This window comes from Hydra vulgaris, chromosome 06 (genome assembly GCF_038396675.1).
Source record: "Hydra vulgaris chromosome 06, alternate assembly HydraT2T_AEP".
Classification (NCBI taxonomy): Eukaryota; Metazoa; Cnidaria; class Hydrozoa; order Anthoathecata; family Hydridae; genus Hydra; species Hydra vulgaris.
In genome coordinates, this window is record NC_088925.1 from 44,594,059 (window position 1) to 44,665,000 (window position 70,942).

General features: G+C 29.6%; 1 pseudogene; it reads right to left on the reverse strand.

The window, feature by feature from the left end:
• Positions 1–45,772: 45,772 nt before the first annotated feature.
• LOC136082098 (U2 spliceosomal RNA) lies at positions 45,773–45,903 on the reverse strand (annotated as a pseudogene).
• Between the last annotated feature and the right edge of the window lie 25,039 nt (positions 45,904–70,942).

The window sequence follows — 70,942 nt, forward strand, 5'->3', positions numbered from 1 at the left end:
ATTCAGGAAAGGCTTTTGAAATCTGTCGAATGCACTGATAAGACTGGAAAAGGGATGGCTGAGCTAATTTTATCTTCTTTACATAAAGAAGGCATTGACACATCAAAGATTGCTTTTCAGTCGTATGACTACGCGAGTTCAATGTCTGGACTATTTAAGGGAGTACAAAAGTATGTAACAGAAGAAGTTGGCCATAATGTACCATACATACCTTGCCAAGACCACAGAACAAACACTGCTCTTGAACATGCCTGCAATGTTAATACTTTAATACGAGAATTGTTTAATGTCCTCGAACAGTTTCATGTTTTCTTCACATCAAGCACAAAAAGATTTAGTCATTTAAAAGAAAAACTTGAAGACATTGACTGTGCAATACAGCTTGTAAACCTGTCTAGAACAAGATGGACCGCACGAGCAAAATCTGTTAAGGCTTTAAATCAGTGTTTAGAAAAGGTTATTGATCTTCCTCAGATCATCTAAAATAATAAGATTTTTGATACTAACACGAGAACTAAGGTAATGGGACTTCTGAAAAAAGTAACAACTTTTGATTTCATTAGTACTCATTTCTTCATGAAGAATATCATTGAGAAGATAAAAATATTACCAGAAATCTTAGAATACTGTCAATGACATTGAAGTCCAAACTTCAATGTCATTGACAGTATTAATGTAATTGAAAGTACTGCCAAGTACATACAAAATATCAGTAACGATACAGGTGCCATGAATAATTTGATTGAAAGTGCAGTAATATTTTCTAGGAAATTACACATTGATGCAGAAAACGATTACGAACGACACCATAGATTAATAGCAATGGAGATGAAAGCTTTTTATCGGAAAGAATTCAAAGAGTTCATATACTCTCTAGCCATGGGTTTAACCAAAAACTCGGCAGCATTAAAGGAAATATTTGCCCCTATCACCAAAGTTTTTAGTTTTCCGTTAAATAAAGATAATTTGAGTATTGAAAACTTAACAAAAGCAAACAAACTTTTTCCACCTGGATACAAGGATCATATTCCAGACGTCCATGTGCTGAAAGGCCAGATAGAAATTTTGATAGATATCTGTTATTTAGAAGGTGATGTAGATTTTAAGTCATCAAGAATACTAGCCAAGATGCTGAAAGACATTTTGTACCATGTTGTGAAGTTAAAGGATATACTGAAACAAGCCCATAAACTATGCATTTTTGTAATCACAGCTGCTTATGGTGTAGCATCAAATGAGCGTTCTTTCAGCCAACTCAAGATTTTAAAATCACATCTGAGAACAACAATGAGTGACGAGAGATTGGATAGTCTTATGCTACTGAAGTGCGAAAAAGAACTTTGTAAAGGAGTTAACCCCGAACATCTTGTTAAACGATGGGTTTAATTGAAGAAACGTCATATTAAAATCAAACAGTAGACAAAAAATGATAGACTGATGATAAAATATTGTGCGTATAAGTCTTGTAATAAAATAATATTTTCCATATTCCTTTGTATCCATTTCCGTAAAATTTTAAACTGCTATATATGCTGCCAGAATGGTTTGTAAAGTTTATTGGATTTGTAAATTGTGTTTTTTTGGACTGATACAATTTCACTATAAATGGATAAAACTTTTAGACATTTTTTGAATTGAATATTTTGTATATATGTAAAGGAAGCCATGTTTTGTTAATAAAAGTTAATAAATACTGATAATTGGCAATTCATGAGAGTGAGTGCAGTGTAGTACAACAATCAGAAGATTTTGTAAATAGGACAGAAATTAATTTCTTGAATTCTTGAATTATAAAAAATAGTTGTGAAAACTATATGAAGCAGTTGGGAAAAACAAGGTCTTTTAACCCTCCTCTCCCCCCCCCCTGGAATTTTATCACGCAACGCCCCTGATTGTATAGCATTGCTGTAAAAACTAATAATACAAACATTTTTTATTATCATAGACTTTACAAAAAATTAAACAATGTCACTTGGAATCAATACTGCACGATGTTTGATTTAATGATACTTATCTTAAATTTGGAATAACCCAAAGAGACTTGTCAAATTTATATTTTAGGCTGCCACGTTTTATCCACGTTGTTGGTGTAGGCAATTTTGTATCCTCCAGGGGGACGCTGGCAACGTCCTCAATGTCAGGAAACATAAACGTATTTCTTATCTTACTCGCTCTCATGAATTTGACTGTTGCCATGGAGTGATTAACCTTTTCGACTATTCCAACATAATGATAAACAGTTCTTTTGGTGTTTTTACCAAATTTAACCAACACAAAGTTATTGACCAGGAAATTTTTATCCAGTATTTTTCTTCCAATTAATTGATTTCAACAAGGGCTTCGTCAGAAACGGAAACATTTTCGATTTTTGTTGAGCTCTTTGATCTTATTCTTTCTTTATCTTACTTTTTCTTCCATTTATATAAGTTATTTCTCGGGTGTGTCAATATTCTAGCTTTTTCTTTCTGCCGTTTCATGCCATCCAATTTCCTGGGGCCGGCTTTCGGATATGGTCTTACTAAATCAGGTGTTACATTGACAGTGGATCTAGTCTGGCTTTTAAATAGAGATTCCAGTTGAGATGGCCCAGTGACTTCCACATTTGAATTTGTACGATACTCTAAACTCAGATTTTCTTCTGTTGAAGGCTGTTCCATGATAGATTGGTCTGAAATCGATTTTTCTGTTGCAACATTATTCTCTTCCAGCAAGCAGCGATCAGTTGTAGAAAAACAAATGAAATCTTCATCAGAGAAAATGTTTGAATTGAATGGCCAAATGCCAGGTTTTTTAAATCCTGTTTGAATATTTTGCAACTTGAATGCAAGTGGAATGGCTTTTGCTGCTAATTTTGGGATTTCATAAATTGTCACCGTTTTGCCAGGATTGCTGCTATCCAATCTGTTACAACAGTGTTATAATAAGTTTTGAGTACTCCTTAGACAGTCTGAACCAACAGGTGTATCATTTAACATATGTGTTTTAAAATTTACCCGTGGGAATATGAAAAAGGGTGGTATTGAGTTACCCAATACATAAGTACCACAGTAAACCGTAACAAGTGTCCTCTTTCAGCTGACGTTACTTGCCCAACTTGCTTTGTGCCTCTGAGAGCAATCACTTTCTGGGTTCGTTGTACTGTTGATAATTCAGTTTCGTCTATATTGTAAATGGACTCAGAGCCGAAGCGATGCCGTTCATATACAGTTTTAAGATTTTCAAAAAAATCTCAGACATTTTTCTTATTGAAACTTGTGACACATGAGAGACTGCTTCTGGTGGCACTGAGAGTAGCTTCTGGTGTCTTTATCGAAAGCTAAGGTTGTCTTTTAAAAAATCCCCTTAGCCAATATTTGGATGCAAGTTTCTTCTCTGTCCAGTTGTCCGGTATTTTTTTATTAATGGCAGTGGCGTATTCGCAAACCAATTCGCGTGCCTTTAGTTTTGACACTACATGGTTTAGTTTAAACAATGTTACAAGATATTTAAAAATTTTTTCTTCTTCATCTTTCGTGAGTATTTGGGATGATATAAATTTAGAAGAAATATTTTTCACAATGCCACCCTGCTCTATGTATCTTTGAAGGTTAGACCTGGGTATATCATATTTAATCGCAGTAGTTTTAATTTTTCCTCCTTCAGAAACCTCTTCCAATGTGCGCAAAATAACATCTCTAGGGATTTCACGTTTATAATTTTTCTTTTTAAATGAAAACGGCATTGTCCTGAAAAGAAATGATTATCCATTCAATCTAATAGTCATAGCATAAAAGCGCAAATGGATGACACCAAAACACACTAAAAAAAGAGGGAGCATTGGGCATACCCAAACCTCCTTCCTACCTGCGTGCCCAATGCTCCCCATAACCTCACTTTTCAAATAAATTTGAATAAGTTTACTTTTATCAAATGTTAAATCCTATTTGCCAGGCAAATATAATGTTCATTAAACGCAAAAGAAGAATTTAACACAGATACTTACACTTTGTTGCAGATTTCTTTGTTATCTTTCTTCAAATCACAAACAAAATATTTACTTTTGTGCGCAACAAACCGTTAAGCGCATGTAACTTGACAATCAAGTGAAATGACAGCTGACACTTTTGATGGGCGGTGTTGCCAGTTATAAAACTATAGTGTTATGGTAGAAAACAAAAAATATCTAGAATAGATTGTGAGAAATGAGGAGGTGCCCAAACCTCTAGGCTGCCCAATGCTCCCCTACCTCCCCTATCTTACATCAACACATAATGAGTATCTTATATCAACACATAATATGTATCTTACATCAACGCATAATAACGTAGTATCACGTAGTAAGTACCTTGTAATGAATACCGCGTACAAACACAGAAACGGGGAGCCCAAAATTTTTAAAAAAATCAATAATCAAACAAATCAAACCAAAAATCTTTAGAATTATGACTAAGTTTTACAAATAGTTTTATAATAGTAGAAAATACTTATAGTTGTGTTATATTTATATTTAATATAATTATAAAAACTAAAATAGTTGTTGTTAAAAAGTTTTTGGCTAAAGTAACAATGAGAACAAATAAATGTTCCAAAAGATTGTTTTCATACATTTTTGTAAATAGGAGTATTTGTATTTTTGTATTTGTATTTTTTATGTTTTAATGTTATTTTTACAGTTACTTTTAGCATTAGAGGCTTTACGATATCACGACGCTAACGGCGACCGCAACTTTTAAACTATTAAATTTGTTTGCGATTAAAAACTAACTACATAATACTACTTTTTGAAAATTTATTACTAAAAACTTCATGCTTGAGAAATCATTAGACAAAAGTACATAATACTTTTTTTGCTAAAAAACAAATATTCTCTTGCTAAAGACGTCACTTTAGTATGAGAATAAAAAACAGTTATAAAATCTTTTGTTTGTGAGCGTGGTTTAATTGGATTCTTACGGTTGTGAAGCAAAAACTTGTTTTCGTGACATCAGAAGTGGTAAAATAGTGGGCTTATTTATAATAGACTCGATAATAAACAAAGATGAAGTCAATGCTCTGATGGTAATTCGCAAGAAAACTGGCTCACATATTGGTTGTTTACAAGAAAATATTATTGAAATTTTTAAAACGATCGGTTTAAGTAATACAAACAAACCCGCAAGCAGTCAACTTCTTAAATGTACAGGGTGCAGAAAAAGTTCCCGTACAAAAGTATAATTAAAAAAAATTATCTGCATGGTGTTTTCTTTCAATATATAGTGTGTTTTTAGTATTCTTTTGTATTCCTTCGTATTCTTTTAGTATTTTTTAGTATTATTTTGTTTTAAATTAAAGTGTAATTTGTTTCTCGTCTTGTACAGGACCTTTTGCTGTTTTGCTGTTTATATTTTTGTACCGGAACTTTTTCCGCATACCTTAATCTAGAAATAAGTATGAAAAAATGAAAAGCTACGTTTAATCCACACTGATTCGAACTACCATCTTCAAATACTTAGGCAAATCCTAACCTCTTAGCGACAGATTGTTACAAAGTTCATCAAGTGAAAATACGTTAAATTTATATATACCATAAATATGAAGATTACAATGATATAATAACTAGGGGTGTACCAGAATAGAAATTTTAATCTCCAGAAGGAACCGGATTTACCGTAATTGTTAATAAAATTCCGGCCGCAAAAAGAATTAAATTTTTTTACTTTCAAGATTAAAAGTGAAAGCCTGCACCTGCATATTATATATATATATATATATATATATATATATATATATATATATATATATATATATATATATATATATATATATATATATATATATATATATATATATAAATAAATGACTTGTAGTATAAATATAACTTATATCATTAGTTTGGTTCTAGTTTCATTTAAATCACATATGCTTGTTTTTATTTTTTTCACATGATTTTATTTATTAAAAGTTTTAACCTGCATAATATTTAAATTTAGAATTATTTATTTATTATTTTTCCATTTAGGTTAAAATTGAAATATTTACTGTATTAGGCATCCTATATTTTTCTCTTTTTTTCGGGAAAAGCGAAAAACAAAAATAAGATGTGCGCCATAATAGTTCCATTTAATGAAGTAAAACTTTATTTACAACGTTTATCTAATCATGCTAAGTTTCTTGAAGTATTTTTTCTTTAACTGAACCTTTATTTGACATTCTTTTAGAGTTGTTTTTTATTAAATGCTCATCTATAATACTTTTAAATATACAAATATACGTGCCCCATTCATACATCAATAGGTAAACTTTAGGTGGTTAATTTCAGCATGAATACTCTTTATATCTTGCTAGGGCTACCATATGGTAATCATCGAAAATAAGGAGATTTTACTAAGCGTGTTAAATGAATGGGGAGTCCCCATTATTTAGCAAGGTTGTATCAGGAGTGGACTCCTTTTAAAAAAATTAAATAAATAAAAACCCTTTTTTTTTTAAAAAAATCACTAAAAAAAATAAAAAAAAGTAATTTGATTTTTAGTGCAAATTGCTGAATTTGTAATTAAAACTAATTAATCGCAAAATGTTTACATTCAATTTATTATTGTCTAAGGCAATTGTAAGACAGTGTCTCACAATTATTGAGTCTTGATTAAATAAATCTTTTAAAACAGTATTTTTTAATATAGAATAAGTTATTCTATATTGAAATATACCATTTACAATATAATTTACAAAATATATTCATACAAAATAATATACGAATGATAAAAACTATATAAATGCAAGCCATGAATTAAATCTTCATTATATAACTTGTTTCTATTGTCATCTTGTAACCATTATTTACTTGTATTTAACTAATCACTTGCATCAGTTATCAATTTTACTGTCATAGACCAATCATTTGTTGGAACAGAGCAAGAACTATAAACAGGGGAAGATGAATCATACCAAATATATGTTTTTGTTGAAACCATCTTTTTTAATAAGTCTTTGTTTGAAAACAAATACTTATTGAACTCATAAATTGGAAAATTGGTCACGGCACAATGATTTATAATCATAAAAAAAGGCTTTTTCTTTTACAAATAAAATAGAGCCTTGAACTTGATCCCGAATAGGGATACTGTCAAGCTTCATCCAAATGAAAGCGTTTAACCCTTAGTATTAAGAATAATAACAGGTCAAAGGTTTTGTAAATTGCGTAATCTTGACTTATTTATTATTGTAAGATGCATTAGATAAATAAGATTATCATAAGGAAACTTGTTTATCTTTGTGAGAAACAAAAATATATGATCCAGCTGGCCAAATTTTGAATTTGGCTTCACACTCATTTCTCCCTTTCTTAAACTAGAAAACATTTTTTTTGGACGACATTATTGATAGCGTCGCAATTCTTTAACTTTTTAAACGTCAAATTTAAATTCAAGTAATAATTTCTTGTGTAGTAGAAACCAAAATACTTGTTAACCTTAATTTAATTTAACGGTCGCAACTTTCGTTTTCACGAGTTTGGATGCGCGCGCATTTTTCTATATGTTGTAATGAAGAGAAGAGAACACGTGTTGTTTGAGCATTTTCAATAAACTGTAGAATGACAAAAAAAAATTTACATTTAATAGTTTTTACATTTTCAGTTCTATATATACTCAAAATTTAAGTATTAAAAATGAAATTTTTATAAAAATTAGGTAAAAATCTCCAAAAAGAGGAGATTTTATGTTTTTTTCTGAAATCCCCCGGAGGCTTATTTTTTGCCTTATAATCCGGAGATCTCCGGGCAAATTCGGAAATATGGGAACCCTATATCTTGCTCTCTGTGTATTAAGTACTACTCCCCATTTCCAATGAAAGATAACGTGTGGTACTCCGGCATACGAAGCTTGTTTGTTATTGATGCGTTTGGCCAATTTTCATGGAAGCACTTATTGAAATTATTGATTTGATTTTGTGTTAACAAGAATATTGCCAAGAACAAAGTTCAAAGACTAAACTAATTACTTATGGTGTTCTGCTGCGAAAAAAACATATAAAACATCAAGGTCTTGTTTGTTACCTTCGTTGAACTGATTGCAGTAGTTAAAATCTTGTTACAAATTTTAAACTGAGAGAAGAATATTTAGTTAGTTAGAGAAGAGTATTTTAAACTTAGAGAAGAGCGTGCTTAATGCAAAGATGGGGAAAAAAAGAGGTAGGAACTTTAGTTCAGATTGAATTTACGGGATCTTAATAAAAAAAAAATTCAATACGGGGATAATAAATATTTCATTATTATTGCGTAATTACGGAATAAATTATTTTACAGAATACGAATAAAGCAATTTAATTCTAGTGTGTGGCTTGCGGTCAAATGTCTATTTTTTAACAGCTGTTTTATCATAATTTCAATAGGATTTAATATGCTTATATAGGCTGTATATTATAGTGAGAAATAAACAAAAACCTTATTTTTGACAAATCGAAATTTACGAGATTTTAAAGCCTGATTAGACTGAAAGTTTTTATTTGTATTAGTGACTGACACTTATTTTTTCTGATTTCTTTTTTTTTTAGTTTTTAGATGTTATTATTTTGTTGATAACAAGTAAAAATTATTAAACGGAGAGGGTCTTAATGGGTCTCGGTGACTTTGTGGTAGGTAGGAAAAATATCCGAAAATTAATAAACGTCGCAACTCGTGTATTAAGCACTTAAGATTAATTTGAAGATTTTACAAACTTTAATAGTTTTCTTCGTTGTTGAAACCAAGTTTTACTTGATACTTTTGGAATATTTAATTTGCTCAGAATGCATTTTTGTTCATTTTCATTATAAGATTTTAAAAGAGTAACATTTCGCTTAATTTTGGAACTTTTTTTTTTAAATTTTCTCCACATGTTTTGGAACTGATGTTTTCCCCACATGTTTTGGAACTGATGTTTTCTCCACATGTTTTGGAACTGATGTTTTCTCCACATGTTTTGCTAACGTTATCTTTTACCTATTATTGTTATTTTGCTAACGCTATTTTTTACCTTACATTGTCGTCTGCTAATTAGATGTTATTTTAGAATTTTTGTTTTATTATATGGAGTGTAGTATCTTTAATATTTCAAGAGTGCTCAATAATGACTCTTGCTGAACATCATTATTGAGTACTCTTGCTGAGTATACATTCAGAAAAAAAAGTTTTATTTTTATATAAGCAAAATTATATAAAAACTTCAAAAATAATAATCAATTTACACAAAAATATTTTTTTCAGACATAATTGTCTAAAAACTATTGTTTTAAATAAACCAATAATTTTAAGTTTTTTATAAATAATTTTTTTAAACATGTTTTATTATGTAAATTGGTTATTATTTTTGAAGTTTTTATATAATTTTGCTTCTTTTGAGTACCAGGTTGACATACTTTATAAAAACTTTTTTTTTCAAAATATTAGGGACCTGTCAAATTTTTAAGGGTCTTGAGGCACCCCTAAAAATATTTTTTATTCAAAAAAATTTTAAACCTAGTATTTTTGTATTATATAGAACACATTTAGTTAAGTGCAGCAGACTTTTCATGTTTTATTTTATAAAAAGTTGTTTTTGGAACCGCTCTAACATATATATATATATATATATATATATATATATATATATATATATATATATATATATATATATATATATATATATATATATATATATATATATATATAATTAAATTAGTAAAAAACACTTACCTAACTTTTTCTTCTACTCGAAGTTTCACCGTTGCTGGATCATCAGGAATAGTTCCTGATGATCCAGCAACGGTGAAACTTCAAGTAGAAGAAAAAGTTAGATTAATGTTTTTTACTAATTTAATTATATATATATATATATATATATATATATATATATATTTATATATATATATATATATATATATATATATATACACACACACACACACACACACACACACACACACACACACACACACACACACACACACACACACACACACATATATATATATATATACATATACATATATATATATATATATAATATATATATATATATATATATATATATATATATATATATATATATATATGTATATGTATATATATGTGTGTGTGTGTGTGTGTGTGTGTGTGTGTGTGTGTGTGTGTGTCATATATATAGCATATATTATATATATATAGTATATATAATAGTTATAATAACTATTATATATATAAAAGTTTATTTATATAAAAAAATTCTAAACTTAAAAAAAAGCTTAAACAAATTAAGTTGATTTATTTATTGCAATTAAATTGTTAATGCATAAAATAATAGTTTAAGTCTAGGCTTACTTTTTTTTTTTTATAAACTTTTGTGCTAATCCAAAACTCAAGTTATAAACTTGACTAAAGCATGCGATCGTTAAATTTGGAACGATGAATTTTGTTTTAAAACTTGTCACTAACACATTTTAAAATTATCTTTTTGGAATTTGCGTAGGGGAGAGTGGGGCATCATGGTATATGGGGCACCATGAAATATTATAATTGTATAAGCATCTTAAGAGTTGTGACATTTTGTATAGTGAAACAAACTACTAGAGCTATGTTTTTTTAAAAAGATCGTTTGACATCATTAGGCCTGCGAGGGGGTCAAAACTCGTGTTTTTTTGATGACAAAGTAATTTATTAGTTTTTAAAGCTCATAATTTTTAAGGCATCTTATTCAATGTGTCTATCAGTAAGATGTCTATCAGTCTATAAGTAACATTATTTTGTAATCTACAACCCATAAGCTTTTTACTTCATTAAATAAAGTCATTAAAAAAACAAGTTAATATTAAAAATAAAGCAATTTTTTATTATTAGCGAAAATGGGGTAACTCGATATAGCATTTGTGGGGGGCCCTAAAACTATAGTTTAGTACTCCATTGTCTCATTAACAAATCTAAAAATCATTTCTTTTAATATTTAATGTCAATTTAAAAAAATTTATGTAAATATAATACAAGGAGATCCCATTTCGACACAAAGCCATTATTTATTGACACTTAAGAATGACACTTTAAACAATATATTATCTGTTCTTCTGAAATGTGATTTGGACCATTGAATGCTTTATTTGGATTATAAATATAAATTTGTTTATATTTCATGTAAAAATCTGCCTTTTCTCTATGTTTCATACTGTTTATTTACTTTTTTAATGATACTCGTAGTGTGTATCAAAGTACCCCAGGGGTGGGGTACCTTAAATCAAATTTCTTACTTTACTTTAAATAGTTTCATAAGTTTAATCTGTTATATTTTGGTAATTTATAGATTTTATCTTGTAGGTTAAAATTTATTCTACAAATTAAACTAATAGTCTTAAAAAAAAACGTAACAAAAAAATTGTTACGAAGCAAAAACCATATGTGTGTCACCAAACCAAAAGTGTCCAACTCTCCCCTCATTTCATTTATTACATTTTATACAATGCGTAATTACATTTTTTACACATACAAAAATTACATTAAGTAATGATAGTATTAGTTAAAAACATTGAAAAACGAATCAAAATATTTCTCTTGATTAAAATGTCATCAAAACAGTCAAAAAAATTTATGTACAACCTACCTACAAAATCCTTCTGCATTCTTACTTTCAATTTCTAAAGCATCTGAATCTAGCAAAACTATTATTTATTTGGTCATTAAACGATACAAGAGCTCTCTATCTATCGAATGAGCAAAAGGATCTGGAAGAATCAGTGGCTTTAAGGATAAGAAAGTAGTAGTTAGTATTCGACGAGCATTCACACAAAATTCCGACTTATCGAACAGAGAACAAGCTAAAAGGTATAAAGTTCTTTGTCAGGAAAGTTAAAAAATTTTAACAATTTCAAGTCTTATTGAGTCATTTAATATTCAAACCAATCAAATAGGCAATCACTGACTGCTAAAACTCGAGCTCGAAAACTTAATGACGAAGTGCGTACAAAATTAAATGGCAGCATAATTATGGATGACAAAACGTACATCAAATGTGACTTGCAACAGCTTCTAGATCCAAAAGTTTACACTTCAATTGTTCTTGGACGTGTCAGCAACAAGTTCAAGTATAAATCATTGGATAAATTTGGTAAGAAACTTCTTTTGTTGCAAGCAATATGCAGCTGCGGTTTGGGATTTCAAGCTTTTGTCTCATCGTCAACTTTAAGCTCGAATGTTTACATCAAAGAATGCTTGCAAGCAAGACTTTTGCCATTTTATTAAAGTCACGATGTCCCCTGTTGGTTCTGGCCTGATCTTGCTTTTGTCATTATTCTAAGAAGATTGGAGGGTGGTACAATTCGAGAGACATCAAATTCATACTAAAATAGATTGAATTCACCAAACTGTCCACAGTTTCGTCCCATTGAGAAATTTTGGGGTATTGGCAAAGGAAATTAGCTCAAGAGTGGCAAAACATTAAGTACAGCTAAAGATTAGAGACTGGACATTAAAAGAAAAAAATTGTCATAGATACTGTGCAGAAGTTGATGTTGTCAATTAGCATAAATGTTTGCTTACTTATTCGAAATAATGAAAAATATTTAAAAAAAATTTTTTGAAAAAAAGTATTTTTACAATCTTCAAGTTTCTTAGATAAAAAATAAATGTTGAAGTTTTTGCATAAGTTTAATGTGTGTTTTTTTTTGAATTTTTCATTGTTCCGCATTTAACGATCGCATACTTTATTACGTTTTTTTGCAAAAAAAAGTATTATATATTTTGTATCAAACTTTACAGAAAACGACTAGGGTATTTCCCACTAAACGCGTTTCACAAGTCTAAAACACGAATTTAAACGATTTATAAATTCATTTTACACTTTTTAAACATGTCTTGTGCTTACAGGGTTTTTCCAACTTGTAAGTTCTTTGTTTACAAGTTTTTTTACAAACCTTGACTCAATTGGATCATGGATCAAAAAAGAGTTTTCTTAAGACCCGTGAGTAATTCAAACATACATACAAAACAATACAGAAATATTAAAAGCTTAGAAATGAATCATTTAATAAATTACGGAAAGAATTATACCAACTAATATACAACAGTTGCACCAGGTCAATCTGTGCTAACAAGATTATAGTCCTTTAACTGTTACAAAAAAGGTTTCTTTTATATTTTTTTAACTCTTTAGTTTTTGTATTTAGAAAAATAAACATACTTTTTGTAAATATACTTACTAGTACATGTGTTTAGTAGCCAACACCAAAACTTTCTTTAAGATTGTTTTTGTTCAATTTTCTAAACTTAATATTATTTCAATTACATTTCAAATTTCTAAATTTTATTTCACTTTTTTTTTCAAAAATCTTTAATATTGAACTTGGTATACATGGCTACTATCACAACATGAGCACCATAATTATTGTTTCTTTCAGAGCATCCTCTTTTGAAATAAGCATAAAGTTAAATATATTTTGGAGTTTGTTTTATACTTGAAATCTTTAATAAACAAAAAACTATTGTTACCCGTTACTTGCTGACACTGTGCTCTTTTTAAGACAGCAACCCTGATTAGCGCCCTTATTTATCAAAATTTCCCTATACTACAGAAAAAAGAACTTTTTATTTTTTAGGTACCTTCTTTTCATGTTGCACCCCTTGGATATCTGCCGCTCGGGACAAATTGTCTCAATTGCCCCCTCCTCCCCTCTCGGCGGCCCTTCCAAAATTAGAGAAAGTCGCTCATATACTTTTATTTATGAATTTTTTTAAACAGTCGCGAGTCATGTTTCTGATTATTCTAGATATAGAATATAAGTAAACTTACACTAGAGTTTTATAAAACTATGTTTATGTAAATGTCATTACAGATGTTAGACTCAAACAAAATGTTAACAAAACGATACTTGTAACGGCTTTATCATAAAGATCTTTGCGGTGCTTCAATTACAATTTCACTGAGCGCTTTAAATGAAAATTTAACTTCTGTATAAAAGTTTCTTATAAAACTACTAAGCTTTTAAAACATCATTTCCTTACTAAACAACAACCTTAAAGCATATATAAATAATACCCTTTTTTATACAGTGGAAACATTAAAACATACATTATTAAATCATGGAATTCAATAGTAATGTTTTACGTACAAAGACATGTGTTAGCAAGATGTCCATGGTGCCTCTTAAATTTTTATTTATTTTGATACTCTAATAGCGTTGATAAAAATCTTTTTGACACATTTTTTTAAAACGCTTTTTATGTTTAAAACATTGTAATCTTCAATCAGTTAACTAAAGATAAATTGCAAACAAATAAAAAAGTCTTTTAATTCAAAATGTTAAAAATTCTATTTTAGATGGCTAAAAACAAAAGATATAAAATGTGCATCAAACAATAAGCAACGAAAAGTAGCTAAATCTTGGTCTAGAGAAAATTGGGTAGTTAGTAATGCACTATTTAATTTTCCTTTAAAGTATTTTATTGATCATTATAATAATAATAAAAAATGTTCATAATAAAAAATGCTCCTCAGAGACACATTAAGGATTTTTCATCTCATTACATAGTTGTAATATACAAATTGAACACTTACAATTTATCTTTAGATAACTCGTCAAAAGATTTATGAAAATAAAAAAAACTAAGTTGGATCTTTATTCACAAAACTGTTTTTAACGTTATTTTAACATTAATTTAGTTTCAACAATAATTTACAGTTTAAATAAATTTTAAATTACCAATTTGTTTTTTTTTCGTCAACTGCCTCGTTTCTTTCATTTTATTTCTTATCTATGTTTTTATAAAATTTCTACGAGATTACTACGTGATTACTACGAGATTACTACAAGATTACTACGAGTTTACTACGAGTTTACTACGAGATTACTACGAGAAAGTAATTTGAGTTAGACAAAGAGCTAGACAAACTTCCAACGCATTTCAGATAAGAAATGCTCCAGATGTTAAAACTAAAATACTTTATTATTAACATAAAATGATACAAATATATTTTATTTTACAATAAATTTTAATATATGTATTAATATATACAGGGCCGTCATGAGTTTTTATCACGCTGTAGGAAAAACAGCACTTGGACGTTTCTATAAACATGCATAATTTAAAAAGAAATTTAAGTAAAATTCATATCCACTAATACATTTAATGGCTGTGTTTTATTTCTGCTACAATCATTTTATATCCATACTTTTATGAGTCGAATATGGATTAAATAAATCTTATTCTCTCCATTTAACTGAGAATAATCCTACTCAGTGTGTAAACACTGATTTATTCAATAGATTCGTTAAAAGTGATATTAAAAATAGTTTTTCTTATCATGTTAACAATTTGAAGAACCCTTCAAAATATTAAGATAAAAAATATCCATAAATTTACCTTTCTTATCTTCTATAAAGTCACTTTCATGACATTATTGGCATAGAGTTGCATTAGTTTACGAGCTTTTATATTTTGAGAAGCCGGTTTTTGATCTTTAAAATTAATAAATTGAGATTATTGAAGAAACAGTCTTCAAAATGTTGAAATTTTTCGAAATCTTAAAAATGAAATGATCAAGCGTTTTGCAAAAAGTTCTTTTTTTAAGCTATTAGAACTAGCAATGGCTTTATAATAGCACTCAGCCAAAGTATTAACCCGCTGATGCGTCCACAGTTAGTTGTTAGTTGCTGAATAATAAAGGTTTTGACATCGATTTCATTGACACGGCTTTGAGATATAGAGTTTAGACAAATAACAAGTTACAAAAAAAAAGCCTTATAACTTGTGATTTCAGAGAATAAAGAGTTAATTGAAAAATATAAAAAGAAAGACAAAGTAACTCCATAAATGCTTGATTTATTTAAGCAACAGTTATAGAAAACAATAACTGTAGTTATTATTATTGCACAAAATAAATATAGTGATTAAGGTTATTATACGCATTATAATATGATATATCACGGATAAATACGTCATAAAATATGATGAAAGAAGGAAGACACTGATAACCTGCTTTTGTTTGTATTTTTATTTATTTTTTAGATATTAAGGTGCTCAAAAAATGCCTAAAGGTTTTATCACAGAGCACTGAGAAAGTGCATATAATCAAAATGTTCACACCTTCTTTTTTAGCAATTTTGCACATTTTGATTCTTTTTTGGACATTTTGATTCTTGGCTGTTTTTGTTTACCTCTGAGTAAACATGAACATTTTGCAAGAATAAAGAATGCTTTGGGGCAAAGAACAGTAAAAAAATTAACATGAATTAGTACTTTAAATTTCAGTTATAAACCATAAAAATATGCTAATAGTTTTTTTCTCATGAGTTTGTTCTTATTGATTCCATTTCCAAATTGTGTTTCCGATTAGAGTAACAGCTAGCTATTAAATGATACAGCTGCTCTGGAAACTCTCTAACTACTCTTAAAAATGAAGTTGTTAAAGATTTATCCTCTCATTAGTTTTATGGCTACAAAATAGTTTCTGCTATTAAAGGTGGAAGTATACTTAGCTTTACTTGAAATCAAGCTAGTTAATCATTTCAAATAGTTAACAACTTTTAATTGATTTAGCAGAATTTCAAGTCTCAAAACGTGAGTTGGACGGCAAGAACTTAAAAAACCTAATGGTAATAATTGAGTTTATTGTTACGGTTTTTATGCCTATGTGGTTTAAAATTTTAGTTTAATAAATGTTTACTTAAGGACCGAAACACATTCTGTACCAGCTTTCTGAAACATTTTGCTCTGAGAGTTAGGTATAGAGTTAGTTGTAAAAATGAAAACGAAAAACTTTATACTAGTAATAAAAATGTGAGCGCCAAAACTACTCTAGAAATCAAAGAGTTTTAATATATCTGGAGAGAAACAAAGATAAAATAAGTCATTTTTCAAGGAACAGTATCTGTAGAAACATAGTTGTCACGTAATTATCATAATATATAGTTAAACCAATCACATTTCAACTTTAAAAACTCTTTCTAATTATATTATTTCAAAACGAACAAAGCGATCAAATCGTTGCAAATAAAAAATATTTTAGTTTAGAAAAATTCGTTAAACGAATTTTTCTAAACTAAAATATTTTTAGTTTAGAAAAATTCGTAAATACTTTATATTTTATATTGAAAATATTATAATAAAATAAATCTAGATGGTATACATATTTTCCGGGTTTATAAAAATGTATTTTTTATCCCTATATTTATAATATAGCAATTAGTTTTTAAATCTCGCAAAAATATTAATACACAAAATAAAATACTGAAGAGATATAATAAGTTCCTTGCTGAAAAAAAGTTCTTTAAGATCGCAACAAACCTAGTAATGGAGGAAATAAGGGTAAAAATAGTTCAGATTTTAATACCAGCATGAAACTTGCCGAAATTGCTGTGAACAGCTATACACACCGATAGAGAAAAGGACCACATTTATAAGTTTTCATCATTGCTTTTTAGTTACAGAGTCTTTAATTTTTAGATAAATGGACCTAAAAGACTTCATCTTATAGTCATTAATCACGCGTTGTTTTTCAGGTTTTACGGAGTTATTATAATTTATGAATAAATTTTCTATTTATATATTATTTATTTTGTTACTTTTTATCTATTTCCAAGCTTTTACCAACATTATAAACTTTATAATGTTGGCAAAAGCTTGAAATAATGGCGAGCTTTATAATTAAGCTAGCTATTTTCAGTTATTTTTAATGTTTTTTTACTATATTTATGCAAAATAAAGGAAACCTATAAAAATAAATATATGAAATCGATTAAAAAAATAACCTATATAAGTTAATGATAAATTGTAATGTCTCCGAAGAGTTTCAAACTTGTAAATGCTGCAACTGGTTACAAATTGCCAATAACAGCAAATAATGCGACAGAGTGGGATAATTGTTTCATGTCAAGACCAATCATCAATCACTAGCGACACTAAAATCCTTCTAAATCAAAAAACCCGCAAAGAAACACTAGATATAAGACATTAATTCGTAACTTAGAGAAGATCAAAGAAATAGATTTGATTATATAACTATATATATTTTTTTAATAAAGCTTTTTTGTCATTTGTTTTTGACAGAGGATTAAAGCTTTACAAAACAAATCAGGCAAAGAGGAAAAAAAACAAAGGGGAAGGCACAACGCAAATTTCTTGAGCAGCATTTCATTTTAAGACAGTCATAGATAAACAGAAAACATAAAATACTTTTGTTTTTTTGTTATCATTAATGAACCAATCAACTCAACATCTATGGTAAATAAAACTTTTAATTAAGTTAAAAAAGTTTTGGCAAAAATCAACCCAAATCAAGTCCCTTTAATAACTGCTAACCAACCAGGGTATGCTTTAGGTAAGTATTTTCTGTGGCACTACCCAGAACCGTATTGCGAAGTTCAGTGACGCCACCCTGAACTGAATGGTGGAGATCAACTATTAATGATGATGGCTTGGTTTACACATAGAAATGGCCTCCTTGTCTTTGGTTGGAGATTAGTTAGAAGGCAGTGGTTGGTGTGATGCCATAACTAAAGCTGGTATAACAAATTCTGGACGTGTAGAATCTATGCTGACTGGTCAAAAAGTAAAAAAAGGTATGCAACACAAGTTTTGTTAGCTGGTTTAAATTCACTATTGACTAAAGCGTTCTAAAAATATCTACAACTTTCCTTGACTTGTTGATCCATCAACAAAGAACAGCATACACCCAATATAATTATTCATTTACTGCTATGGAGTTACAAGCATTAGTCCTGTTGCTTGTTAAGAGTTTCAAAATGGGAAATTTTAATATGTTTTTCAGTGCCTTGAACAAACTGTTCCTTGGATGTTTCTTTTTAATCACACACACTATTCTTCTCATTTTTCTTGCTGACGTAAGATGCTTCCACATAAACATCATAAGGTTAACACTGAGATCTGCAAAGGTTTTTTCACATGTCAAATAACAGCATTGATAAAGCGGATGGTGTGAGAGTCACTACTTGCTACTTTGCTTTAAATCCTAGAGGGTTTTAAAGAAGAAGAAAAAGATAATGAAAAGAATCTTCACGAAAATACACCTGTCTTTGAAAAGAATTATAATGAACATATAACAGAGTTAATTGAAGTGATAAAAGGTTTCGGAAATCCATTTTTAGTACAAGAAGATATTCTTATGCATTTACCAACAAAGATATTGTTTGAGACAGAAGCAAGCCCATCTGTTAAAAAAGCTAGGCAAACGAGTATTAAGTCATACAAATGTTATATTCAGAATAGTTTAACTACTGGATTCAGTATATAAAAAAATTATGCTTGTCACCAGCAATAACTGAATTCAGTAAACTCCGAAAAACTAATAAATCGAAGTATTTAAAATGCCTTGAAGAGTATTTGGGACCTACTCGACTTCTTCTCAAGGTATCATTGCAAAAGTGTTAGATGGAGGAGCAATTGGTCATACATTTTATCCATTAAGTTGAAAGACATTCAAGGAATATTCTCTAATTGAATTACGAGAAAAAATAATTAATACCACATCAACAAAACACAAAGAAATAAAAAGGAATTACACTGAGTTTGACCGATATTTTCAATGTAGTTTAAAAAACCAGACTAGCGAGTGTCGTGGGAGCGGTGAGAGAATATGTGCTTTTGACTTTCAACTCCCATTTAAAAAAACTGGTCACAGTTTTTACGATTGGATGAAAAAAAAATAAGTTGTTTAAAATGCTTATAACAAACTTTGTACAAGTACAGACTTAATTTAGTGACAACGTTAGATAAAATTGTGTTGTTCAATTTCAGAAATTTTGATGAAAAATCTCACCTTGTAACCACGATGAAGTTGACATAGAAATTTAGTTAAAATGCAATTAAAAATGCAGTTGACAGTGGGAACCAAGTCGCCTTTATTTAAGCTGTTGATACAAATATTGTTGGTTTCTCAATTTCCGCTTTTAAACAAATAACAGGTATCAAGAAACTTTGTAAAAAATTTGGAGTTGGAAAACTTAAACAATGGCTTCCAATTCACTATAACGTTCAAAAGATAGGTGAAAAAGCAGAAGCTGTGATACCGTGTCTTCATTTGCAGGACGGGAGAAAAAACCTACATGGAATCTCTGGAATAATGGAGATAAAGATTTATTTAAAGCGTTTTGCTAGTATGTTTATATAATATAAAAAGGAAATATTTTTAGATTTGTTAGCTACTAACCTCTAAAATTATTTTGTTATAGGTTTTTATATGTTGCTTTTTCGAGCAAATCTATTCAAACGTTGTCTTATTTTACTATTTAGCTTGTTATCTCCAAATACTAGAGTTATTACACCTGATGCACTGCTGCAGTTTGAGTGCTACTTTGTACTTTTTTATGATTAGGTAAGTTCCACTACTGACCTCGCCATAAGCCAAAGAATGCTACTTACTGATAAGTTAGTGAGTAGCACCCTAGGGTTATCACTTATAAGACACTCTTTCCACATTTGAAAAGAGCCGTGTTTCAAGGAAGGTTCATATTTTTTTAAATACTTGAATGAACTTATTAATCTATTCCAAAAATTTTATTAAATCAAGTATTTAAAAATGATGTTTACAAATACTTTATTTATTATCATATGAGGACAATCCTTGGTGCCACAACAGATTTTACCCAAAGCTGCTAAATAGAGTTGGAAAAAACAAATAACACAATGACGCGCTTGTGGATAGCTCTACCTGAGGTATCAAAGTCATGAGTTGATTTAATAAAATGAGGTTGCAAGAAAAGTTGCGGAACGCAATGCAAATGCAAACGTTCAGGATTATCCTGCACAGAGCTATGTGCGTGTTCTGGTCAGTGTTTGAAATAAAACTGAACAAAACTCATTTTTATTTACTTTTTACCAAATGTTGAATTTCTTAGAAATAAAAATATAACTTTTTTTGTACTTTTATTTATATTTTAATTATTAATGTGGTATATTTATTTATTTCAAGCTATTTCTTCATTAAATTCTGCTCTTAATGCAGCCCAATATAATCGGTTTTGAAGATTACAAAGTTTTTACAATCAACTCAGTTGGGGTTCTCCCCAGGACAAAAAAAATATTTTTAGAATGGTAACTTTTTTTTTGAGTTCTTTTAATTCATAGACAACTACCTGAAAGTTTCAAGCTGGTATGACAATTTGAACTATTTTGCTCTTATCCCCTTCCGCCCTTCCCCCTCCCTCCCCACCTCCACCACTATATAGTTAAACTTGGAAGCAAAAGATGAGGTATTAGAGATTGTCAAGAACTTTAATATGTATTTATGTATTTCAGCATTAAAAAAAAATTCACAAAATTAGTTATAATAAAATGTAAATACACGGCCTGGGCAAGACAAAGACAAACTTAGTCTTATTGCAAAGCCTCTTTAAAAATGAATATAAATAAAAAATTACGTTAAATTACCCTTTTTCGTTACATCATGATATATATGCAAAAAATACATACATATATACAAATATAAAAGGACTTCTATATTATTAGTAATATTACTATTTTTAACTTTTATTCAAAAGATTTCGAATTTCAAATAAACAAAAATGAGATAAAACATGAACAACAAAAAAAGGAAAGTTTGGAGCTAGTATCAACTAGCTCAATTTTTATGCTAAAATTTTGTGTTTTAAATAGTAAAGTTTCTAAAAAGGTTATTTTATATGAAGTATACATTATAATAGATAAATATTGTTCATAATATAATATGAACAATATTTATATATTATCCCAGCAAACATGTCAGCGTTGAACCAACGCTGAAAACCGGTTGCAAATGATGCTGCGGAAACGTTGACGAAGTAATCGATTTTGCAAAGATATGTAACGCTGTTAAAGAGTTGTTGATTAAACGTTGTTGCGTAACGTTGAAAAACATTACTAAAAGACGTTACAAAAATATCGCAACTAAACGTTGAAAAAATATTACTTAAAAAGCGTTGCATTAACATTGTTAAAGCAGTCGATTATGCAAGGATTTGTAACGTTGGTAGTAAAACGTCAATTTAACATGACTCAAAGACGTCAAGTAAACGTTAGAATATAACGATGAATCAACGCTTAAATGCGCTGTAGAAAATATCGCAAAATATTAATAAACGTAATTAAACGTGGCTATAATATATATTGAATTCGCAGATAAAACTAAATTGTATGTTGAACTCTGCAATTGCAATATTTCCAAAATCGATTTTTAATACAAACAGTAATATACAATCATAAATATAAAAATATGCAATTTATTTATATAAAATATACAATTTATAGATATATATATAATATAAATATTTTTTTTAAGATTTATGCGTGTGTGAGTGTATATTAGGATGTTTCATATTTTTTCAATTTTTAAAATTGAACTCGCGAATTAATTAACAAATTGACCATTTATATGAAAATAAGTTTGAGCAAAAAAATATATGTATATAATTTTTAGGGTCCCCGCCAGTTCGATTTTGGGCAAAAATGTTGGGTGTTTTAAACGCCTTAAGATTTATCCTATAAAATTTTTTATTCTTTTAAATAATATATGACGGATTGAATATTAATTAAATAAAAGAAGCATGTTGAAAAAATTAAGAAATTATTCTACAGAATCTTCTGAAATTGGTTGAAAAAAAAATTTTCTTTACAAAAACCTATTTTATAACTCGGTGGCGTATTTTATAACTTAAAGGCGTATCTTATTTTTTTCAACATGCTCCTTTTATGTAATTGATATTCAATCCAACATATATTATTAAAAAGAATAAAAAAATTTATAGGATAAATTTTCAGGTCTCCGTCAGGCGTTTAAAACAACCAACATTTTTGCCCAAAATCGAACTGGCGGGGACCCTTAAAAATTATATACATATATTTTTTTTGCTCAAACTTATTTTTATATATACGGTCAATTTATAAATTGATTCGCGAGTTTAATTTCAAAAATTGATGAAATATGAAACACCCTAGTATATATATATATATATTTATACAATATATAAAAATACAATTTACAGGATATCGTATGGATATGCCAGGATATCATTGAGATACAGAAACTAAATCAAAAAAAAAAACTTCTATCATTAGTAGTCTGAGAGAAAAAGTAAAAAAAAATGTTATTGAATTAGTTTGATTATTATTAAATTTAAAAAGTAAAAATAAAAATATATGTATATATTTTATATGCATATATATAATTTATATATATAAATCATATATATATATATATATATATATATATATATATATATATATATATATATATATATATATATATATATATATATAATATATATATATATACAGTAACATCCCGATTATTCAAACTGGCACTTATTCGAATTTTTTTGCTTATTCAAAGCAATTTCATTCTCTGTGAATTTTCTTTAACAAACTTATGCAAATGCCCATAAGTTATTCAAACCTGCAGTTATTCGAAATTTCAGTTATTCGAAACAATTTTTTACTCCTCTAGACGATAAACAAAACACATTTAAGAAACAAAATAGAAATATAAAATAGACAAGTTTTCAATAAATTGTAAAATATTTATTGTTTTCCGAAAAAAAATAATTAAGAAGCATTAAAAAACTTAAAAAGCATGAAATTAAATTCTTCGCATACTTCTTTATCTATTAGTAATTATTTAGTATAATAATCATAAACAAAAATGAAAAAAAAATGTAGATTAAGTGTAAACAGATTAGGATATACATCTAGGCAATAATAATACAGATTCAAAATATCTAAAGCCCAAGATTGTGAAGCCATTATTATAGATTATCTAAATAGGCATCATTTCATTTATTTACATACATATATATATATATATATATATATATATATATATATATATATATATATATATATATATATATATACATATATATATGTTATATCTATGTTATATCTATGTTATATATTTATATACATATATATGTATATATATATAAATATATATATATGTATATATATATATATATATATATACATATATATACTATATGTTTATATAAATATATATACATATAGAAACGAATATATATATATATTTATATATACACATATATATATATATATATATATATATATATATATATATATTCGTATATATAGAAACGAATATATATATATATATATATATATATATATATATATATATATATATATATATATATATATATATGTAAATTATGCTAGTGTATATATATATATATATATATATATATATATATATGTATATATATACATATATATATATATATATATATATATATTCGTATATATAGAAACGAATATATATATATATATATATATATATATATATATATATATATATATATATATATATATATGTAATATGTAAATTATGTTAGTGTATTTTACAAATAGAGTGCTCAATGTTCTGTATATTTACGTGTTCAATGTATGTATATTTACGTGTATATATACACATAGCTGTCATGTTTTGAAAATGTTAACGAGGGAGACTTGGAAAAACTTTTCTACCACAGATATTTGCCCACTAAAATACCTCTACCGACTAAAAAAATATTTTAATGATTTATCACTCCGACAACTAATTTTAAAATGTCCAAATTCGGCCACTAACTGAGCTGAAATTCATTTTTGTATTTATATGTGTGTTGAACGATTTTTAACAATCTTTAACCATTTTCATAACTTATAAAATAAAAACAATTAAATAAGTTAAAAGCTTGCTGCATATATATATATATATATATATATATATATATATATATATATATATATATATATATATATATATATGTATATATATATATATATATATATATATATATATATGTATATATATATATATATATATATATATATATGTATGTATATATATATATATATATATATATATATATATATATATATATATATATATATATTAAATGACGACATCTTGTATGAGAATTGAATAAATTTAGTATATGAACATCAATAAATACGAATTATCTCAATACTAATTTTTTTTTATTTTATCTAAGAAATTTTCGCTAGATTATTTATACTAGCATCTTCAGTTTTAATTACAAACTATTAATTAAATTAAATTACAAACAAACGGTAACGTCACTTTTTAATGGCTTCTTTAAAGTTCGCTTTAATTGGGCTTCTTTAATATTACGTAGGTATAAAAAATATGTCGTCTAGAATTGCTTTTTTACATATTGACCATCATCTAAATTCATACCTCTATTTTTAGGTCCGCATTTGTTGAACTGAATTTCGATTGCCTCTCGAACTTTTCTTTCAAATTTTTTGGGTTTTACTTTTAACGTCTTTACTTGATCCCATTTTATACTACATGAATATTTAATTTTATGATGCTCAATTGCAGATTGTTCTAATTTTTCTTCAAAAACATTTTTTTGGTGTTGTTTTGTTCTTGTTGCTATTTTCATTTTTGTTTCGCAGATGTATTTTTGTTCACACTCGCATTCTATTAGGTATACTCCGGGATGGCTATTTGATGGTAGTTTTGTTTTGTTGCGTGAAGTTAGCAAAAATTTAATAATTGCAATAGATTTAAAGACTGCTGCCCTGTAACCTGCTTTCCTAAAGATTTTTCGAAGATTTGGTGATAATATTGGGATCCACCGTAGTGATATAGTTGGCATGGTTGCTTCGTTGTTAGATAAAACTATTTAATTATTTGAGTGTCGTTTTTTTATAACAATATTTGCTAGGTCCTGTAATTTTTTCTTTTTGTATCCATTTTCAGCAAACATATTTATTAGGAAACCGATTTCTTTATCTAAAAATTTTTTAGAGCAAATTAATAAAGCTCTATGAATAAACCCTTTAAATATTCCTTCCAAGATTTTCAGATCGTGGTTTGAACTGGGCTTAACCTGAATATTTGTTATTGCTTTTTTTCGATGTATGTTAAAATCATAATTACCTTTTTGATTATTGGTTATTCGAATGTCTAAAAAATTTAACCTTTTTTTTTCATCTTCCAATTCAATTGTGTATTTAATGGCATGATGTTGACTGTTTAATATTTGTTGAAAACGGATGACATTATCTTTATTTGTAAATCTTGCGTGGCTATCATCTACCTGAAAAACAATTTTATTTGTAACGGTGGATTAGAATGAAGCGCAATGTCGATTGCTTTATTTTTAAAAAATTTCAGGAAACCTTCCTTTGGCTTTGTTAGAATAGAACACAACAAAACCATTGACAAATTCGTCAAGAGATTGGCAAAACAAAGATAATTAAAGGGGACCCTACCATTACATTTGCTAATAAAATTAGAACGTACCTATCAAAATTGAATAAAAAAGGGCGATTTACCAAAAAAGAATATAAAAGTCTTTACCCAAGCGACCCAGTACCGCCACGTATGTATGGTATAATTAAAGCGCACAAACCGGAAAATTTATTCCCTAATGCGATTAGCAGTTTCAACCATCGGGACACCAAGTTATGGAATATCACAATATCTAGTAAATATATTTTAACCAATTTTAGATAAAAATTCAACAAAGTTAAAAAATTCGTCAACTTTTGTAAAAACAGCTAAACTTTGGAATATATCAACCGATGAAATACAGGTATCTTATGACGTTGTCAATTTATATCCATCAATTCGTCTGGGAGAGGCTATAAAAAATTTTCTTGATATGTTAGAGCACTTCCCAAATTTAAATAAACTAACAAAACTAAGGATTTCAGAAATAAAAACACTAATAGAACTGTGTTTATATAAATTTTTTATGGAATGAAGAAATTCACGAGCTTGTAGATTCAGGTCCAATAGGACTTTCACTCATTGTAGTACTTGCGGAAATGTATATACAGTATTGGACAAAACATTTGCAACCAACATCAAACAATGCTAAAAAGTGTTTCTAATTTTACATGTCTTAAAAACCAAACAAACTATACTACCACAACAAACAGTTCAGGAGTCTGGAGTCATAGCATGCTATGACATGAGCAATCAGCTGACAGGTGACAGCACACAGGCAGAATTTCGTTGACAAGTGCCATTTTTTAGCGGACAAAACAAGTACAACTTTTTTGGTTTGTTTCATTTTCTTAAGTCTGGTCCGTGTCAACGTAACGGAAGTTTTTTAATAATTAAAGGAAGTATCCAGAAGTTTCCAGAAGCATGCAGAAGCTTCCAGAAGTTTCCAGAAGAAGCATCTGGAAGCATCCAGTAGCATCCAGAAGTATCCAGAATTATTCAGAAGCATCCAGACGCATCCAGAAGCTTCCAGAAGCATCGAAAAGAAGCATCTAGAATCTTCCAGAACAGGTTCACACAGGTTCATTTTACTATATAAGAGGCATGTAAACCGACATGTAATTCAGTCAGTATATGGAAGTCAATCAGTCAGTATTATCAAGACAGTTTATCAAAGTGAGTTTTATCAAAGTGTTTTATCGAAAAACATCAATACAAGAAGTGAAATACAACAAGTGTTTCATTACATCAATAAAGTCTACATCCAACCAAGACGTTGTGTTCCACAGAGCATTATTGTATCATCACAAGGTAAATGTAACACGGTTAGCCTTGAGAAGCGCGATTATTTATTTTTATTATTTTTATGACTTCAAGTGCAAAAATGGCTTCCGACAGTCTTGGATTGGAACTAAGAAAGAAAATTATTGGCGATTACGTAAGTGGAATGTCACAAAAAAGTATTTGTGATAAATATCGCGTGAAAAAATGGACCGTATCAAGACTATGTTCCAAATATCGTTCTACGGGGAAGTTGGCAGCAGATAAAAAAGGTGGAAGACCGCGTTCCACCACTTCTAGAGAGGATTCTATGATCGTCAGATCCGTCCAGAAGGATCCCTGGATATCATCAGTCGAGATACAAAAGCAATTAGAGCTGCCTTTATCGGACCGAACAATCAGACGACGTGCTGTTGAAGCCGGATTGTTTTCTCGACGCCCTGCAAAGAAACCGCTGATTTCACTAAAAAACCAGAAGAAAAAACTCCTGTTTGCTACATCTCATATTGACTGGAATGTGCAGAAAAGGCGAACTGTCCTGTTCAGTGATGAATCGAAGTTCAACATCATTGGGAGCGATGGCATTTGCCGTGTACGTCGACCGGCCAGAAAACGCCTCGATTTACGTTACTGCCATAAGACCGTGAAGCATGGTGAAGGCAATGTAATGGTCTGGGGGTGTTTTTCTGCTAACGGTCTAGGTCCAATACATCGAAAGGATGGAAAAATGGACCGTTTCATGTATAAAAATATCCTGAAAGATGTTATGTTACCTCATGCTGAATGGAATATGCCAATAAAATGGGTTTTTCAGCAAGACAACGATCCGAAACACACTGCAAAAAGTAGTCAAGCAGTGGTTTCAAGACAACCACCTATCGGTGATGGATTGGCCGCCTCAATCTCCGGATCTCAACCCTATCGAGAACCTGTGGGAGATCGTCAACCGCAGAATTAATTGTGAAGGTGTTTGTAATAAGGATCAACTGTTTGAACAAATCCAAAAGGTATATATATATATATATATATATATATATATATATATATATATATATATATATATATATATATATATATATATATATATATACCTATATAAAATATATATTTTTTTTTATATTGTTAAAATAAATAGAAATATATATCAATAAAAATATATTATAAAGAATAAATGTTAGAATTTAATATATAACACCAATTCTTAATTAGGAATTGATACTTTTCCTGATAAAATAAGAAGTTCTTTTAATTTAGTTAGAATAGTTTTAGAAATATTAGTAATAGAAATAAAGTTACTTATCCTTAGTTTTGTTGTCGCTATAATTGTTGGAGTATTTATATTTTTTTCTGTTTACTTAATTTAGTTTTGACTATTTATTCTTTAGTCACCTTTAAATAACTTTCTCCTTTCCTTTTTTAAACACGGTTATTGCAGCTACTATTATTATTATCATTATAACATTTATTGACTTGTTGTCCGTTAATATGGTCCGTTAATAGGGATCGTCCATAATGTACGTACGCTCTTATACAATCTCCCCAACCTCCTCCCCCTCCCTAAAAGTACCTACGCTTTTAACCAACCTACCTAATATTTTTTAATACTTTTTTAACGTGTTTTTAAACAAAAAAAACTAAACAATGCATACTTTCATTGTTGGTGGAAAATTTTATACTGAAGTATTTATTTGATAATTAGATTAAGGTGTTCAAAGTTTTTCAAATAAATTAAAAAATTTTGACATATTATGTTGTATTAATTTTGATATTATTTAATACATCTGAATTTAATTAAAATTAAGTACTATTTCTAACTAAGAAACAATATATTTAAAAAAGTTGAGCATTTTATTAAATTGGTCAACTTGAAATAAATAAAACTTCGACAAAAATTACCTGAATAAATCGAATTTACCCTGAGATTTATGTATATTATATATAATTTGATATAAAATCTAAAAAATTTCAATTAGTCGCAATAAAAATTGGTTATAAAATTTAACTTTATTAAAATATTTTGTATACCATCTGCATGCATTCTAATAAGTTTTCCTTGCCTTTCCATATTACGGCAAATTGTTTTTGTAATGGCTAGTTAATGAGACAATAATTTTCAATGTGCCACTTTAAAAACATTTTTAAGTAGATTCCACGTTGAATAAACGTTTTATTTTGAGAAGCTAAATGACGTTACAATTTCAACGCTTATCCGACGTTTCAATTTACCGCGATTTAGTAAATATTGACATTGGTTCAACGTTGAAAGCACGTTGTTTTTGCGATTGTAACACTCTTTTTACACTGCGACTGGTTGTTAAGGTTGATTTAACGCTGACATGTTTGCTGGGATACTGTATACTTCATATAGAATTTGAGAATTTGTATAATTCATTCATAAATGAGAAACAAAAGCTGCCCTAGAAGGAACTTTGAGATTGTTATTTTTGTTGTGATTACTTGATAGTTCGAACCGTTGCTAAAAACTTATCCAATCAACTTTTAAAAGAGCAACCTACTTCGATTACAACCAGGGTCGGAAATAATCGGGTTGCGTTGGTTTAACCGAAGTTTAACCGAAGCAACAAGCAAAGAATATTCTCATGAAAAAAGAGATGGTTTTTTAAAAGGGCAGGACTTATCGAGACAGTTGATGTCTATTAATCGATTAAAGAAAGATTTGATCTTAATGCCAAAAACGAAAGAAATGTAAATTAAATTAAAAAAAAACTTTGTTCTATTGATACAACAACAACAAAAAAAGATTTTAATGGCAAAGATGAAAGAAAAATGTAAATGGTAAAAATAGTTATATAAAAGTTTAGGAAATTTAAAAATAAAAAATAAAAGAAAAATAGGATAAGTAGGTTAAAAGATAAAAAAGATAAATTGAATAGATTAGGGTAATACGAACTAAAAGTTTTTTAAGATGTAAGCAATGAAGTTAAAGCTGCTTTGTTATTTTTAAATCAACTTTATGTGGTGATAAATGTAATTAGCATGATTAGCGTAAATTTGTAATTTAGGCTAACTGTAAGCAGCAATTAGCGGCTCTCATCTAGTTAAAACAGTTTGATCACAGTAGTATATATATATATATATATATACTACTGTGATCAAAAAGTGAGGTGAATTTTTAATTTAAACTTCCCGCCTTATTCGAATCGTCCAATCTTTTTTATTTTTAAGTTGGTAGGAATGTCATTAACATTTGCGCCAAATTACATGTCAAACTCATAATTATTTTTTTTTGTTTACGCTTGTTTCTGAAGTACCAAAAGTGCATTCGGCGATTTTCACGATGTCTAATTTTGTTGAGCAAAGAAGTGCTATTAAATTTTGTTTGCGGAATGATATTTCTGCTGCTGAAACGTATCGAATGTTGCAAAAGGTGAAGAGACTATGTCTCAAAAAAATGTTTACAAGTGGTACAAAGACTTCAAAGAAGGCCGAGAACGTGTTGATGACTTGGAACGCTCCGGACGACCATCGACTTCGATTGATGATCGCCACATCAACAAAATCAAAGAATTGGTGCTTGCAAATCGTCGGTTAACCATTCAAGACCTTGTTGACATGGTTGGAATATCATTTGGGTTGGTGCAAGCGATTTTGAAGGATCATTTGGGCCTCAGAAGACTCAAATCACGTTTGGTGCCGAAATTTCTCAATTTCTTTGAAAAAGAGCGTCGCGTTAAAACGTGTGAAGCAATGCTTTCTGACTATCAAGACGTGTACAAACAAATTATTACTGGCGATGAGACTTGGGTCTACGCATACGACCCTGAAACAACCGACCAATCGAGTGAATACCGTGAAAAAGGCGAGCCGAGCCCGAAGCAACCACGTCAAAGTCGCTCAAAAATCAAGGTCATGTTGACTGTTTTCTTTGATTATTGTGGTGTCGTGCACTACGATTTCCTTCCAACTGGCCAAACTGTCAACAAGGAATATTATTTAAGCGTTATGCGACGTTTGCGTAAAGCTATTCGCAAAAAGAGACCGGAATTATGGGCCAATAACTCTTGGATTTTGCACCACGATAATGCGCCTTCGCACACAGCACTGGTTCTTCGTGAGTTTTTCGCCAAAAACTCTACCCATGTTGCTCCACAACCACCGTATTCGCCCGACTTAGCACCGTGTGACTTCTGGCTGTTCCCAAAGCTCAAGAGACCACTCCGGGGAAATCGTTTTGAGTCCATTGAAGAGATCCAACGTGAATCGGCACGCGCATTGAAGGCTATCCCTACCGAGGACTTTTCGGCATGCTTCGAAGACTGGAAAAAACGTTGGCAAAAGTGCATTGGGGCCGGGGGGGGATTATTTTGAGGGGGATGATACAGATTTGGAAGAATAAATAAAGATTTTTCATTTTATAAAAAATTCACCTTACTTTTTGATCACAGTAGTATATATACTTGGTAAACTTCACTGTTGACAAAAATATACAACTACAAGCAAAAATTTACCATTCTTAGAAAATACTTTTGGTGAATAAAAATATATATTGTTTAAAGTAATCCTAAGGCGCAATTACCGGTAAACGGATTTTTGAGGTTCAAATCTGTTAGAGTACTACATTTTTACTACATTTTGTTTCTCAGCTATAGTCAAAATAATTTGACTAACACCAATGCTAATACTAAGGCCTGACTGTTTAGTTATACATCGTGTTTTTTTTTGCTGAACTAAACATTAACATTGCTTTAATGTTCGCCGTATTGTTAACAGCATCGGATAACATCTTAACTAAAAACGACATAATATATTGATACCCCGATTTCCTCTCTGAGATCTTACTTTCCCGCTAAATTTTATATCCGGCATTCAGAGTTTATTTCTGAGAATTATCTTTATATTTTATCTGCGAAAGTATTCACGGCCTTTAATGATCCACCTAAGGGTGGATCATTAAAGGCCGTGAATACTTTCGCAAAATATTTATATTACAATAATATCGTAAACTTAAAATTTCCACAATTAAGTTCCGATTTTTATCAATTCATTGCGATATTTATCGTTCAATTACCATAAATATCATAACTCATATCGTAACTCAAACGATAACGATACTTATCGGTTCATTACGATTACTTTTTCCGACTAAAAAAATAATTTTATAAAAACCTAAATAACTTTAATAAAATTACTGACAACTGCACTATTTAATGTAAAAAAAGAAATAAACAAAACTTTATTTGTTATTTTGATTTTTTAATTTATTTAAGACTTAAGCTGAAGCAAAAAACAACTAAAAACAAAAACTAACAATGTTTTACTTGATAAATTGTTGGCTTGACATGTTTAACTTATTAAGGTTTTTGCTTGTGACTTAATATAAGAAAAATATTAAAATTTAATCTCAAAGACAAGGTTTATTGAAATCACTAAATCACTATATGGCAAATTTTATAAACTCTAAGCAGTGAAATAGACCAATGACGCCACTTTGGCAATGAACCAATTTAAGTTAGTCATCAATTCCAACTGCTGATGTAAGAGTTGAAGTAAAAGATCCCTGATTGAAGCGACTGAATTCTCAGAGTCATTGGTAGAACCCTCTTCAAGCAGTTCTTCTTTTTCATCCTGACTGGTTAGAAACCATCTTTTAATCTGGATCTTAGGATAGTTTTGCTGGATGTACAACAATTTTTCAACTTGTTCAGGCTGCAATTTTGTTCTTTTATAAGAGACGACTCCACCACTGGCACTAAATGCTCTTTCTGAAGATCCTGATGAAGCAGGTACACATAGCCATTTTTTAGCAGTTTGAGCAAGGAGAGGAAATTTGTACATATTTTCTCTCTAAAATTCCAGCACGTCCACACCAACAACCCCTGGGAGTTTTTGAAATATTTCCCATTCAGTGACAATGTCCGACTTTGCAGGTGGAGCCGGACCAGAATAGGAAGTCATAAGTGCAGGAGCTTCTTCCATTCCAACATTATAGAAAGGACCATCTTCTAAAACATGACCTTGGATTTCAGCATGTAACCGTTCATTAAATATTCTTGTTGCAGCAATCCATTCCTGATAAGCATTGGATTGATTAACCAGTGCCTCATAGGCTTCATCAAATCCACCCAGTTTTTCCCTTGTACAAGGGGTTAAGTAAGCTGGCAACAGAGTAAAAAAGGTTTTGACAACCAGTGTCCGGAAAACGAACATCCAAGTTTTCCACCAATTTTTGGTGAAACATTTGTGCTGTTAGTGATGCCCCACCAGCCTTGATAAAATCCAGGCAATTGTGCCTCAGTGTGTAAATGTTTGAGATAACGAGGTGAATGCTTACATCTTTGTCAGCTGAAAAACATTCTGAAATCTCAGCAACTCTCCTCAGAATAGGCAAAATTTCATCATAAAGATTGAACTCATCTTCTGAAGGAATGACTGGAGCTAGTTTGGTGTCATCTTTTCCAGGAATGTCTCTAATGGAACTGAGGATACGAAAGCTATCATTAGAAAAATTTTGTCACACAAAGTGTACTGAGAAGTTTAAATTGCGCTTGTATTGTATTAAACTATAAACTAAATTGCTATAAAAGCTGAAAATGATGTTAAACTAAAAACTAGTTACCTCTTTTTTAATTCTTTGCTCAGACAAAGATGACTTGCGGCATCTTGAACTTAATTCAGTTGCTCTTTGGATAGCTTCGTGAAGATCCAAACTTTCGAAACATTTTGTTTCTTGGACAGTTGCTTTAACTGCCAAATTCAAAAGGTGATCAGCACACAAAAGAGATGCATTTACAAAATTGCACTTCATATTAATTGCCACCTTCATATTAGCGGCTGAATCATGGACACACACAACGAACGAAACTCCATTATTTCCGGCCAACTCTGAGACATTCCTGAAAAGCAAAGTAAAATTAGTTGTTTGCTTTTCTATATTTCAAAATATAAACTTAATTTAAACGGTTAACTTAATTTACAGAAATTTTAACCTAATAAAAATTCAGACGAAGAGCAATGGCTTCAGCTGTATGTTGTCCGGAAAACGGAAAACTCCAATCATAAACATCTTTAACCGGAAGTCTTCACTCACATAGTGCAATGTACTGGCTTGGTATGCATCATTATTTCTGCTTTGCCAGAGGTCAGTTGAGATTGCAAATTCAGCGGTCTTTGGCAATTCCTCCTTTTGAATGTCATTCACACAGATTTTCACATTTTTGTACAACAACGGCAACCTAAAATTAAAATAAAAAATTAGTTATTATTGGTATTTCTCGCTTCATATCAATTTGGTTACCTACTAAGAAAACCAAAAAATAATTGGTGTGGATTGGTCTTAAGAGCTTTTAAAAAAATTTAGTTCTCTTGAAACTCCCATTGAATTGACTCCCCACCCCCAAAATAAAATTTGTTTAAAACAATTAAAATTTTGCATACTTGAACCGGGAGTATGTTGTCGCAGCCTTCACATTTATTTTTGGGTTCCAATAGTGAACAAAATCTTTAAAAGCCTAATGTTCAACCAAAGAGAATGGCAAATTTAAACGGGCCAAAAACTTGACAATTTCAATGCCTCCTCTAAGCTGTTCACAGTCTTGTGGCTTGTATTTGACCCAATGCTTTAGATTTTGGACCTTTTTTGCTGATGGTCCGGAAAGTCTTCCTTGTTTAACTTTACTGCCCAACGCTAATGGCGTCTTATCATCTCGGACCTGCTCATAAGCCTCGTCTTCATTGTAGGTCTAAAAATTAATATGAAACCTGTTAAAATACCTAATATTGAAACATTCATCAGCATGTATTGATAAAGTTATTAATATTCATCGTTAAATCTTGTTAAATCTTGGTATTGTAATAGTAATAATAACTAACACATATGAAAATAAAAGTTAATATTTAAATTAAAAAAGTAAAAACGTTTCTAAACTTTATTGCACCTGTTCTAACTCATCAAAAGGAACATGGCGCTTTTTCTCCAGGGCTGCAAACTGAACAGGATGCTTCCTTGTCAAATGTGATCTCATGCCAGATGTGTTTCTGTCCGTCAACTTGCAAATTGCAAAACAATACTTGCATTTTGCATTAACAAGTTGCTCTTCATCAGGTGTAGTACTGACCTCTTCATCAAAGTGATTCCAAATTTCGGTCCTTGGCCTATTTAATTGGTGATTTTAATTTTGAATGTTTACAGTATCACGTGAAATACAACAATAAAGAGTTTTACAATGACTTATTTAAAAACGGAGCGTTTCTCTTAAAAAATGGAATCATTAAATGCGATTTTATAAATCATTTTCCGATTTTTTTTCTCCATAGATACAGATACTAAATTAACACTAGATAAAAAATAGCTTTTGTAAACGCATTTATAGCAAAGCAAATTTAGCATCATTTAATGACCAATTATCAATGCTTCATTGGCACCATATTGATCATTTTCAGGACGCCAACATAGCTTATAGCAATTTTCTTAAAACATTCTATGTTATTTATGACGCAAATTTTCCTAAAATTGAAATAAACCAAAAGCTTAAAAAAATAACATCCCCATGGATTACCAATGTACTAAGAAAAGCTTCCACAATTAAACAATAATTATATATTAAGTACATGAAATCCAAATCAGTTGAAAATAAAACCATTTACAAAAATTATGCTAAGGAGTTCGAAAGACAAAGAAAAAATTTCAAAAAAAAAATACTTGACTTACTTGAAAAAAAAAACAACTCAAAACGCACTTGGTAAGTTTTTTAGAGAAATCACTGGTTAAGCTAAAACTAAATCAGGTGCTTTGCCTAACGGTATTAAAGTTAATGATAAAATTTGATATGCTTCAAGCGATATTGCAGTTGAATTAAATAAGCATTTTGTTTTAGCAGGGCCTAACTTAGCAAAAACTATTTCATATGCTGGTAATTCTTTTGCATTTTTACCTCAAAAAACAACAAATCTTAATTGCATTGAAATATCCTATAAGGAATTTGAAGCTGCTTTCAAAACGATTAAACCAAATAAAGCAATAGGATTCGACGGTATCAACGGAAAAGTTTATATAAATTCATACAATATTCTATTTAAAATCTTTTCGTCTTGCGTTAGCCAAGGAGTTTTCCCTGATCAACTTAAAATTGCTAAAGTAAACAAATTTTGATAGTTGTTGCAAATAACTATCAAAATTATTAACATATATATACATATATATATATATATATATATATATCAAATATATATATATATATATATATATATATATATATATATATATATATATATATATATATATATATATATATATATATATATATATTTGATAATAATAACAATAATCTTTAAAAACTCCATAACTATGACATTTATTTATCATTCAAACTTGTTTGATTAAATAAATAATTGAAAAAATAAAGTAGATTTATTTTTGTACTGATTTATGGGATATAAGGCCTTTAAACGATAAGTATGTAACATGATTTGATAAAAAATAGAGCATGTGAAAATATTTTAATATTTGATGATCGCTTAAAGAATGATTTGAGAATAGTAACTTGATTCAATTGTCACGTGATTTCAATTAAAAATTACTACAATTGTTGTAATTGAAATTGATTTACCCACAAACGATTAAAACATCAATATAATTAGGAAATCATCATGACCCCATATATCAAGTTAAAACAACAAAATTATTTTCCGCAAATGTTTCTTTTATATATACGAAATTTGTCAATTCTTAAATTAGGAATTTCTTAAATCATAGGAATTTGTTAGTTCACACCAAGGTATGTTTTTATTTAAAAAACAAAACAGTTAGATTGTTCTCCGAACCGCCTGAGCCGTTTTTAACAATTTAATCTAAAAAATGGCATTCAAAATTAGGCGATTATCATTTTTTATCAACATTTTAATCAATAAATTGAGAAAATATATTGCAAAATAACTTAACTTAACATTTAGTTATATCTAATACAAAATATTGTAAAATATCGAAACCAAACGATATTTTATCGGAACGTATCAAATCATATCGAAACTAAAAAAATATCGTTATATATTTTTTAGCGATAAATTAATATTTATCGCTAAAAGCGATACTGATATCGTGCATATCGAAGCCCAAACGGTATTTTATCGGAATCATATCGAAACATATCGGATCATGGCAATTTATTTCGAAACCCATTATCGTAAAAAATATCGGTTAGTTTCGATATTTCGATAACAGTACGTAGATGCTTAGATCCACCGTATGTAAGAAAATATATACTCGGTGTAGTTAAAAAATTATTCGAATGTTTTTATTTAATATTAGAATAATTTGTCAGCGTTCTGAAGTCCTAATAAGAGTTTTAGATGCTAATTTTTTTTTTGTTTCAAGTTTTTGTAATGTATATAGAAACTTTTCTTTTTTATATACAGTTTTCAAAAGTGTTTTATTACCCCTAATTGTGAATCTAAAGAACACCACTTTTGAGTCTTTAGATCTATTCTGCTCAACAGCGTTAACTTAAATTAATTAGCGTTAATTTAAATTTTTTTGAAAAAGTACCTAATAATTAGATCCTTGCTCTAATCTGTTCTATTACATATTAATTGAATATAATTATCAAAACACAGCATTACTATCAGTTTTTACAAAAACTATTAGAACTCCGACTAAGAAAGAGCTATAATTAAGAAAAATTGCCAATAAACGATCCGAACAGATCATATTATTAAACTATGATGTTCATTTCACCTAAGCAACCTATTTATTAAATAATATTATATAATATGGACATATATAATATATATAATATGGACATATATAATATGGACAAGCAATCGTGACTTTAAAAAAAACAATCTTCGGTCTGGGTTTTTTCGCTTCAAACATTTTTTTTTATGTTTCGGCAAAATTTATGAATTTTAATTTTTTCATCTTTTCATAATTCACAGACCGGATTATTTAACAGAAATATGTCGTAGTCAGCAGATGCTATAATATTTTAAAATTGCCTTAACTACACTAAGTACATTCAAATTGTATACTAATAATATACTAATGACGTAATCCTAATCAACGCGCAAGCTTATAATGTATTAGCGACTAAACAAATTATTCGAAAAGTTTTTGATAGACTTATTAAACAATATTTTGTCTGATTTTAAACGAGCGAAGTTGGGGGAGTTTTACTTTCTGAACTTAACAGGAAAAAAAATTGTCTGTAGAATTATATAATAACTCATAGTAAAAAAATTGTCTGTAGAATTATATAATAACTCATAGTAAAAAATTAGGAAAAGTTTCAATTAAATTCTCATGTTTAAAAGTATATATAAACCCATAGTTAATATTCTGAAACTAATTCGAATAAAAAAGGTTCAACGTATTTATTCAATAGGAAAATTTCAGGAAAATTTCTCAAATTTTTTAACTGTCACTAAATTTAATAGATTTTAAAGCAATTTAAAAGTTTTTAAAAATAATTACTTGTTGGACGTGTTTACATAACGTTACGCAAATACATCGTTAACACGCGGGGAGGTGTTTAATGACAATTTAAATGAAATAATTATGCTACTTTAAAAAGATTTGACTTGCTTATAAATACATGAAATGAAATTTTATAAATTGGTATCTACTAGAAACGATACAATATAATTTAATTTAAAGTTTAATAAATTATGGATACAATATGATATATTTATTTATACGATTATAATATAGCGTACTTTCAAACGACGCACCCGTCACTCGATAAATAACGAATATTTTCGTTTTATTGCTGAAAAAATTAATTTTTATGGGTCAAATAATTAAATTAGACTTAACCATGTTTTCAAGCTTCACTTTCTTGTAACAAAACGAGTTTCGGGGGCGCCGTTTTTAAGTCCACCTAAAATTAAATGTAAATTGTTTTTCACCTTTTTATATTTAAATATGTTAATTTTTAGATTTATTTTTTACTAAAAGAAATGTTTTTAATTTCTAAATTGAAAAGAAGACTAATCTTTAGCAATTATTTGAGGTACCTTTACATTGGATCAAATGCAATTTACCCCAGCCCACAATGGGCTGGTAAAAAAAATATGGTAGACTTTCAATATGATGAAATTATTAATCCCATGATGATTAGTGGTGGTCTTGCACTCGATCAAGCAGAAAAAATGGAACAAATGTTGGCAGATCAAGGACAGATCTTACAACATGGTATGATTACTCACCTCTTAAATCCATTATCGCAAACAGTGGAACAGTTTTTGTTTGGTTTAAACTTCTCTACAAAAACTAAATTGGCGCTAATAAATTCTCTTGAAGCATTAGATTTACTTAACTCTGATGGATCACTTCATAATATCAAGTATACAAAAGTAATGAAAAATATTTCTGATGCCGAAAAACTTAAGTTAGAATTTAATAAAAATCCAATATTACAAAAGAATTTAAAAACAATTATAAGTGCTTTAAATGGAATGTCTTCAAATGCCATGGATACAATTTATTTTGCTAACATGTGGTTATATCTTGGTATTTCTGAATATTTATCTGAAAGACCTATAGTTATCTTACAAACTCCAAAGTATCCTACGAGACAAATAGAGCAATACTATGGTGTTATTACATCTATGATCTTCGGGTTGACTCCAGTTTTAATTGGTGGGATTAATATTGTTTATAACTTTGAGGGAATGGCTGATCTTTCGCCAACCATTGATAAAGATGGCAATTTAATAGTAATTTGTGCGCATTCTTCAAGGAGCGATCCGAGGTGTTACTACAATTTAGAGCAAATCCATAAACAGTTGGCTATAAAAGAGCCGTTACCAAAAGTGTTTTTAGTAGAAATCAAAGATAAATATAAAGAACTAATATACCATCTTGATCTTGGAGTACATGTTGACGCGAATCAAAATTTGTACGTTGCAGAGAATTTATTGACTAAACAAAGTATGTCACAATTGATAGATGTAATTGGTAGAGATCGAATAATTTATATACCTGAAAATGAATGGATGCGGTATGCTATGAATTTTATAATGTTTGATAATCGATTTAAAGCTTCTCAGAAAACGGCTATTGCTCGTGATGATTGTCCTGTATTGTATACTCAATTAGAAAAAAACGGTTATAATGTGTTCAAGAGACAAGAGATGTTTCTCAATGGAGGAGGTAGTGCACGTTGTCGTGTAGCTTTTTTTGAGAAAGGGTTGTCACCTCATAATCTTGATTCTTTTCTTGTTGAGCAATCAAAAATAGAAGACAACCTTGGCAGTAATTACGCTGTTATACCTCGTAACAAAGTAGAAGAATTTTGCAGTGTTTATGACTCAATGGATTTACATAGAATCATTTTTAATAACCATCCAGTCAAGTTTTAGTTTTTAAGTACTTTATAAAATCTTTTTAATTTACTTGTTTTTTTATTTTTATTTCTATTTTTTTTTTTGATAGATACAATATTACTTTTAGTAGTAGCGTATATCACGTATCTTGCAGTAGCAGAACAACCAGCTGTTAAAGTAAATTTAGAAACATTTTGAGGCTGCAATCGAGTAGGGGAGACGAGGCAAAAGTAGGACAGCCTGAATTTCTAATTAGGAGTGGTGCATAAATACTGTTATTTAATGTAAACAATTAAATTTCTTCCCCTCTATTTTGAAATGTACATTATAAAAGTGTTTACATTGGGGTGAAGGGGAACAAAAAGAAGAAATATTTATGCCTCGCTGCTTCCCGTCACCATTTGATTATTTCAATTGGTGAAAGCTCTTGAACATTTTTATTTTGATTAGGTAATTTTATTATTTTATCAGTTTCTATATAATTTCTTTAGTTAAAATGTTGGTTTAAATATATTTGTCCCACCTCTACTCACACTTGTCCCACTTTACCCCAATGTTACGGTTTCTCTAAAAGCAAAAATTTATATAATTAGTTATAATTGGCTGGAAACCTGATTAAATCGGTGCCTAAAAAGAAGGTTTATTTGTAAAAACTTGTTTAGTTTAGTTTATACATCAAATAAAAAAGATATTGCAATTACCCTAAAAAAAAATTTACGCGTCCCACTTCTCCCCATCTCCCCTAGAATAAAAATAGAGTTTTTAAGTATACATTACATTTAAGAATACAAAATAGGCATCGAGGGTTAAGCTGTGGACCATTTTTCTTCAATAAAAAATACTCTTATAATAAAAATTTTAGTCACGTTTTCACGTAAATTTGCCTTAAATAAAAACCTAGAAGTATCTCTCATAATTATAAGTATACACGTTATAAAGTTTAAAAATTTAAAGACCTTTAGGACCAATGATTTGTTTAAGTTTTAAGACCAACGAGTCTTAAAAATAAAAACAAACGCTGCAGGGTTCTTACAAAATGGTCCGTAATTACAAAAACGATAACTTTTGTTAAAAGTTATTAACATTCCAAAATGTCCATATATTATTTTCATAACATTATATAAAAACAAACTTATGTGATCTGTGAATAAATACTTTAGATTAATGGTTCAAAGTGTTTAAACTTTATAAAAAATGCTTATAAAATCCATCCTCAAATAACGTATGGGGATAATATTGTGTAACTACACCTTTTCAAGATGTAATTGAGAACTCGAAAGTTGTAATTATGAAACATAAGACGTATTTGAGAACAAAGTTCTAATTAAGAAACGTAAGACGTAATTGAGAACACGAAAGTTGTAATCAGGAAATGCAAGATGTAATTGAGAACACAAAAGTTTTTACGCCTCTGCAACTCACGGAAAAGTCATAAATGAAAAAAAAACTTATTTAACACTTCATTATAGATGTATTTAATTATGCTTTATGAACCAAACTTTTTTAACTATGTAAGTAAGAATTTATTTACTGATATTCAAAGGTGTCAAATGCACATACAAGTTTTTTTAAATAAATAACTGTATTCATAATATATACTTCTGAAATGTCATTTAACGAACAAGAATTAAGTAACACCGAAATTTTTACTTTTGTAAAAAAAAGATCATGTGTATGCGCCAATAGTTAATAAGAAATTTGTATCCTGTCAACATGGCAAAAAAAATATCATGAAGAAAATAGTAAATGGGAAACAAAATGGTCTGGCAATTCAACAAGCAACACGACTTTGGCATTTAAAATCTGTTCATAAAATATTTGGACCATTACAATAATTACAACGCTCAATTTATTTTATACAAAACTCAGAGTTTCACGCAAATTAGCGATAATATTACAAAGCTCAAAAATCAGTACATGGTCGATAACTTTAATGCCACCTAAGAGGATGCTCGACTGTATTTTTAATATACTTTTTTGTTGCTATTTTTTCAAGATTTGTAATATCTAATGCAGGGGCGAATCTAGGAATAAAACGGAGGAGCAAACCCTTAAAAGTACTGACTGATTTCTAAATGAAAATTCCTCAAAACTTAAAATCAACCGGCTGAATTGTGTTAAATACCCAACTTTATTCATCAAAAAACTGACTATAAATTAAAAATTGCCTTCTATAGGGCAATTTTTAATTTATAGTCAGTTTTAACACACTCTCCCCTCCCTACCCCGTAGATTTGCCTCTGCAGATAAGTGATCATCAGATCACTTAAGTGCGTGAATCTCTGAGTTATATTAAAATAAATTGAGTGTTATAACTATTTAGTTTCTACTATATTTGCTACTTGATATATAAATATTTATATTTATATATATATATCTATCCCCTATAACATTTTAAAGTTACGTTACGTATTGTAACGTAAACGAGATTCGTTACGTTACGCGAAAATGTCTGTTATTTTTACGTAACCGAGACGTAACATTTTACGTAACATTACATAACACTGTAGCGTAACGTTACATGCAATGTTCATTATTTTTACGTAACGGTGACGTAATATTGTTGCGTAACTCTACGAGAAAAATGATACGTAACAACGCGTAATATATTGACGTAATGACGCGTAACATTGTAGCCTATGGTATCCTTCTAATTAATTGTTTTTTTATATATACATATAGTGAGAGATCTATGTATATATAGAGAGAGCTATATACATAGAGAAAGACAGAGAGAGGTAAAAAAATGCCATGACTTAGCAAAAGATTCAAGTTAGTAAGATAGATTAGAGAGTGGAGACAGATATTACTCAGAAAGTGCGAACTACACATATTTGGATATTGTGGTTCATCCTCCTCCGGCTAATTGCCAAATAGAGGCCACATACCCGGGGCAGCGAAGACAAGTTTAGCTCGTTAAAGAGCATCATCACCCGCTTCACTGACCATGAGTAAGTGAGTTTAAGAGGAAGGAAGAAAGTTAAAGTAAAAGTCAGAAGAAGTCGAGTTAGAAAGATAATATAAAGAAAGCGGACAGATATTGCGCGAGATGTTACCTGTGCAATTCATACACTTTTTTTTTTTTTTCTTTAATTTAAATATAACATATATATCAGTATAAAGTAATTACAACAGAGGTATATTTACAATGAGGGGGGAAAAGTTCCTGTAGTATTTTACAAATTTTTAGTTTCGTTTGCTTTTCTTTATTTATTTCATACTTTTTTTATTTTTTTTATTTATATAATTGTTGTGAATGTTAATAAAACGATAAACAAAAGTCAAAAAAAGCGAAAAAAAATTCGAAATAATACCACAACAAGTCCTCAATAAGTATAAATAAATTAAAACATATTGACGTTTAAAATATATTTATGCCTGGTTATTACCCCAGGCTGATAAAAAACATTCACACATCCATTAAAACCACCGGGTTATGCAGGACATGTTCGTACATCGTGTTTTTATAATATATATTGCTGGACATTAAGCCCCGCATTTTAAAAATGTTACGCAAAATACAAGGCAAAGGTTGCTGTGGACATGCTTTTTCGTTTACTTGGTATATAAAAAGAATATACAAATATACACTTAGAGATTAAATAAAACATGGTTGAAACTTATTCCTTAAACAAAGAACACTAGGTTGTAGGTACTTTTATCGCTTATGGCGTTGTTAATTGAAAATTGTTCGTGAAATATTTCCACGTTTTTTTTCCTCAAATTTTGTTGTAATTTATCTTCCATATGTTTTTAATTTTTTAATAACCTCTACAACTCTTGTAGAGGGTATAATTTTGTTTTCTTTTAATTTCATGTTTCTGGCCCACCATAAATTTGAAGTTATTACGTGGGCCAGGGTTACAGCTATTTTAGCAGTGTGGTTCTTCTTTGACAAGTGGTCTATATTTTTCAGAAAGACCGCAACAACTATATTAAAGTTTTGCTCTGTTATGAGCTTTTCATAAATGTTTTTAACCTTCCATACCGATCTAGCTTTCTTAAAGTGGATAAACGGGTGTAACGTGTTTTCCACTGCATCGCAGGTTTTGCAGTTAACGTTTCCCCATCCTCTGTTTTTCCTCCAACTCTGAATTTTTTCAAGAGTTGGAAGCAAGTTTGTTAGTATTCTCCAGAGGACGTTTTTGCCAGCTCCGTTGGCTTTAGGATTTAAAACTTCTTTCCCATATTTTTTTAAATGTTTATGTTTTGGTCAAACTTGTTGACAATCGCATATATGTTTTTGGAGTTTTTAGTTTTTATTTCAAAAAATTTTTCGTTATTTTTGATAATATCAACAACATTTTTGTAATAAAAAGGAATGTCATTAATTAATTTTAGAAAGTTGTTTCTGGTAAAAAACAACCATTGGGGTGATTAGTTTTTGCTCTTCTAGTTAGGTGGTGGGCTAAATAGTAGTTTTGGACGAAGCAAGACTCGTGAGAGTTTTCTTGTTCCTTTATTAAAAAAATATGTTTGGTTCTGAAGGCTAATTACTGCTTTTTGGTATCAAGGATTCCTAGTCCTCTTTTATCAATGGGTATATTTAAGATGTCATATTTTAATGGTTGCGCGTAATCGCTGTGCTAGAGGTAAGCGGATATTTTTTTTTTTTTGAAATTGTTTCGTTGATTGGGAAGCCTTTGGCTACGAACCATACCTTTGATAGTGCAAGAGTGTTGCATTTCAAAGATATGTTTCGGAATTTAAAGCTTTTGATTTTTTTCCTAAAGCTTTCAACGGCTTGCTTCTTATTCACGCTAGCGGTGTAAGCTAGGTCGGTGTGGAAGGTTATCCCTACAATTTTGATGCCCGGTGCACCAGTTAATGTTGAAACATTTTTGGTTTCACACTCTGGCTGTATTTTCGTAGTGGATATGGTTGAAACCACCCAACGCCAGGCCTTTGGTTTTATTTTTATTTATGTTTGAATGCCGTCCACATCAGGATTGTTTCTGATGTCTAGGGCCAACGACTCCACAACCAGGCAGTAAAGCATAAGGGATATCGGGTCACCTTGGCGAACTCCTCTGCTTATACTGAACGGCTTGCTCATGTAGCCGTTATTCAAATCATTAGATTGTGTGTTTTTCATTGTTTGTTCTATGGCGGTAATAAACCTTTCAACAACTTCTTTATAAAGGAAATTTTCAATAAAGCTCTAAAATATAAAAATCACGAACAGATACTACACTTTATCATAGCCATTAGGCCGGGAAGCGATCATACAATTAATACACTAAACATAATTGGGTATTGTGGTTTATCCTCCTCCGGCTAGTTGCCATATAGAGGCCACAAACCCGGGCCAGCGAAGACAAGTTCAGCTCACTAATGAGCGTCATCACCAGCATCGCTGACCAAGAGTAAGTGAATTTAGGAAGAACGAAGTAAGTTAGGTGGAAGTCAGAAGAAGTCGAGTTAGAAAGATAGCATAGAGAAAGCGGGCAGATCTTGCATGAGATGTTAGAATGTGTAATTCAAACTATACATATAATTGGATTAAGCATTTTAATATGCTTGTTGTGTAAAGTGTAACATAAGAAAGCTTGACACTTTATATACATTTTTATTTGCGGGTTTATAAAAACTCGTAAAGTTTTACGCTTGTATTATTGACCAACAAAAGCGTTATGTAACGTAACAAAATCTAGTTAAAATACGTCTCAAATTTAGATTATACTTAACGTTAAGTTACGTTTTAGTTTACACTTTTTAAAAGTTGCACTTTTATAAGTTTAGATAAAATAATTGACATAATTTTGCGAATTGTAATTTTTTTTTTAGTGACAAATTAGTTACAAAAAAAAAAAATAATAAGACAAATCTATTTTACAGTTAAAATAAGCGATGATAAGTAGCAGTTTTAAAAAAAATATTTTTAGTTACAAATGTTTCAACAAACGAATTGTTAAATGCCTTAAACTCATGAGTTAAGGCATTTAACAATGCGTATTTTGAGTATTTATTCGGTATTTAGAAAAAAAAATTTATTAACAACATTATTTATATATTGGGTTGTTTATGTATTTATTTATTGAAAACGCAGTATCACGTTAATTTTTTTAAAAAGGTAACCCACGCTTGTGGGTTAGTCACAATATAAATATTTTTACGTTTTATTACCTTTTTTTATTTTTTTTAAAGGGTACCAATTTACACGTAACATAGCGTTAAAAAAATCCAAATTTGAGAGGTATTTTAGTTACGTCTCAAATCTAGATTCAGTTACGTTACGTTACGTCTCAATTAATTACACTTTAAAAAATTATTAAAAAAAAACAATTAAGACGTAACGTTGCGAATTGAGTCTTTATTTTTTTTTTCGTGACAAAGTACCCAGCTAGCACACATACATTGGGCCAACGTTGGCACAACGTCGGACGCGTTGGTTTAATTTATCACTCAAGTGATAACGTAGAACCAAAGTCGGGCCAACGTCGGAATACGACTGAATTTTTGCTTTTTTGAATACGTTCAGTGTGTTACAGGTTTTAGTGCTAAAAAAATTTCGGCCATTCTTAATAAAATCCCGTTTTTAGTTAGCTGTGGGTTATGCAAAGAAGTTGTAAAGAAATTATTCTAAAACAAACAGATTAAATCACGAGAAGAAGTGGTTTTATCTTACTTTTTAGCTTTGTTATCAAATCAGACTATTATTTCGACTTTTTTTTGTTCTAAACTATTATTTCTTTTTCTTTCTACAAAAATTCTTTTTTTTTACGTTCTATTTTAAACTTCATTAATTATGCGTGTCACGTTTTTAAAAAAGCGCTAAAGCTGTCGTAATTCGTATTGTTGTAGTTCGCGCTTTTTTGTGGAATGTTATGGTCCAGTGAATCCTATTGTTCATATTACGTCAGTTCAAACGAAAACTCGTGCTATAAGGTTAAGGTTTTTATGTTTGTGTTTTTTATGTCAGGTTGTAAAATTATTATATTCATGTTTAAGGTACACGATTTTTCAAATTAGGAAACCTGATCCTCTCCATCATGGCTATTAATATTTTAACGTGCAACATAAATGGTCTAAACGATCAAGAAAAACGCAATAATTTTTTTGGGTTTCTCAAAAAATCCACCTTCGATCTTATCCTCCTTCAGGAAACAAAATCCGGACCGTCCACTATTAAACAGTGGAGTGACGAATGGACTGGCGAGTCTATTTGGAACTCAGGTCCGAGTCATAACTGTTGTGGGGTGGCGATACTCTCCAAATCCAATGTGTCTTTGCACGAACTAAAAAGGGACAACAACGGAAGAATATTAAATGTCATGATAAAAATTGATGAACACGAAATGCAGGTGCTGAATATTTACGCGCCCAATGTGCCGAGAGAAAGGCGCCTCTTTTTTGGCAACCTTAGAGATTTCTTGCAGGACACAGGACTACCCGTCCTGATGGCCGGGGATTTCAACATGGTCGAAAGCCTGCCTCTTGCCACAGAGGGCACAAACAACGCTAAATATCACACCTACGGCATTGCTGAACTCGGGGTCCTCCAAGGTAAGTATAACCTCGTAGATGTTTATCGTTACAAATTTCCCAACAAAAGAGAATTCACATGGCGCAATCAGACGGTTAAATGTAGACTCGAAAGATTCTACTGCCCTGATAAAATCGCCAAAAAAACAACATACAACAAAATTCTCACCAACCCTTTTTCCGACCACGAGTTCGTGTCAACAACTGTCAATTTTAGTAAAACCAGGAGAGGACCAGGATACTGGAAATTAAACTGCTCCCTTTTGGAAATAGAGGTACATAGGCAAAAAATTGAGCTCTTAATTCGAGATTGGCAAACAAGAAAACGGTCCTATACGTCAATTTTAAAAAGGTGGGACGACTGCAAACTTTTTGTTAGGGCTGAATTACAACACATATCGATACAGGAAAGTGCGAAAAATAAAAAAAATATCAAAAGGATTGAAAACGAAATCCAACGGGAGCGACAAAACGCTAACCCGAATTTAGATAGCATCAAAGAAAAACGCGATGCTCTTTTCTTGCTCCAGTTTCCCGGAGCGTTTATTCGCACGAAACAAAAACTAATCGAAGAAGGAGAAAAACCTTCAAAATTTTTGTATAATTTAGAAAAAGTTCAACTGCTTTTAGAAAAAGATTTTGAAGAACTTGCCTACGAAATACTTTTCGTAGAAAAAAACACCAGCCACTCTATGAAATAATCTATTATTTCACTGATCCCCAAACAAGGAGATCTTACCGAATGCAAAAACTGGAGGCCCATATCCCTAATCGGCGCTGATTACAAAATAATCACAAAAGCGCTGGCCCTAAGACTTGCAAAAGTAATGGGGAAAATTAAAGAACCAAATCAAACTTGCGGAATCCCAGGTAGAACAATATTCTCAAATTTACATTTAGTCCGTGATCTTATAGATTACGCGCAATTTAAAAATCTACCTAGTTTCATTTTGTCAATAGACCAAGAAAAGGCGTTTGATAAAGTCGATCGTGCGTTTCTGCTTAAGATTCTCCGAAAATTTAATCTCGGAGAAAATTTTGTATCTTTTGTTAACACCTTATATTCAGAAGTTTCGGCATCTGTTCTGAATTGCGGTTTCCTGTCAGCCTCCTTCCCTACGGAAAGGGGAGTTAGACAGGGTGATCCCCTCTCTCTCTTGCTGTATGTTTTTGTCGCCGAAGCTCTCGCTTTGGTGATCAGAGCAGATGGCAGAATAGTGAGTTTCCCGCTACCAGGTACACCTAAACCCCTTAAAATACAGCAGTACGCAGACGATTCGAACTTTTTTGCCAGGGACGTAAAATCAGTCCGTTGTTTCTTCGAAAAAGTGTTTGAAAGAACTGTTTGAAAAAGCAAGTGGTTCAGTGATCAATGCCTCAAAAACCAAGGGTCTCGCCCTTGGGGGTTTTGATCCCAAAATGTACCCGGAATTGGATGGCATAGAGTGGAACAACAACACCGGTTTCAAAGTTTTAGGTGTTACTTTTTACACCAGACTGAGCGATACTACCAATTTCAACTGGTTAGTAACTCTAAACAAAATAGAGAAAAAACTCAAGTTTCTGGGACTACGTACTTTGTCACTTAGGGGAAAGACTATGTTGATAAATACGTTAGCAATGTCAAAAGTATGGTTTCTGGCAAACGTGCTACCCGTTCCCGAATGGGTAATAGAACGTCTGCACAGAGCCATTTTCGAAAATCTGTGGCAAAAGACCAATTACAATCCGGTCAAGAGAGAGACACTTTTCTTACCCGTCAAAAGCGGGGGTCTCGGAATTTTATCACCGAAGGAGCAAAGTCTTGCACTTCGCCTCAAAACACTCTTTCAACTGAAAGAATGCGAAGAGGACAAAGCTCACGATTATTACTACTTTTCAAAGTATTGGTTGGCGAGTTCACTTATAAAATTTACGAACCAAAACCTAAGCTGGAACTTTTTATAGCAGAACAATTTTCCGAAACACTGGGACAACAAAACGTCTCAGTACTACAAAACAACAATAGAAATATTAGGCAAAAACGGGTCCCTTTTTAACATCCCCTCAAAAACAACAAAAAATTTTTACTTAGAAGTGGCAAAAAACAAAAAGACAGTCGTGCCAGCAGAACTTTTTTGGAACAGTTCAACAAAAACAACAATGCCGTGGACCCAAATTTGGAAAAAAAACTTCACCTCCCACGCATGCGGGCCAACTCAAAACATCCTCTTTCGTTTCTTACACAACAGTTTACCTTCTGCGGCCTTGCTAGCCAAAAGCACTAGGCAACAGATCGTCAAAAATAACAAATGCAAAACTTGTGGTAAAATCGAGGACAACATGCATATCTTTGCCTACTGTCCTCCTTCTGTCGAAATTTGGGAATATTTTAAACATGTATATAACTCCTTGACATCCCGAAACAACTTTTCTACGATAAATTCGATTTTCTCGATTGAAACAGCGAGTTTATCGGAGAAAAGCCCCACTTCGCAGCTGCTGTTGACACTCACTCAAACCATCATGAGTGCAATATGGAACAGTAGATGTCACCACATGTTTAGTAACAAAAAAATTGACCCAATGGCAGTGATCAGGGTAATAATCAGGAACATCAGGCATATTATTACCTTAAAATATAATTATCATGTCCGCAGAAACACCGCGGACATTTTCTGTGAGTATTTTTGTATAAAAAAATTTTTCTGTCAAGTAGAGAATGGAAGTCTGAAACTAAACATATGAGCTGAAATAAAACAACGGCTCGTGGTATGTTTAGTAAAGACTTTCTTCCCTCTTGCAATTTTTTTATGTTATACAACAAACTTATTATTATATAAAATTAGCAAATCACTGCCAGACCTTAATATATGAAATATTATTTTAGCACATTAATTTTTTTATCTATAGTGTTCGTAACGTAATGTTTATGTAAAAGTCCTGTAATTCCTTTTTTAAATTTTTTTAGATATAAATCTTTCTTTTTCCTTTTGAACCTCTCCTTAACCTAATTTGAAATTTCTTCTCTCTTTTTACCTAATCTAAACTCTTGATTTCTTTCCGCACAACGGCAAAAAAAATTAAAAACAAAAAAATATAAAACCAAAAAACACAAAAAAATATAAAATCAAAAAACACAAAAAAATTAAAATTAAAAATTCAAAAATAATGTAATAAAATTTAAAAAAACAAAAAATGTATATATTTACGCTAGCTTTGTAATACCATATATTGTAAAAACATAAAAACTTAGTTAATGTTATAAAAAATTGTAAATATTTATTATTTTGTAATAAAATAAAAAAAAAAAAAAAAAAAAAAAAGAAGTGGTCGTTATAGAACTCGGAAAGGTTGAATCACGAGAAAAAATGGTATTAAAAGAATCAATAAAGACTGAAGCACGAGAAAAAGTAGTCGTTAAAGAACTCAGAAAGGTTGAACCACGAGAAGAAGTGGTATTAAAAGAATCAAAAAAGATTGAATCACTCGAAGAAGTGGTGGTGAAAAAAAATCCCCTTTGTTAGAATCCAGTTGGCTAGAGAGATACAGGTATTTATTTTCATTTTTGTGTTTATTTAACTTTAAACTAGTAGTTTACTAATTATGTAGCTACATAATTTGTAAATAAACTTGTCTATATTACATTAAAGATAGTAGAATTTTTTAATTTTATATCAAGAATTTGAGTACCCCATTTATTATCATGGCCTGAACGAAGTTTGTGCTGCTTCACCAAATTCTCCTCAGAGCAGCACTGATTGCAGGAGAATCTACAAAATTGTGCAAAAAGGCTTCTATTAGGCTACCATATCATGCATTTAGACTTCATTTTATGCTCTTACGTTTTTTATTTATTCAAAAGATATATATATATATTAATTAAGATTGAATTGAATTGATGAATCAATATTTGGGCTAATCAATATTGATAGTAAATTTCTTAATGTTCTTAAAAACTTTAAGTAATTTACTGTATTTATATATTTATAATAAGATGTAAAACTGGTAAAGATGTAAAATGCTAGAATGTTATAATAATAACAATAAAAATAATAATAATTTTTTTTTTTGCTGTACGCATACAATGTGGTGAATCTAACATCTGTAGATGTTAAACTTTGACGGCTTTTGGAAAAGTGCTTATTTTTTATTTTTCATTTTTTCATTATTTTTTTTTATTTTCTTTTGTTTGTTTTTGAAACGATCAAACTTGTTTTTGAAGACATTCACATTATCAGAGTTGATTATCTCTCCTGTTTAATTATTCCAATTGTTCACTGTTCTGTTTGTGTTGAAGTTAAATCTGGTAGAATGCGGTAGAATGTGTGAATTGCTTTTGCATTTTCTGAGTATGACCTTTTGTTATTGCATATTTAATTATTTTAGGAGGATGATTCCATTTAACTTTATCCATATTTTTACTTATTTTATAAAATTAAATCAAATTACCTCTTACTCTTCTAATTTTTAAAGTAGTCAAGTTATATCTTTAAAATTTTGTTTTTTTGTAGTAACAATGATTAATAATATTATGCTACTAATATTATACGTTATAATTTAACTGATAATTGTTTAGAAGGCTGCTTCCGATGCAACAAACAGAAGAAGAGTGAAAATGAAAGTGATCTGGATAGCAATCCTGATGAAAAAGGTATTATCACATCTTTAGCTGAGTGGTGTGTTAATTTTAAAATTTCTTTGGTAGCTGTTGGAGCACTTCTTTTGTTACTAAGACCGTACTTTCCGTGCTTACCATTTTTTTACTTTTTTTAAACTTATAATATATTATATAACTTCTTGTCTCTGTATAGTATGTTTCTTTCGTATGTTTTGATTTTTCATTGTTTCATTCTTATTTACTAACACGTGTCATTATTTACTGAATGAAACTTTAGTTTAAATTTTTTTTTTCAGTTACGTCTAGTGAAGCATTTGTTTTGTAATTCGTCATTTGTTACCATATCCCTCTTTAACAGCTGTTAAAGAGGGATATGGTAATGTATTTTATATGCATTTGCAGCATTTTAATGGTGATTGGAATTCATATATTATTTGTATATGAGAATTTTGAAGCATATTACTTCTAGTTTTTGCAGTAAAATACTGATACTATTTTAATAGTTTTCAATAATTTTTTGTTTAGATGTGGTATTAAAAAATGAAAGCGAAATATCAACAAATGTAGTAATTATTTAAAAAAAATTTATTTTGTCGCCATGTTTTTGCAGGTAATATATCAAAAAAAATATTTTATGTTTTTATTTATGGACATTTTATTTGTATATTGTGCTTATATTTAACATATGTTTGTTATTAATTATTTTATTACTTAAATATATATTTTATATTTAATGTGTGTGTGTCTATATATATGTATATATATATACATATATGTATATACATATATGTATATATATATATATATATATGTATATACATATATGTATATCATATATGTATATATATATATATATATATATATATATATGTATATACATATATGTATATATATATATACATATATATATATACATATATATATATACATATATATATATATATATATATATATATATATATATATATATATATATATATATATATATATATATATATATATATATATATATACATACGTACATACATACATACATACATACTCTCCTCCCCCTCCAGATTTCTGAACAGTCTTTATTGACGAAACTTTGTGTAAAAAAATAAAAACTGATAAGTGTTTGGTAAAAATATATATAAACACAAAAATATATGAATACCTATAATTTCAGCAGTAGTTATGGCAACACCTAAAGCTCATCAAACGAAAGATGCAAATTCAAAGATTTCTACCAAATTTTATAACGAGAAGCATTCGAACGTTGTTATTAGTCTCAAGAGAAGTAAAGATGCAAGATTCGTAAAGATGCTTAGCAGTCGAGAAGAACATTATTTTGTTAGAACATGTGTACAAATATTTTGACATAATTATATTGTTTATTACAACAAATATTGATTTTCTCTAAGTATTTGTGTAATTTAAATTGGTTCATTAATCAATGTTTTATTTTCGTTCATCTGCGTCAAATTTTATTCAAACTTATTTGGACATTACATTTTGTTCAACATTACAAAGAAATAGTTACGCTTTATTTAAAGAAATAGTTACCCTTTAGTTGAAAAAAGTTACACTTAAGTCAAATAAATAGTTTTAATTGGATTGCAAAAGCTTTCTTTTTGATTGAAAAGATGAGCACACTTTTTGAATCAAAATCAAAGTTTTTGCAAACAAGTTAAACTAATATTATTTGAGTTATACGTTGGACCAACGTCAGCATGCGACGCTCGCCTAACGTCGAAATCCGACGTTGGGCCAACGTTAGCCCAACGGTTGGTTGCGATGTCGCGCCGACTTTCAAATCCACGTTGGCTCGATGTCGGTTGCCGACCATCGGCCAACGAATTTTTCGACGTTGATCCGACCTTGGGCCAACGTATATGTACTATCTGGGTAACTAATTGAGACGAAGCTATTTTACAACAAAAGATAAAAGATAGTATTTAGCAATACGGTAATGATGAACAAAAATTTACTGCATTTTCAAGTATATTTACTCAATATTTAAATAATAATTAGAGAATGTAACCTTGTTACCAATTGTAACCGATTGAGACGTAACGTAACTTTCAAAATGTTATAGGGGTATATTTACATATCGGGCCAAAAGATGTACTTGGTGTCTCGATAATATTTGTTAATAAAATGGTTAAAAGCGCTTTTGTAAACACTCTTTTAAATACATCTCTTGATTTATCGCTTGGTCAGAAGGAACTATGTAAACTGATGTAACCCATTGTGGGAGATGCCATCCATACAAGTAATTTTTTTTTTTCAAATTTTGCAACTTCATAATATTTAGTAATGTCAGGTGTTAAATACTGGTCATTTGAATAGTATATGTTATAACAAGTCATTGTGCTATTCGATAAAATAAAACTCATCGTCAATGATAAATTCACAATTTGGTCATGATATTTTGAATAATGTTGACCATATTTGTTCTGCCAGGTTTTTTTTTTCTTATATAACAAACTCTAGCCTTTTCAAAACATTTTAAGATTTTTCTGATGGTGCTTTTGCAACAACCAAGCCAATAAACAAACAACAAAAACACCTCTTCTATTGTTAAATATTTTCCTTAATTTGAAACTGTTGTTTTGTGAATTAAAAGTACTACCTTTAACAACCCCCTGCTTGTCATGAAGTTAGATTTATGGCAAATGGGATATATTTATTGATGCTTAAACTAATTCATAAGAAATTGAAATTTGTGTCAGTGAAGGAAATCGAAAATGTTAACAAAATTGCACCTTTTGTAGCAAGCAATGTTTTACGTTCTCTGGTTTCTGAAGTAATCTATTATAATCCAGGCACCATCTAATAATCTCAAATCAATTAAAGTAGCCGAAAGCATGGAGGAAGAAGACAAAATACTTGACAAAAGTCTAAAAAATTCTCTTTTGAAGATGATTTTGCGGTCTTTGGAAGAACCGCGTTCAATCAGAGACTACACAGCGGTCTTGTCTGACAAAATAACTAATTTGGTTGACTTTATTTGTGATTTAGAGTTTAGGGTTTAATTTTTAGTATTAGTAACAATGTTAACACGTTAACATTGCTACTAATACTTCACATACTATTTATATCACATCCAAGACTTTCAAAATCTTAGTTAATTGTTGTTATTACAATTCGTTATTCATACTTTGTAATACTTCTTATTATGGTGAAATAGCATCTACACTAGTAACATCAAATACTGCTATACTATTATCTTACGATGTATTTTTTTCACAAGCCATTTCTTTCTGTAAACAAAATCCAAAACTCCATTTAATTGTTTTATGATCTCTCTCATCCGTGCAAAAAATGATTTTTTTAAATCCTTGAAATTAGATCCTGAATTTAAAAATACTGTGGTCTGCCATTAGCTAATAGTAAATTTTCTCAAAACAACCCTAACTCTTGAATAACTAAACTTGTAAGTTCTCTTCCATTATCTGGTTGTAAAATAATTGGAGCCCCAAAGTCTGAAGAAAATTGCTTTAAAAATCAACAAAATCAACTTGTCCTCTTTAATTAAAGTCATTAACTGTAATAGGATGGCTGAAATTCTTTTATCCACAGATTTCCTTGAGTTTTCAGTACATTTATCAAATTTGCTTATAAAACTCTTGATAAAGGCTAATGTTATATTACTGTAATATTTAGCGATTTTTAAATGTGCTTTTTTCTTTTCTTTATGGCCACATGAAGTATGCAGGTTGCGGATCATAGCCATAATACTATCTCCTGTTGCCATAATTCGTCCATCAAATATTCCTGCAACTGCAACTTTTTCTTGCATTTTTTCTTATTCCATCAAAAACAACCAACTTATAGGTACTTTCCCCATAATAATAATGCCTTGGAAAAGTTAAATTATTATTGTATTCAGAGTTTAAAGTTTCAATTTTATGTTCTTGCGTGCTATAATAGGTCACTAATATCTTCTATCTTACAGGTTTTGAAAGATTTTTGTCTCAGAGAGACAAACTAATAGACAAGTTGAATATTATAATATACAATTTCTGTTTTATGTAGTTAAAAACATTGTACAGAGGAGTAATAATACTAATGATTGGGTATCTGAATCAAAAATTTAAATAAATTTCCGAATGTTCTCATAAAATTTGATCCCAATAAAGAAATTGTTTTTGAAATTTTTAACAATAAAATCTTCATAATCTTCTTTTAAACACAAATAATCATTTGAAAATTTAAAAATGAACCATTTTAAAATGACAGTTACCCTTCATTTTATAATGGTGCCTAAGACTATCATCAGATACCAAAATACTACTTGAAGTTTGAGATAAATGTGGATCTTCTGATTGATTCTTTGGTTTTCGACCTTTTTTACCCATTAGTTTAGCCGACTGAATTTGTTTCAACTTTTTTTTTCTTTTCTATTTTCTATGCATTTTCTGCTTTTGAGTAGCAGTAGCAACATTTTCTTGCTCTCTAGCCAATTTCTTTGCAACTTGTTCATCTAATTTTTGTATTTTTATTGCTTCTTAGCCTCAGTGAATTTATATGGCATCCGCCGAAGTCATATAGTAATTAGCTGGTTGCTTTACTCTCTCATCTTTTTGAACCTTTTATCTTAGAATTGGTGTCAATTGATCTCTGAGCATATTTAACACTGATTTGTTTATATCTTTTCCAACTAGTTGAACAGCATAATTCAAAGTATGAAAACATTTAAGCAAATCATCACGATTAAACATTCTTGATGGTGTGTTTAGTGAGATAGATTTAATTGGCAATTGAAAAGAATTTAAAGTTTAGTGATCAAACTAAAGCTCTATGCGGAAAAGCTAATAATAAGTGCTTTGCCCATTCTCGAATAAGAAGTTTTCTATCAAATAAACAAGCTACTTTATTATTTCACGCCTATATTTTGTCTAATCTTCTATGCTGTCTTTCAATTTGAATGTTTTTCTCAAAATGCAATGACAACATTATTAATAAAATTCATAAAAAAGCACTCCACATAGTCCATAAAAGATTTAATTTGTCTTTCGATGAAATGTCAAAATTGGAAAATAACCCAAGAATCTCCGAAACTTGCGATTTTTAATGAATAAAGTTTCTAAATTCCTTAATGGTTTAAATCCTGAACTTATGAAGGGCTTATTTATAAAAAAAATTTACCACTTCAACTTAGATGTTTCAATAAATTGATGCTAGAGCCCAAAGGCTCTAATCATAAGAGTATAAATAATGTTTTATATAGAACCACCTTGTTCTGGAAATCCCTTGACAATAAGATCATGTGAAACCATCAAAAAGTCTCTTGGTGTTCAAAAATAATATTTTACATTGAAATGGGAGAAAATATTTTTGTAAAATTTGTAGAAATTTATTTATTATTACTACGAATCATATCATTTTACAAACTTATAAATTGATTTATTCTTTTTACGGTATTTATGAAGATATTTTTTCTTTTTATGATATCTATGAAGTTATTTTATCTTTTTGAGATATTTATGCACAATATTTTAGTATAATCTTATGCTAACTAGTGCATTTTTTTTAATTTTATTTTTTTGCATTTTTTACGATGTTTATGTTTGTGTTGCATCTGCGCTTATTGTGTTGATTTTAATTAGTTTATCTTTTAAACTACTGTATGCAATCAACTATAAATAATGTTTTAAATAAATGATAAATGGTTGCATTTCCTAAAACTAATGGACTAAATACTGTTGAAGATCCAAATAAATTTTTAATATTGTTGTTTTCGACAGTTTGAAATATGGTGCCGATGGAAGTTTTTTAAGAAGAAATTTGTAAACTATCGAATGAAAATATACCAGTATATTGGAAACTACTTCGTGCATTTTCATGTTTAAAGCCACCATTTTGGGTGAGATGAAAGATTTGGATGAGAGAAACATGGCTGGAAAATGTTGGAAAATGTCTGGCTTTCAAAGTGATTTTTTAGTCAAATAACTTTTGACGATTCGCTTCCATTCGTCTTTTACTGTTTTGAAAACGCCAGCATCTAATGGCGGCAAAAAATGGTAGTATGATCCGGCAAACGTCGAAGTAAAATTAAATTTTCTAGAGCTTTTTTTTTTTAACTTTTGGCATATATTTGAAGCTTGGCCATCAATAATAAGAATTTTAAAACCTGAAAGTTTATTTGCGTGAGGCAAAAACTTTGTTTTAAACCATGACAAAAAATGTTCGAATTCCACCCATCCTGTACTACAACTGTTATAATAAACATTCTCGGCACCGCCTTTGCACCAGTCTTTCATTATATGTCTTTATAAATTTTCTTAATGGGGTTAATAATTGCCGCAAGCGTCACTACAAGTTAAGGTTGTTGTCATTTTTTTTTTTATTCAATTTTACTAACTTTTTAGGATTTTTTGTTCCTTTTCTTCAAATAGTTCGAGTTTGCCTTGATCAAATTTCAAACCAGACTCATCACAAGTAAATATATGAAAGGTCTTATCACCTAAATTATGTTCATTACATGCTGCTGCTAATTGTTCAAACTAATAGTCAATTATAGCTGGCTGTGTGGCCACTGTTCTAATAGTTTGCATGCTGCTTACTTTTCTTGGGCAATTTTCTTTACGATATTTATTCATGAAACCAGTTTAATAAAATTCTGCGCTAAATAGTGCTTTTACTATTTAATTTTTTCGTTGCAAATCTAAGTTTTTTTTTGATTTTTTGTTTTTTTGTTTTTTTAGTTATGATAGATTTCAAATTGAAATCTTTCATAATTGCTATATTTTTTAAAACTTTTTTTATATTGTTCGATTTGTCTTTAATACATTTTTTAATTTAGAATAGTCCGGTCAAAATAAAAATTTCAGTTTACAATAATTCGCATAGAGCTGAAATTTGGTACGGACCTTCAAAAAAGTTATTTAATGTCAAAAGTAGAAAAGAATGGTTTTTCATGTTTTTCCGGTAAACGGTAAATTTTATCAAAAAAAAAATAGATCGAGCAAAAGTTTTAGATTATTAAATTATCTACAAAAATTGTTTTCATACTTTTTTTTCACTATTAGAATCACTATTCCTGATATATTTCAAATCTAAAATTGAAGAAGTCTTATTCAACATAATCTATAAATAATGTTTTATATACTATATATTAGTATTATTACTATATATTATTATATATAATAGTATGCTATATCTTCTTCGCTTTTTTCTTCTTCTCCTATTTCTTCTTCTTCATCTTCTTCCTCTTTTACTTCTTTATCATTTTCTCCCTCCTCTACTTCTTCTTTTTTTTCTAGCTCGAAATGTGAAAAAGATACATCAGCTGTCTCATCATTAACGTCATCAAAAGCTTCATTTGTTGAAATTGATTCAATATTGGAGCGAGACTGGCCTCGACAATTAGTACATTCTGGTAAACTCAATAAACCGACTTTTTTGCAACTACATTTTGCATTACAACCCCTTTAGAAATTGCAAAAGATGGTATTGAGAAGTTTTTATGGAGTAGGTGGAAGTTAAGTTTGAATTGGCTCCAATGTATTATCTACTAAATTCCAACCCCAGTCTGTTGGGTACAGTTGATTGCCTAGCCATACTTGAGTTTGGTAGTACACTCGATATAAGTATTGATTAGCAAAAGCAGATGTTGGAGGAAGACAAGATAATTGCACTCTTTTATTGTTCCGTGTATTTTTTACAAAACTTAAATATCTATACCTGTCTATATAAACAAATTTTTTGGAGCTCTATATAGAGCATGAAGAAAACAAATCCCGTTTGTAATGATGCCTTGTGGATTCAAGTCGATCCTTTGAAATACTTCGACATAATTAGTTGAATCATGTTTTTCAAATAATTTAAATACCGTTGTTTTACCCCTTCTGAAAAATGCTAATGTAGTATCGCAGCCAGTAATTACATGTAAAAATAAGATATGATTTTGACATTTTGGATAAGTAGATAAACTTTTTGATGAATATATTTCTGTTGGTTGTTGAGCTTTCCCGGATTTCAAAAAATAAATAATCTTATCAGTTGGAGTTCTTGCAGTCAGTGGTACTAATAAGTCAATATCTTCACCGACAACGATAGTTGTATTTGATGTAATGGATTGTTCTATGGCTGTTTCAATTATGAGGACATCAGCGTCATTATCAGCTTGCTTCACTATAATATTTACAGCTGTTAACTTTTGCTGTTGGCTTGTTGGAACCGTCATAAATTGATCAAAAATGACATCATAAGATGAAGATGTTTTTCGTAGTTCGACGACGCTGTTCTGCATCTTTAACATTTTTTTTATAATCAGTATAACCGTCAAATACAACTATAGGGACTTGATGACCAAAATATCTATGTACATATTGAATGTATTTATCAAAAATAACGTTGAACGTTTCCTCTAAATCCCACATAACGTGGTGTAATAAATATCCTCCATCGATGATGTAACTGGCATTTGCGTGGTCAATTTTTAAATCCACTAATTCAAAGCAATTGTAAGGAGCTGATTTTTGTGTTTTACGCGTTCCAGTTTCATCAAACAGTTATAATGGATTTTTGGCTATAATGGGGATTTTTGGATATAATGGGGTTAATTCATGTTCAAAAAATTCTTCAATTTCTTCCTCAAATGTCTTAGTAATACTCAAACGTTGAAATAACCATACTGGATTTACAGGAACTTTCTCATCATGAACCTTTATGACACTACTCATGGTTAAAAGAAGAAGTATTTTATCAGCGCGTTTTAATTTGGTATTAAATATTTGCCCGGCCATCTTAGACATAGAAGCAATTCTAACTTCGCGAGCTTTATGACAGTTAACTTTATTATCACCGACGATTCGACTGGCAATAGATCTGATTTCTTTAACTATTGGGAAAGGATCATGCAATGCAAACTACTCATAAAGTTTTTTGGTATCTCTTGAATCTTTCTTTATTCGTGAATCACTTGCATCTATATGCTGATCTGTTGTATCTATTCTAATATCAACCCGATCTTCCAATCCTTCACAAACAGTATTTGTTGCATGCATGCCATAAACCCATTTACTTATAACACTGTCTTTTGTGCTTCTTCCTCGAGCAATACCTTCATTTGTCTTCATTGATTTCATCATTGATTGCTCGATCACCATATCCGTTGAAGTACCACAACTGAGTTTATTTCAGCGTCTAACGGTGAAAAATCCCTCAATAAATTTTTGATAAACATTACAGTTCATTAATTTTTCTAATTGTAGCATATCCTGCAAATACAAATGCGCAGACTTAGCATAAAGAATATGTCCTGATGCGTGGAAATAAGGAAGCATTTCTTTAATTCTGTTCAAATAAGCTTGCCAATCTCCCATGCGTTCAGCTCTTATAAATTTCTTTGCTATCGTCACCATATTAAAATATTGTATCCATAGTTTTACTGTAGGTCCTCGTTTTTCAAATTCCTTTAGCTTTTCATTGAACTGATAAAGTAATCCTTCGCATATTTTTTTATCGTTACCACTTTCGATACCGTTATTTATGACATTTTCAACGGTAATATTAAGACTTGCAGCTATCTCGTCATAAATAACAAGATCTTATAATATTATTATTGCTAAAGTAAGCTGAAGTAATGTATGGGCTCTAACAGCTCTCGCGTAAGCATAACCATTGAGTATTTTTTCTAATGACTTAGGTGCATAAATTAACGAAAGCACCTCTTGTATGCCACTACCTTGCATAATATAACCAATTGATCCAAAAAATGACATAATTAAATGAAATCCTCCAAGTCTTATTACAATCTTTGATAGTTCAGATCCATCAAGTGCTGCAGATACAATTTTTCTGCCTTAACCTTATATCAGCGTTGTCTGCAACGCATTGAACAAACTTGCCAGTTTGTGGTGGTAAGAGAATGATAAAGAACTAATTGTGGTAAAATAATGATGAAGAACTGATGATGCATACATCACAGTGTCATTGTAGGGTGCGCATAAACCAAAAGACGAAAAGATTTGTAATATGCATTTTGAACCAAACCCTCAATGAAGAAATATTGAGAGACCCAATTGTAATTTCGATTTAAAAGATGTAGGCCTAACAGCTGACATAATACTGTGGCTGATACTTGTACAGACTATAGTCTGTTATTACCAGCAATATTCCGGAGTCGTTGGCTCCGGAATATCGCTGGTAATATCTTCAAACATTCGACTAGGCGAGGGATAATTGGTATTATCAAAGACTAATGATTGAATGTCTACTCGAATGATGACTGCCGCAGTTTTTAAGATTTGAAATCCTTCTTTCTCTTTATTTAGGCTTTTTTTCTTATACCAAGCTTGGTTAACAATATCGCAAAGTCAAAAAAAAAACAATTGAAAGTTAATCTGCCTGGTTTTTCAGTGATAATTAATTTTATTACCATACTTCAATATCAATCGTTTCTTAATAGTTCTGTTGTCTAAATCTGGATTTTTACAAATACTTTTTAACTCTTCCAATAAAAACTGACAATCGTCACTATTTTCAAAATGCATCAAAATATTTCTCCCATTGAATCGTTGGTATATTCCTCTTGAGGACGACCAATTTTGCCTCCGGTGTTTAGTCTCAAAAAGGAATTATAACAACTTTTATGGTACCTAGCCTCAGCAGCAACTAAATCATATTCATACTCAATGCGTGCAGTAACATTTTTTGCTACGTCAAGAGACCGCCTCCGACCAACCTTTAGAATCGATTCTTTGAATTCAAGGGTAACAACTTTATAAATTTTACACGGAACATTTTGCGCTTTCTTTTTTTCAGCCTCTTCATTCGCTTCTTTGCCGCAAAATAAACAATACTTTTTGAAACAAAAATTGGATTCACTTTGCGAGCTCTGGTACGAGGTGGACTAGTTTTGGATGTACTGGCTTGATCCATATGTTACTGTCTTTTAAATGCCGCAATAGAACTCTTCCAAATATACACTTTACGGCACTGCACATGAATTGTCACAGATTTCTGACCTTTTAGGTACTCAAGGAGCCCGCCATTTCTATCGACACTAGAATCAATTAAAGTCTTCATTCCTCGATCAACAACAATTACTTCACTTATTGTTAAAAGTTTACTACAAATAAAACATAATTGCGACATTTTAAAAAAAGTATTAATTAGCACAAATCCTTATGAGAAATATTCAACAATAACCAAGCATATTAACTGCTTAAGGCAGATTATCGTTTAAGACAAATAGAACGCGCTTAATTTGTGAAAAGTAGGGATGCGCCGAACCCGGTTTTTGGCCGAACACCGAGTCCGAACGTTCGGCCATAAAAATTTACCGAACACCGAACGGTTTGGCAACCGAACCTTTACTATTTTTGAAAAAAAAAAAACATTAATTATGAAAAATTGTGTTATCAAACATTTAACATTATATTGTGTTATTAAAAATTTGTTAAAACATTAGTAAGGGTTTATAAATTTTGTTTAAAAATTATAAAATATCTTTGAAAAGTTAATTTATTATTGAATGATTGTTTTTGGTGTAAAGAAAATAAATGTTAACATTTTTATTTGAAGTGTAAGTAAAAATGTTAACGATTTTTTTTGAAAAAATAATTTAATAATTAAAGTTAGGTAATATAAATACATGTATAACCTGTAACGTATTGGATAAAATAACATAATTTGTAACATGTTGGTTATATTTTAAGATATATTTACACAGTTTAAATTTAAAATTCTTTATTTTTGGTTGAGCTTCTTTTTTATAATTTAGAAAAATATTTTAATCTTGTAAAAGTATAAAACAATGTCTTCCGAAAAAATATCTTTTAAAAGTACTGTGTGGAAATACCTTGATGTTTCTAAGAAAGACATTTGTTTTTGTATCTGCCTATGCAAAGCAATACTCTCTAGAGGTGGGAATTGTCCAAAGACATTTACCACTAGTGTAATTAGGCGCCATTTAAAAAAAAAGCACCTTGTGGAGTATGTTGAAAAAAGCACCTTGTGGAGTAATTGTAGAAGATCTCGGTTTTTGAAAACTAATTGAAGAGATATGCCCTAATTACAGTACCAGTAGGAGTTACTTTAGTGAAAATATTGTTCCACAAATATATGGTAATCTGTTTAATTCAATCAAGAATAATATATCTTCTGCCAGTTATATCTACCTTATAACTGATATTTGGACAGCAAATAGTTTAAATGTCGCCTTTTTTTTTTTTTTTTTTTATGCCGTTAAATAATACATACAGTTTCGAAGCACATAAATAAAAATAAATATTGGCAGAGCAAGAAGAAGACTAATTTAGCCTTATCACCGAGCCCTATTCTCCCGTATTTACAAAAACCGTATTATTTAAATATCTATAGTTAACAAACTATTTATAAAAAAAAAAATAAAAGTAAAAAAGTAAAATAGATAACAATTCTTAAAGAACTTAAAGAAACTTAACGAAATCATAAGCATGACAGCACACTGGCTCAATAATGAATTTTCCCAACAGAGAGCAGTACTCAGAGTTATGCATTTTCCAGAAAGTCACACAGGAAAAAATATAAGTCAGTATTTACATAAAGGTTTGCTAAGTTTTGAAATTCCACACACAAAAATGAGAATGAATATGTAATAAAAAGTTGGCTAAATGAGCAGATGCTAGAAATGCAGCAACATAATTTAGAACTTGAATCCTCTGATTCTGATTGTGAAGAACCCACAGTAAGTAACACAAACGAAGTGTTTGTGAAACCAGCGTATGCGAAATTTAATGAATGTTTTCGTCTAGTTTTCATACTGACAACTATAAATGAATGTGATTCCAATTTTTCAATTACTAAAGATAGCAAAAGCTTTAAAAGATCACACTTTAATGTGCAGATGATCAACATGGAGATTTTTGGATGTATTGGAGTATTTAAAACTCCCTCTTGTTATGGAAAAAGAAAGTCCTCTTGTATGGTGGAAAAATTAAGGAAACTCTTTGAAAAATTTAAAGAAAATAGCCCAAAGGTTTCTTTCAGCACCACATTCTTCTGTTGAAAGTGAAAGACTTTTTAGTACAGGTGACAACATTTATGAACCAAGTAGAAACAGACTATCACCAGAAAGTGGTGAAAAATTAATGTTTATACATTATATTTTTTATCAGTTAAACCAGTTTAGTAGCAAGCTTGTAAGAAACTTTCTCTGTTGAGAATTTTATTTATTTTACCACAGCAACAATAGGCATCACGTTTAACAAACTTAAGTTCAATAAAAAATCTTATTCGTTTAAATTCCTATTTGTTATTTTAAGATTAACAAATGGTGATTTTATAATATTAGATTTTTGTGATGAACTAAAATTATACTCAATTGATGCCGAGGGGGTATTTATTTTACAATTATTTTAGTTGAGTAATAATTTTGGTAAATCTATTATTCCATATGGTCAGATTAAATTTATTCTGTATTGAAAATACATAATAAAATTTAAACCAAAACTGTACTGAAATTCATTTATAAAATCTTATGTCCTTTCAGACAATGAAAATGAGAAATCTCTAACCTATGGTATTCCCGAGTCTTTAACCCCTAGCAACAGGTTGTAGTGAATCAAAATAATTTTTTAATTTTATAATTTTAATTTTAATCATAATATTATCTGTTATATCATTTTTTTTTTTTTTTATTGTCTACAAGCACCTTAGACACCAGCTAGTGTCTAAGGTGCGCGAGATAGTACTTTTGGTCAAAGGTCAAAGTCTCTAGATAGCTCTACCAACTCTGCAGTTTTTCTTTTAATCATATGGTTTTCCTTTAATAAATCTAAATTTTGCAGTTAGCAAATACTTTGACAATAGATTTTGAATATAAAAAACTTCAATTTATAAACCTAAACAAATATTTTTTTTAAAACGTATATAAAATTATTTCATTCTAGCGTGGCTTGCGATCAAATATGCATTTTCTTACACCTGTTTTATCATAATTTCAATTAAATTTATTATGCTGGTATAAGTTTTTACTTTGGTGAGAAATAAACTAAAAGCTCATTTCGACAAATCGAGATTTGCGGGGTCGGCAATTTTTAAGGCCGGTTTACACAGAAAGTTTTTGTTTTACCGGAGACTGAAATAATTGTTTTATTATTTTTAAGGCCAATTTTCAGTGAATTTTTTTTTTAGTTTTGAGATGAAAGTTTTGTATTAATAAATAGTAAAAATTAATAAAGGAGGAGGAGGGGGGAGGTCATAATAAGCTTGGTGTGGGTGGGAAAACTTTTAATAATTAATCCACGTTCTCCCCTTGTATTAAATACTTGAGTGTAGCCATTTAAATTTTACAGGACTCACTTTGTCTGACAGCTGTGTTTTCAACATGCCACTTCAAATAGATTCTATTTTATTAAATTAGAACTTCATTAAAAATGTTGAGTGGTAACTGCTGCTAATGATTTTTCAACTAATATTACATGGTTTAATCTATGAGCATGACATCAAACATTTATATGTCCCGGGATAGCATCTTTTGCAAATAAAGAAAATTCTTTGAACATTCTAATCATTATGAGCTCTGTCAGTGCCAGTAGAAGCACAATTTTCATGTCTAAACCATATTTCTCCAAAATTTCTTTAACCATTTCAATTATCTTTATTCCGACACCAGAATCTAGAAAAACTATTAGTTACTCGTAAACAGTATCAGTAACATAACAGATAGAACCGCCACCTGATCATTTACTCTGACACACCAGAGCACCATTAATTTGAATTAAAAATGAACCAACCGTTTTTACTTCTGATTAAATGACTAAACAAATCAAAGACTTTAATGCAGTTATAACATGGCTCACTGTTGACTTGTAATGTTACTAAAGTTCCTCTCCTTTTTTTTTATCTAAGCTAGCCAATGATGCCTGCTGCATCTTTCTAGATTTAACAACACCTCTAATACAGGGCCGTACCAAAGAGTTCTTAAAGGATAAGTTTAAGCAGATGTTTTAACAGAGACCAAGAAAAATTAAACCATCTTGCCAACTAAAGATCCAACTTAAGTGTCTCAGTTTGCCACTTAATTTTTTGAATAAAATTATCCTAGGGAGGTTACATATCCCCTACCCCCATCCCCTTTTGGGACAGCCCTACTTTGATATAGGATTGAAAGTCATACTTAACAACAATAACAAGATTTAAAGAAAATACCATGCTTAAGATTTTATTACAATTATTGCACCCATTTATGAAAGGTGACTAATTGTCCGACTTACCAAACGCTAAGCATACTATGCAGTACAGTTTTTTTAGCTGACGATGGTAAAATATCGAAAAGTAGTTTTTTAATAAAAAACTGGAATAAAGTCAAATACAACATATTTTTCTGATAAAAAATATGTAAAAAAAAAATATCTGAAATGATAAAATGAACTATTATCACAATGAACTATTCTTTGATTAATGGAACATGCACTAGTTTGTAGTCTGTTTGTTTTTAAGCTATTTTGAATTAGAAGTAGATTTTTGTTTAGGTTTCTGCACAAAGCAGTTTTCTTTTTTCAATTACTGCAAGTTTTGTAATTGTAGTTTTCTTTTTTTTTGGGCTTATATTCTTACGTTATTATAGCAGGATTTTTTTTTTGCCAACTTTTTTTTGTATTTTCCACTTGTTGATTACAACGCACATCAAAGTGAATCAAATCTTAGGTTCATTATTTAAAACAATGTTTGATAAGTTTTAAACTACCTGCTATCCTTCCAGACAACTATTTTGAACAAAAAATTGTAAATAATGTCAAATATCAAATGTCAAATATCATGTATATTTTATACAGTATATGCAAGAAAGAATATTTGGCATTAAAACTTGTAATTTCGTTTAAGCAATTGGGGTGATTGGGTCAATTGGAACATGTTCACAATCCGGTAGTGATGGATTTATGACTCTCAATCGAAACAGTAAAAATGGCTTTCGATGTATTTGCTGGTGAAGTGTACAAGTCAGTTCAAATACAGAATAGCATCTATTGCAACTTAAAACTCAGCGGGCTGTTAAATATCTGAAATATCTAAAAAAAATTCACATCAATAATTGCAGAAAAACTGTCAAAAAAGTGCTTAAGATTAAATGACTTTGTGACGTGTATTCTTCCCTTATATAAGTTTTCTCTCGCTTATAAATAAATTTTGTAGATTGATGCATTATAATGTTTTATTCCGGTTGACAGATGGATTTTTAAATTAAGGACTTATTTTAAATTTAATAACGAATTATTGGAAATATGCTTGAAAATCTAAGTGGCTTGACTTAACAAGTGAACTAATTTCTTTATTAAAAGAGTTAAAAAAGAATTTTTAAAATCCTATCAATTAAACGAATAACTGTAGTATTTTGAATATACCCTGAAGTTTTCAGTCAAAAATATTTAGACCAATAAGCACAATATCTTTACTAAATATTTAAATATTAAATATTTTTTTTAATATTTAGTAAAAATATTGTGCTTCAAAAATCAAAAATGGTAAAAAAATACATATAAAGTTTTTTTTAAGTTAAACCATATATAAATTCCTCCAGAAACATACGTCAGAGTATTTTAATTTAAATTTATTTATTACTAAACTTTTTGGCTTCTGATCTTAACATTTTTTCTTTGCTTCATATACTTTTTTATCGACTTACGCTTTATTTGTCAAACTGAATAGATTTTATAACTGTTATATACCAGTCAAAATTTATAACACTCAAAGTACATTTACTTTTATCATTAAAATGAATAAGAGCAAAGTAAGTTTCCATTTCAACTATTTTTTTACTCACAAAAAGTATTCTTTGGAACTCTGGACCTTATAAGGGCATTCAAGAACTTATTCAGATTTTGTGTCTTACCACGTAGACATTTCAATAGTAGTTGATCGTCTTGCAAGTCTTTATAAATTGGCATTAGTAGGTTTTTAATCAAACCTGGAATCGAGTTTGATGGTATATACTTTTTCCAGATAATTTTTTTATACCTAATATCTTAACAAAAAAGAAAAAAGCAAATATACGATAAAAATGTTTGTGTTAGCTTTAAATGTGTGTTCGTATTAGCAAGTGTCAACTTAAAATCTTTCATTTTTTGAAAAAAAATTTATTGAAAAACAAAACTTTATTAATTTTTTTCTATTTTCTTTCTGAAGTGCAAACTTGGTGTGCCTATTTAATTTTGTTTTTCTGACAATTTTTTAATAAACAGAAGATGTCGTTATTTTTTACACCATTATCAAAAACTAATTTATTTCTTGCACCACTGTTAAAAATTAGTTTATTTCTTACACCATCGTTAATTTTGTTTTTTAATACTGACACCATTGTAAAAAATTATTTAACTTGACCTTGAAATTTTAATTTTTTTTATAAAAAATAACATTACAACAATTGAACTTGTCATTTCGAAAAGGGCACAAGTCTATTTACTAAAACTTTTCAAAATCAACAAAAATATGATTTTTATTAAAATAATGTCTAGGCTGCTAAAGAAATTAAACATAGAAGTAGATAAATAAAGAACGTATATAACATATGTACTTTTTATTTTTTATGAAAAAAACATAAATCATACAGAAATTTTTAATTCAAACTTATAAACTAACTGCTAAAAGTTTTGGACTTATGTCCTTTTCGAAATGACAGGTTCAATTGCAACTTTTAAATACTTTTAAATTTCACGTTTATGTGCATAGATTACACAGGTCAACAAAAAAAAAAATTTTTCTGGTGCCGAGCAAACAATTTGTTTTTTATATAGCATTTTCATTTTGATTTCAAATATGCTACTCTTTTTTTACCATTACGTCAAGTTGTAAAGATATTTAAGTTCAAATCTTAAGTATTTAGGGTAAAGTCCCTAATATTGTCGAAAAAAAGGTATTCAAAAGTATGTCAACCTGGGTCTCAAAAGATGCGTATTTTCATTTCAAAAATACAATATAAATTGTTTGCCCGGTACCAGAAAAAAATTTTTTTTTGTTGACCTGTGTTATTAGAGTTTCACATACACCAGTAAATACATTAATGCGAGTTAAAAATACAAAAAATGTTTCAATTGGTTAGATTTTATTAAAATTATTCATTTTTTAGCTATGGTATAATTATTGATAAAACAATGCTGACTTGGCATCAAAATTGTTTTTTAAATTTAATTTTGAAAAGTTTTCTTTCATAAAAAAACTAGAAAAAAAACAAACTTTTAAAACAATAAACAGCTTTAGATTTATA